Source organism: Tyto alba, unplaced genomic scaffold, assembly GCF_018691265.1.
Source record: "Tyto alba isolate M040663 unplaced genomic scaffold, T.alba_DEE_v4.0 Super-Scaffold_26, whole genome shotgun sequence".
NCBI classification, from domain to species: Eukaryota; Metazoa; Chordata; class Aves; order Strigiformes; family Tytonidae; genus Tyto; species Tyto alba.
The window spans coordinates 4,473,564-4,545,652 of record NW_024881300.1 but is presented as its reverse complement, the minus strand read 5'-3'; the positions used below and the strand labels follow the sequence as shown (position 1 = coordinate 4,545,652).

Here is a 72,089-nt window from a genome sequence, read left to right as displayed (position 1 = left end):
TTTTCTCCCCTTTTCTTCATAAATTCTTTCCCGTGTGGACACACACATTTTGAGAAATGGTGGAAAGGCACCTCCTTTCCCTTTATTTCCATTCATGATCAAGTAGACTTGTCAAACTCTAATGAAGCCTTCAGCATAGTTCAGGTCATTAAGGATAAAGCATGAGACTGATAAAGAAGAGGGCAGCTCAGCGCTGACATTCTCCCCATGTGTGAGAGCAGCTAGCAGAGATGTTTGCAATGCTAAGATGAAACAACAGGAGCTCCACTAGATCTGTCAAGGATTATGAGAGCTGGCAATATGGAGCCAACTCAACACAAAGGAGCATCTCTTGTGATGCTTTTGCCCAAACCCATGAGCACTGCCATGCTCCTTAACTGGCCTTTAAATGTCACTCCCTCTCTGCCCCCTGCTCATAGATGGGGTACTCCAGAGCCACACATCAATACAGACTCTCATGGAAAGTTCACAGTGCCATTGACAATATTTTTTTTTTTTGCTGGGGGGTGGGGGTGTCATGTATCTCACATGGAGGCGGTTTGAAGAATGAGACATTCACAATACAAATCTTGATTCAGGTAAGAAGTGAAATCTCACTGACATCTTTGGGACAAGCAAAAGTTTAAGTACTCTTACACCACATCACGATGCCTGACCGCCTTCATACTTGAGATCAAAAGTCTTTCTGAAACTCTGTTGGGTTCATAGTCAAGCTGTTTACAGTTACTGGTGAAGCCTGAAGATGAGAGTAGGAGAGTGGGAGCTGGCTATTCACAAAAGGGTTTCCCTGTCACCTTTGGGGCTGGGACTGTGCCCATGCCCATAGAGCAGGGACTGCTCCACCCCGCCAGCCTCACAGCAGTACTGCTGTCTCAGTGACTCCAAATCTTATGGCCATGTGCTAAGCATGGAAATGATCAAACACCACTTGAAATGCAACATCCAAACCAGGATTTAGGTCAAGAACCATGAACAGTTCTGTTGGCAGCAGCCAGCTGGCAATCTGCAAACCAGGAAAGCTGCTCTTACGCAGAGTTAATCCAGCCCCCAAAGCAGTACTGCGTCACGCTTACTGGGAGTTATGACTAATTAGGGCTAATAAAAGAACTTTCAAAACCAGCCTTTGTTTTTCATGCTCATTCTTTCAGAATGTTTGTGAAATATCACCCTGGAGTTGACTGCAGATATCTGACCTTAGAAAGGGCGCTTTAGAGCATTTACGATGTGTTAAATAACACTGTACAGACCTGCCAAGCTGTAGATTTTCTCTGCCATGCTAGTAGGGAACTTCCAGTCAAATGCCAAACCCTAGCACTATTTCTTCCTCTCATTCAGCACTTACCTGCCTGCATTTGGTTTCAAGAGGCTTATGGAACAGAAACCAGCCACCATGACAAGAGCAAAGGAGAAACTGCTGCGTTACAGCATTTCAAACATGGTTTACTTTGCTTTTATTTTTTCCTTTTAAACAAAAAGCAAATACACCCAAAGGCTTTTTGCCTTTTTTTTTAAATGAATACAAAGAAAGGCTCTTTGAAGGTCTCAGGAAAGTACCCAAACAGAAAACAACATTGGATCATAAATATTTAGTAAAACTACTCTGTGACTCTACAGTGTCTTTTGGCCTGGGATTTCAAAGTATGGTTTCCCGTGGTGAGCATCATACTCTGCAGTGTTTCTTCATGCTCAGCAGCATCTCTTTTTGAGCCGCCCAGTTTGTACCATAAAGTACCTTAAGTTTACAACACCCTTACATGTGCTTTAATAGTTTTTTTGAAACAGAAGCACAGAAGTTGCACTGACTGCTGTAAGTAACAACACAACACTCAGGTACAGATCTCTCCAAGTTTTGACTTTCATTACAATCACTATGCCAAATATTTTCCTCTGTGTTGTAGTAATATATTTAAAGATGGCCTGTCTATTAAAGTCAAGGATACATACAAAAGAATTGTGCAGGTAAACTAAATCCCTCTATCCGATACTAGTTTTACACCAGGAAAAAGTCCCATCTGACTTGAATTTTCTGATGGGCTGAAATAACAAAACCCAGAAGCCCAAGGACAGGCCTAAATCACAGAGTCTGGATTTGATGTTAAACAGAGCAAAAGTTTAGGGTGTCCATTACAGGACCCTGAACCATCAGGCACTGACCCAAATTTCAGAGAAGAGAGAGTTATAGTTGCACTGGCCAATTACTGAAAATATACAGTTATTAAAAGACATCTCAATTCCTCTATTCCCTTCACATGTGAACAGCCATGGAAAAGTGCCATTTAATTTCCTTCACACTTTTTCTTGTTGCTGTTAGTAATACAAACCTTTAACACTTTCCTGCTTTGCAGAGGTATGTTAAATTGTTTTGCAATTTTGGCAAACGTACAGCAATTTATTTAGCTAGATGTTTGTCACACATTGCCTGAAAGCTGCTTGCCACCAGGACATTCCTTCCGAATGAAATACTGTCTTATGCCTCCCACCCCAAAAAGCAAAGCGCAACTGCAGGGGAGAAATGCTGTCACCTCCTAACTGCAGCTGGTGTAAGGCCAGAAACTGCTTCACAGGCTGTGGCACAGTGATCCCTGCATTAACGAGAGCCTGGAGGACATCTTCATGTTATGAACTCAGAAGGGTTTAAATTTCTGGTGAACTATTAGGGTCAAATTAATTTATTGGCTTCCTTCCCTCTGATTAGGTATGTGGGCAGCTATAACCTAGAGTTTAGTTTCACTTGCAAAGAAATACCCAGACTTCCTTAATGGATATGGCCATTTGACAAATTAACCTTTCTTTTCCCCTACCCTCCCCTTTTTTGAACATACAATTTTCTTTTTTTAAAAAATAAATTTAAAAAAAAAAAATCTACAAGACCTGCCACAGGATGTCACAGCCACCTAAACTCCTCTAACATGTAGATCAGTAATAAAACTGCAGTATAATGCACAACAGCAGAGTAATCTAAAAGGATTCACATGGGAAAAGCAAAAAATGATACAGCACAGACAATAGAAATTGCACATACTATTAGGCAAAATCTGAAAAAAACAACTATTACTGGCCCAGCGACAGCAATAAAAGATGATGCAAAAAATCCCAAAGGTCATGTCAAGTGCTTTGATGGACTGGGCGCATTAACTTTCCCAAACTGTACTGACATTAATCCATATCCCCTAAAGGCCACAATTAACCTCCTAAAATAAATTTTTTAAAAATAAATCTAAATATAAAAGAGCAGTGCAGAAGAGTTGGGATTTTTTTTTTCTTGCTTTTTGTCTGAAGAATGATTTGCAGCATTACTTTTCATGTAATTTTAGTGGACTTGTGATTAATACTTTCAGAAAACTAATGTAGGGTTACAGTAGATTTATATTTCTGAGTTTGACCACTGCATTTTAGGAATTGCACAATAACCTATTTTTTGTAGGCAAAAGGACTGATATATGCTAGGGGACCTATGTTATTTGTTAATTGAATCAAATGTCCACACAATGAAGCTGTAAATTAAACACAGCAAGAAAAATAATCCCCAGCAATTGCCAAATTTCGGATTAAGATATCCGTAATCCCTCTGTGCTGCAGCACACCAGATTTGTTCAGATATAAGATACAGGTGACCCACATAAGATCTGTATAGTTCCAGGTACACTTCAGCCCTGAATGATCTTTTAACACAGGGTGGGAAAGGGAAGACAAATCAAAAAGCCCCCACACAACCAAACCGATTGACTCCACAACTACAAGATTAGATCTCCTATTGCCTCAGGAGACCAAAATATAAGAATTTTCTTCAGTCTCAGAAAACTGCAACTGTCAACTTTCAGACTTTTTGAAAACGCCAATTCTCAAATTCTCTCCCTCTCCACCAACCAACTTTCAAAAATTCTGGATTCCGGTGAAACCGTTTTAAATGGTAGTATAAATGAACAAGCAGTGAGTCACATTCTAGTCCTCTTAATGCACATTGCATCCAATATCAAACCACACAGAAAACATTCCTGAATTCATTCACAGTTAAACTAAGCTATGTTATATACCTGCATAGAAATCTCCACACCAAATTTAACAAAGATTAATGCTTTTACACTGTAAATTGCAAGTGTAATATTAACACAATAATTTTCAATACTGTTTCCAAGACAATGTCAGAAGTACTCTCAAGACTTTCTGGTTTTCAAACTGAATTGACACAAAATACTCATTTTGGGTCCACAACTGTGTTACTGACAGTTGTTTAGGTAAAGCTGGCTTCATGAATGAGCATGTCTTCCCTTACATGTATACAGTAAAACTGGAAATACAGTCAGGAATTCTCTCTGTTTTGCTCACCTAGAGATGCACATTTCAGTTTGATAATTTAGTCCCTTACAGTCATTAAGAAATACACATTAAATGTATGACTTCCTAAACCCTGTAGTAATTTATTAAAAGGTTCTCTCAACAGAGACCTGAGTCTGGAAAGCCAAACGGTCTCCTAAAGGCCCAACAGGCTGAAGACAAAAGAGTTTACATGAAGGCTTGAAGCAGTGAAAAATAATTAAAAAGCCCCTAGCCACAGTATCTTTTATGTTGTCCACATAAGCAGCCTAGCGTTGATACACTTCACAATTAGAAGTAAGACAAATAAACTGCTTAGAGGAAATGAGGAATAGTTGCTAATCAAAATAAATGGGTTCAGACTTTAGCCAAAGCAGCCAATGATGAACTTTATGTTGCGATTACATCAATCCTCTCTACAAGATACAATTTTTAAACAGGAACAAAACACTTGAGACATTATATTTCATTAGGAAACATTCCATCCCACACATTTGTTTTCTTTTCTTCTCAAATATTGAAAAGTCCAGATACAGTGTCTGCAGTACCTCCAGCGTCTCCTGACAGAAATGCAATATATAATAATCAGCCCAGGCTCAATCATAAGTGCATTAAAGAAATGCCACAGTTGTGATTTATCCTTAAATAGACTTGCACACCTCAGAAGTTTCAATTAATCTAATGAAAAAACCCTGCACATTTCCAAGGTGCTACGTCAGAAAATTGGCTTTAATTTCTGAGGTTTGTTTAAGGTTGCCAAATGTTCAGGTCAGTTTGTCACCAAGACATTCTAAAAAGCACGCAGGCCCAGCAACACACAGTTACTCACACCTCCTCCTGTATTTCAACTTTGTCTGCTGAATAAGAGAAAGATACAGGACGCCTACAAACCTGGCCCACAAAAAAAAAACACTTCTTTTTGAGAAAGAGAAAATTGGTAACAAGTTCTTTAAGTCTCAAAAATGGTTAATTATGCAGTAGCCTGAAACTAATAATTAACTGTCCACTAGTGTTATAATGTTGATCCATAAAGCTTATTACATCCTATTTAAAGAAAGCTGCCTAGTTACTTAATTTCTGTGCTTGTGACACACATGAAATTTTAACTAGCACAAACTACTACAGGACTACTGACTTCAGTAACAGTATGTCAGGTAGCTTCACATTCATAACATTTTTCACTACAGGATATTAAAACTTATGATTCCTAAATATAAACAAACCTTTTCTTTCAGCTAGCAACTGAACAGAACTAGCTACATATTTAAAGTAAAAAAATTGAGAATATTTCTGTTTGAAAATAGATTGTACAATAGAGATTTGTAAAAGTCTTTTGTTCTCTAATGAGGGAAAAGAATGAGAAGAGTAAAATCACTCTGAAAAATTCTACATAACTCATGTTGTCCTTGAAACACGCAGGAAAACTGATACTAAAAAAAAAAAAAAAATCCACTGTTGAATAAAACTTACTTTATAGCAGATAATGCCTTCAAAGACTCCAATGCACTCCAACTTTCATAAAAACTAACTCCTCCAAAATGAAAGCAACTTTCTGGGAGCAAGGGAAAAGAAACCTTAGCTCTATTTGAAACACAGATTATCACCTGCCTTTTCAGCTGCTACAAATCTAGGTAGCTCAGGTGATTTCAATTGCCTTTGACTTTAATGGAGCTCATTTTGAATTATACCAGCTGAGTGTAATTTAGGGAATGGTGGTCCTACCTGAGAGGATTGCACTGCTGCAAGTCAGAACATCAGTGACCATAGGGATGGCCAGCAAGTCTGCAGTGTGGTTTTTGGTCACGTTTGGTTTACAAATGTCTTGCTTGCTTAAAAGTCAATGATTTGTTGCCTTGTAAAAGAAATGTTTTATTTCTCCAGAGAACTAGGTAGCAAACAAAGGCATGGAAATTTTAAGCACATCTCTCTCCTCACCGATTGCTAAGGATGCACAGCAGACACCACAGCAGAGTGCTCTTGGAGATATTAAGCACCCATATGCCTTTGTGAGGTTCGCTGGTTTAATTTCATACATCTAGTCACAACTCAGTGCTAGGACTGCAGCTGCCCTAGGCTTCCTATGATAGAAGTGACTCCAAAAGTGTTTGGCCTGCTATCCTTCACCTGGAAAATAACTTTACTGTTTTCTTAAGTGACTCTAATGATGCTCAGAACACTTAGATGGTTTTAATGTTTATAAGAAATTCTACAAATAAAAGTAATAGAAAATATGTTTTGTTACATTTCAATAAACAAAAGACATCCCAAGGCTGAGTGATCAATTCTTCCTACCGTTATTCTGATGTAAATGAAGGAGTGGCGGTATTTGTATGACATGACTAAAAGCTAGCCTTGATCTGATCAGATGTAACTGAGAACAGAATTTGGCCTACAGCTGCAAAGTGTTGAAGTTTAAAAATCTAGTTTTATCCTCACAAGCAGTCTGCACTGCACAGACAAATGCAATAACATGTAGATTTGGCAAACAATGTACTACTGGAGAGGGAAACGTCCCAGAGCAGCCCGCAATAACAAATTGTCACTGTTCAGGCTAATAAGAACAAGCGCTTAGCAAAGTTGATGCAGAGAACTAGACTGATCTTTACATGGTAGCAGGTGACAGCAGCGACAGAGACGTTTATGGAATTTGGAACAGTACATGGAACAAGGGGACCGCCATCCTCCCACTGTGAGAGTGCCTTAGGCTGTACATGGAAGCATCAGGCTTTAATCTCCTCCATATTGCTCAGAACTGAGACCATAATCAGTATTAGATAAAGAGGCATTTTCTTATTTATTTATGTCCTGAATGGTAGAGAAATACATGCCATCATTTGAAGCCTTAGAAATCAGATGTGCTGGGAGTTTTGTGCGTGTGTCACCAAGCATTAAAGAAAAGGATCTCTCACTAATTTACTAAAAGCTATGCTAGGCAGTTATAAAACAACTTTATAATCATCTGTTTGTGCTGACTGCTCTTTATCCTCTTTGATGTTGCATCCCAGATAGTTCCCCACAGCAGAATACCTAGTGGGATCATCATTCTGCTGCATACCTAGAGTTCATCTGCTTGCTTCTCTCTCACAGTTACAAGCAGGAAGCCAAGCTCTTGTTTCATTCATTTCTTGCCCATGCTACATGGACCTGTCGACTAATTTCACTAAGTTTATATAGCTGAATAGAAGAGTTGGAAAAAACATTTCTTATCACAGAAGACCTGGAAAGACCATCGCTCCTCCATGTCTGAATGAGAAATTGAGAAAGGATAAGAATGAGTGAGGAGAGAGGAATATTTTGTTCATGGTTAGACAAGCACAAATAGAATGGCTAGAGGTTATAAATGTTTGCATTTTTTAATAGGGTGCTAAAAGGTATTTTGCAGATAAATGCAGACATAAAGACCATGCTCTGAGGAGCTCGAAATCCAAACATTACATTTTGGCCAACTGTTCAGAGTGATGTTGGACTGTCCTTCAGGGTTCCCTAGAACAAAAAGATACTTCTTAACAATCGTTGTTATGTCCAAAAACCGAGAGCTGATCTCTTCTATTGCCCCTCTGACCTGCACTAGTCAATGCAGGAGAGTTGGAGGCTGTATAACAATGCCCTACCACAATATGACCGAGGAAGCTCTATGGACTGGCAATCGCCAAGTGCCCTCTGTAAGGCTGACCCTGCCAGCCAGCCTGACAGGGCCCGGTTAATGTACAATGCTTCTCTGGAACCAACATGGCATAGAATACCTATCCTTTCAGGTCTGCTTCCAATTTACTGCTTGGTACAACAGAGAATGATCTTCATCTAAAAAGACAAGTGTGGTGTGTTTCTGCTAAGTTTGAGAAACTGGATCTCTCTCCAAAGTGGTGTCGCTCCCAATGAAATTCTCTGGGACACACACAAAAATGTTTCCAAATTCATGCCAAGAGGTATTTCCTGTTTCTCAACCCTTGTATTCATACCCCTTCTTGGACCTAAAGTAAAGTTTAGTCGGTGCGGTTAGCTTAAGAACACAAGAAAGGGCATGATAGTTCAAATAAAGAAATCCCATCTAGCTCTATTGTGGCTGTCCCTGGTGGTCAGGAATACTTGCCTAGTGAAGAACATAAGAGACAATAAATACATAGCATGATTTTTCCCTGCATAAACTTTGCAAGCTTCTAAGAGTCAGTGGTTCAGTGGCTGCCAGAGATAGAGGATGCCTTTGGACCACTCTGACAGAAACTGATTGGTCTGTGAACTCGGTAAGTTTAGTACTAGAGCTAGGATCAGATCTGGCATTATTCACTGCAACAGTATGTATATTAATTGACAGTAACGTTTCCTACCTCATCTGTGGGCTGTGAACACCAACTGCAGAGGCTGTATTTCACTGCTTATTGCAAGTGAATGATATATAGTTAGCCAGCTCACCTTGACACCCTTTACTTTGAGGTAGCTCATAATTTTCTTGCTCTTAAGAGCTCACAGACCTGTAGCATTAGTTTTCATCAGCACATGTGCTCTTAATGAGCAACTCAAGCACCTGAGAAAACACAGCCTACTTGGCAGTTCTAAACAGCCATCACTCTTGGATCTTCTTCTCATGGTTCAGTGATGTGGTATTTGGCACGGTCACTGTACGCAGTCAAAGAAGCACGGAGTTACTAATGTAATATCTGGGTCACAAGAGAGCTTGCAAAACTGAGGGACAGCACTAGCTGTCCTCCAAATGTGTTCCCTTCACTGCGTACAGCATATGTATGGGGCTCCCACAAGTATTTCTGCTGTCTGGAACAAGGAGAATAAATTGCAATTTCCCTCTTTCACCCTATTTCGTTGTGTCACAATCCCGTGCACACTTACCAAGTCTGACAACACTTTCTCCAGACACTTCAGCAAGGAAACTTTTCAGAAGACAACCCAACTCAGATACCTCCAGAGTGGAAGTGTTAATGCTTTTCAGTTACACGTGGTTCCAGGAGATGTGTCCTGCACAAGTGTCTGAAAGTCACTCACAGTTGGCTGTAACAAACTTTGATAGATCTTAGTATCACTTCAGACATTTGGGATGCCTTCATTAGCACTTGCTGCCTCCAGAGAGAAATCTATCTTGCATTGGTTGACACAGAGGACACAAAATAGACTACAATGCCAAATATTCAGAATGTCTCTCTTTCTGCCACTAGTATAGATGATCTTTGAGTAAATAGAAGCCTGGAAAATGTACAGTAACTTCAGCAAATTCTGTTGTAAGAGAAAGGAGAAATTACCTTTCACCTTTTTTACTTGCCAGCTAACTTCACCCATGTGTTGGAAGTATTTAGATGAATTTAACATTCTTGAATTATTTGGGCTCCATATTCTTATAAATATTTATATTCAGTGTGAATCCAAGACAGTGTCTCCATTTAAAAATAGAATTCTGATTTGTGGCTTTGCAAACATGAGATGAGAAGTCAGAGCATTACAAACTACATACAGCAAGTGTGCATAATTATACTCATTAAAATACTCTAAGTGGAAAAGTTTTCATTACCCTGGGATACAAGAGAAGCAGGGCAGACACCCCCTGGATCCTGGTTGCAAGCAACTTTTACCAAGACCATGCAATCCCACATTTCTAGCAATTTGCTCAGGCTCTTAGGGACTTGCTTCTAGCCCTGAAGCTAGAACCTGTCTGTGCAGAGCTGGGCCAGATGCACAGCCACTTCCTGAATAAATCCCTGTAAAATTACTCCATGGGTTTCTGGAAGGCTCATGGGGGAACTCTGGTCTGGACTTCCGAGTACCAGAGTTGGAATTTGAAAAATACCATGGAAAAGCTCTAAGCACGACATTCAGAGTCCTGGTCTTCCGAGATTTTATTGTTTAAAAAGCAATTTGCTTGACTGCAAGCTGAGTATTTAGTGTTTCCACTCAATGGTTGATGCCTACAAGTGGGATATTCTGGAAGCAGAAATATAAATGAAAACATCACCATCCCATAATTGCCATCTGTCTGATATTCTGCAGCTGCTTTCATTAAAATGGACATTTTACTTTCATTCTACTACTGTCTGGTTTAGTTTTAAAAGCATAAATCCTCAGCACACACTTACTCTCCCACGCATTTAGACTCTCCCCCCTCCAAACACCTTCACATCGTTTCCCAAAGATTCCAGTAGGAATCTCCCCTACAGAATGAGGGGGACCACGATCCTTTTCACTTCTCCTCTGAGTGAAAGCACAGCAGGGAGAGCTCCTGTAGTAATGTTTATTCAGCTGTGAAACAGTCTTCCAAAGGAAGTAGCAGAATTGCTAACACCTGAGTCATTTTATCACAGTGACCCAAAATACTACAGAATGCATGTCCTCCACTAGCAGAGTAGAGCTGATTCTGTATTGTCAAAAATTTCTAACCCCATGATCCCTTGTTTGAGGAATGAAAAATAAAATACAAATCAATAAAATAAAAGCTGTGCATCAATTCTTCTTACTAGGCAATAAATGCTTGTTAGGCTTCTGATTCTTGTTCTTTTCCAATCCATGTGGCACAGAAAAGTGCTCAGTTTGTCTTTCATCTTGATAAGTGACTCTGAGCATAGCTAGCAGGAAATGGACACTCTGGAGAACACATACTTACTGAATGTCTTAGAACAATTAAGTGACTGGAATTTAAGTTTTAATTTAACTCTCCAACACCCTTTCCCTCTAAGTACATAGTTACAAACCTCATCTTCTTCATAAATTCCTCTCATCCATTTGCCAGGATGTCAGATACATTTTTAATATTGTGTGGTTTGAGCTCAGAGGGCAACTAAGAACCATGCAGCTGCTCACTTCCCCCTTGTCCCCAGTGTTGGGAAGGAAAAATAAGTGAAGGCTTGGGATTTGAGATAGGACAGGGAGGGATAAATTACCCACTACAGTCATGGGTAAAGGCTGACTCGTTAGAGGAAGAAAAAAAAAAAGAACATAAACTTAATACAGACACTAACAACACCACCACTTAACAGACAGAGCAGGACAGTGAGAAACATTATCACATCTTAAAAAACCCTTCCTCCACCCCTCCTTTCTTCCCAGGCTCAGCTCTGCTGATATCTTTCCTCCCCACAGCAGGGGCAGGGAATGGGGGGTGCAGTGATGCTGCTTCTTCCATCTTAGCAGGGGAACTTCTTCCCCCTGCTCCAGCATGGTCCCCCTCCCACAGGAAACAGTCCTCCACAAATTTTCTCCAACTGAAGTCCCTCCCATGGGCTGCAGTGTTTCCTGAGCTGCTCCAGCGTGGGTCACTCCAGCACGTTGCAGTCTGCCCAGTGTAGAACTACGACAGTGGGGGATGCTTCTTCCCACAGGATCCTGGCCTCCTTCAGCCGCAGCCACCTGAGACAGGCTGCAGGTCGGCCTCTGCTCCACTGATGACCTCGATGGGTAGCAGGGGGCAGGGGCAGCACTGCCCGCTCACCATGGGCCGCAGGGGAGTCTCCGCTCCAACGCACCTCCCCTCTTTCCCTCTCTGTTCTTCCACCAACCTCAGTGTTCACAACTCCTCCTCCCAGGTCCCTTCTTAAATACGTTATCGCAGAGGTGCAGCTGAGTGGCTCGGCCTTGGTGCAGAGGTGGGGCTGCCTTGGAGCCAGGGGAGCTTCGAGAAGCTTCTCACAGGGGCCACCGCTGTAGCCCCCTCACCTGCTACCCAAAACCCCACCACTCACTCAAACCCAGGACATTTCATTGGCACAGACATGCACCCCCAGGAAACATGAAATTTACAGTGAAAGCAAGTACATGTTAACTACAGCACTTCTGCTGGAACAGAAGTATAATTTTTTGGCCTGAAGCAGAAGCAGAGATAAAAGATGGTAGATAAGGAATCAAATTCAGATGGCTCCATAATGCCCCTTGCCTAACATTTTCTCATGGTCTCACCCATTCTTTGCACATGTGTGACAGTAATCCAAAGGAGTGTGCACTTACTAACCAGTCAAACTGCAAAAGAAGGTCTTGTTTGTGTTACTGGATTGCTAGCACTGCAATGGAACACATTTTAATGACCTAAATATTAAATACTTTTAATTCATTTCACGTTGGTGTAAGTGCAGAAACTTTATATTACATCTAATCTTTTCAATGTGAATCTTCAGATTAAGAAACATCATCCCATTCTGCACTTGCTGAACTAATTTAGGCTCCAAATGGTTAACCTATTCCAAAAAAAAAAGGCATTCTTCCTTCTGGGCTTCCTCCCTATAGTTGAAACTGAAAACAGAAGTGCCAGAATACCACAATAAAGGCTGCTCTTACCGTATTTTTGAACTGACTAGAAGAGACAGGAAGATCAAGAAACCCTGTGAGAGATAATAAAAGACAAGCGCTTGAAAACTGAATTGTGATGTGGCCACCAGAAATACCACGCTCAGAAGCAAAAATACTTGCAAGTGCATCCCTAGAGAATGGACTGCCAGGCCCTGGCTCAGCAGCTCTGCTCTTTTTTAGAGCTAGATTAAGCAAGAATCCTCTGTGAGTGCATGGGAGGAGAAAAGCAGCAGTGGCTTTTGTCAAGCATCAAGCTGTCGTGAAAATCTAGGAATTACCATATTAGATTAGGCTATGCCCCCTATCAAGTTCCTCTTAGCAGTCATTAGCCCCAGATGCTCCAGAGGAAGCTGAGATAGTTCTAGTATATCATATTCCCCAGGAGACCTTCCCCCGCTGTTTCCCATAGTCAGCATTTGGATAAAGCACTGAAGCATCAGGGAAGGACTGCCTCCCTCTGTGCTCGAAAGAGCTCAGAGGAAACGCACATAACTTGGCCCTTAACTGGTAGGTCTCTGGATCCTTTCAGTGTAATTCTGTGTTAGCTCTAGTCCAAAGAAAATTTCATTTGTAAATGTTTTTAATAAAGCAATGGAAGCCACCCACATTCTGCTGGGACAGTACGGGTTTGTGTTTCTGAGCTCTTGAACCATTTCAGCACAAAACTGATGCACACCGGGATCCTTTTAAATGTCATATCAGGCAGAAAGTGAGATTTTGCATGGTGAGCTAATTAATGTTTTAATAAAAAGGAGTCATCCAACTAAATTTTTGCTATGAACACATACAACAGTGGCCCAGCTCAAATGTTTATGCAAGATGAATACACAGCCCATTTTTTTCCCTATTACCTTTTGAGAGGCAGCAAGGCAGCCTCAGGCAGGCCTCTGTCTCCTTGGGAACGTCACTGGGGAGCTGTACCACTTCAGACTTCTTTAAAATAGGAAAGCATTTCAAAATCAACCACACACTTTAATTACTGGCAATTAGAAATTCCTGGGTTTGTGTGTTTACAGCTGAAAAATGTTAATGTGTGCCAGTTGTGTCAGAAAGTTTGATTAAGCTCTTTAAACTGAACTTGAAAAACTTAAAACACTCCAAACACTCTATGATCAGAATATCGGGGGGGGGGGGGGCTTTCCAAAGTGACATATAGAAGTCAGAACTGCTTTAATAGTCTCCTCACTGTTCCCAGTGGACCACAGCTTGCCTTGCAAAGACACACACCCAATTCAGTTGGCAGAAGAGGTTTCTATCTGGCAGTTTTACAAAGACTAAGCAGCATCTTAATCACATCTAAGGTCACTATCTGAATGGTAAACTGAAGTTACAACAGAGGTTCAAATGAACATATCTGGTGTATAGTGGGGTATATGAGCAGCTATGAAAGGTGAGGCTGTACGGGTTAGTGTCTTTTTTAGCATACAGCAAAGCTGTGTTGGTAGTTTTCTTAGAAAATTAAAGACTGAAAGAAACAGCATCAATAAGAAAGTGATGTTAGACTAAGCTCATAAGCAAAATACAAAGAGAACAAAAGGTACTTTTTCTGGCCTAACAGAAATGATATTTCCATAGATGCGTAAGGCTGATGATGGATGCTTGCTACAGACTTCTCCATGTGTCATAAAATAGGAGCAATAAAATAAAGTCAAAGAATTGAAAAGACAAATGACAAGCCTCTGTGCATCATGAATGAATTATAAGGGTAGAAAGGCAAAAGATAACCCTCCATGCATATAATAATGATGTCTTTGATTGGTGGTGCTTCTCTATGCCTGCACGTTTAATAAGATGTGTTAGAATTAAAAATTTAAACATCAAGTTCATGTGCTCCATAAAATATGAAGAAAGAAGCAACTATACCTAAGTTAACAACTTAGCACTGTACATCCTATGAAAGAATGAGATGTGTTGATTTATGCAAATACTCACAAATGAAGCATGGCAGTATTCTAATACTGATAACAAAACAAGTCACAGAGTCAGTAATCCCATGCCTCATTAAAGGACGAATTTTCATACTTAGCAAAGAGTTGGTAGTCCACAGAAAACTGTCTGTTATTGGATCAACTGACATTTTGTCAACTGCTTTACACCTGAAGCTGCTACAGACAGCAAGCTAGCTAGTAGGATACTGTATTTATTCCTGAATATCATGCATTAGGGAGAAGACACTAAGAATTCACATTTTGCTCATAACACTGTCCATTGCAAAGCAACTGCACACACTATTTATTGAGCAAACCTACATAGTACAGCCCTTTCAGTATCACAGGTACTTCCTAGTGGAGAAATGAAAGCATTAAGAGTGACAGCTTTCTCTTTGCACACGTTTAGGAAGTGTTTTTATGTTGTGCTCTCTATTCCACTGAAATATAACATAATGCTATCCAATTCGACATGCCTTTGCTGGGAGTCAAAGCTGTGTTTCAAACTTTTTCCAGGATTAATGACATAACAGGAATTATAAGGTTTGGACTTGATGATCTTAAAGGTCTTTCCAACCAAAACGATTCTGTGATCCACTATGTTCCCACACGCATCCTCAGACAAACATACACAAAAGAACTTTACAGTTATAAATATTTTGGGGACTTCTGAAAAGTAAGCCTTAAAAGGGTGATGTCAAAGAACTGGAGGGGTGGCAGTGGGACCCCCAGCAGTGCTCTTAAGGCAAGGAGACATTAGCCACGAGAGATGTGCTGGTGCTCCTGGTAAGAGTCAGAAGGACACACAGCTTTGTGCTGTTGGTCATGGGTGACCCAGAAGACAGAGTCAGGTTGGTCTGAGATTGCAAGTCATGGCTTCATAAAAGAGATGAAGACCTGCCTATTTTCCTGCTTTTTGCCCACCACAGTGAGGATACAAGAGCATAAGTAAGTCACGGAATCCATAAAATTGTGATCTCAGGGGGACAACTGCACCTCTGCAGCATCCAGTTTGAGAGGGATTACCAACTTCCCAAGAGATTGCCAGTTCTCACTACTCCACACAGCAACAGGGGAGCTGGTAGCTCCCCAATTTATGAAAGGAGAGAAATCACCTCTTACAAGACAAACAAGCCACATGAATACAGTGGATATTTTATCATCCTGTTGACTAAGTGTTTAGTTCTTTCTCAAATACTGCCAGTTAAGACCAAACCAAAATGCACCTGGTGTTATCCTAATCACATCCCAGACATGCTGGATTGGTTTTGAAACATCCAGCATCATTGCTTGTGCTTTTTTTCCTTTGTTATTGTTATGGGTAGGTTAAAAAATGTGGGCTCTACTCTCTCTTGTTTATACCTATACAGACATAGCTGGGGTCACTTCCCAACCTGCCTTTGTTGCCTGCCACATTGCTGTCACCCACATGTCTTGTTCACTCAACTACTGAAACTGTAAGAAAGAACAGGCAGAGCAATCTCCAATAAAATATACAACATTTCCTGTATTCCAGATACTATAGGAACAAAGTAGGGCGCCAGTATTACACTCTGGGACAGATTTCACCAGGCTTGGCTTCTCTGCCACCATCATCTCAGCTGAACTTGCTGACTAAATGGCACTGAGAATTCTTCTGCATTGCCAGGCAGAAAAAAACTTAAAACCCAAACCTTCCAACTCTAACTCTGTATATTAAAGATGTGCTGAAGAGCAAATACACAGCAGGTACTTCCTGGCATGTCCAGAATCTGGGAATGGCTCAGCTCGCCTCAAAGTTCATTTGATTCCATGTTTTCAGACTTAGGACAGGTATTTTGCAAAGCATGCAGTAGTGTCTGCTTCCCCTGGGCTGGAGCCTCCAAGGAACCTGTACATTTGAGGAAGAAGAGAGGTAATTTTGGAAATGTTGCATCTGAATGAAACAGTGGGTTAATGTTGCTTAGAAGTCTGGCATGTGGCGAAATCATGGGATGAGAGGCCCCTGGCTCACCTGAACAACCATTTTAGTAAGAGTCTTTGACTTAAACCACCAACAACCCAGCGGTTAAACCACAACAGCTTGGATTTCATTGTTACAGCTGGTGCTAAACATTCTGACCAAATTTGCAGAAAAAACTAATAGTGTAGAAACAACTAAGTAATCTCTGAATTATTTTGTACTATGACCTCAACAACAATTAAAAAACTGAATTAAAAATAAGTGTTAGTCATAGAAGTCTCTTGTAGTAAAGTAACCAGAAATACAATGGTGATGGTACTCAGAAATGTCATTGCAGTGAGTTTTATATTGAATGCCAAGTACAAGCCGTGCCTCTGGAGAGTGTGCTGGAAGGATAGAAAGAAAAGTGGGGGGTGTGCAACCAGATGATGGGGTGAGGCTGAAGTCCTGGAGGAGGAACGCATCATAAAACAGGTAATGGAGTAAGAGTATGTCACACCTTTTAAAAAGAAAGACCCATAATCCATCTCCTGTATCTCTCATGCCTTGACGTATTTTTTCTACAAACACCATTAACAACTCTCTTCCCCCTCACCCCACTTCAACCTTTGTTTGAACTTAAAAATGATGAAAATGTGCTTTAATGAACCATTAGTGTCTCTCGACATCTTCCAGGTTAAGTCTACTCAATTTACAAAGCAAGCAATTTTCTTTTCTCCTTTTTATTTTTTTTTCATGCCACCAGCTCTGCACATGCAACCTGAAATCAGAAGTCTGATCCTAAGGGCTCAAGTATCATCACCAATAATAAAAATCTGGTAACTGAAATCTACCTGAGAGTGATGCTGTTAATGTGCCAGAGCAGAAAACCAGCTCACTTTCCCACAATTATACTGTCTCTTAATTGTTAGGAATAATAAAAGATCATTTCCGTTAAGTAAGCAGATACATCAGACATATGGAGAGCAGGTCTAAGGGGTGAGTGCCATTGTTTTATAGTCATTTCCCTCACTGTAATGGCATTTAAGAAGTTACTTGCCGCATGTAAACTAGAAGTAGTATATGCATGTGGGCGTTGTGTGAGAGACAGCTGGACTAAGAAAAGCATCTGGCTTCTATACAATAGAAATCTTAAGCCTTAAAGCAATTAAATATCTTTAAAGTAAGGGACCCTGACCTGTTCCCCAGTGAAGTGAATGACCAACCTTCCAAGGTCTGCAAAAGAAGGAGTCCAGTGTCAAAACTTTCAGGAGTGAAACACCAGCTATTTCTTTCGCTACACTTGAAAAATTCTTGGTCAAAACAGAAAAGGGTTTTGCTGTAAAGAACTCATAATGTTGAGGTTCTTAGTAAAGCAATTTTCCTTAGGATCTAGAAATTCCAGTTTACTACATAATGAGAACAAAATTATTTTTAGCAGTATATTCTACACAAAAAGGACTGTTAAAAAAATCCATTCTCATGACTCACAACAGGGAGAGGAGAGGCAGAACCTTTAGCCCGAAGGGGCTGGGAGAAAGAAGCATTGCTGGGTAGGTTGTACGATAAAAAGTTCTGCCCCTGTTTCAGGGGAGTATATTACACATCTTCTAAATATACACTGCAGCATAGCTCTCAGAATGAGAACCAAGTAACAGGTTTCACAAATAGCATTACATGCCAGTAAAAGGGGAATAATTTTTTCCACATAGCCTTGTCTATTCACACTTTTATTACAGCAGTGTACTAACACTGGACAAGTTGATTTGGCCAGCCCAAATCAACTACTACAACTACTGTTTGGTGGAAGTGAAAAGCAGAATGAATGCAGTAAAATTTAAAAACAAGACTTGGTGTCATGGGAGAAAAAAAGGCAAACTTCTTAAAAAAAAGGAACTTGGAGAATAGCAAGTAAGAGCGCTACTGAAATAATATTTTAAAATTATTTTTATCCAACTGAATGACAGAGCTTGTCACTTCTATGTAGTATAAATTTCTGAATAGCTGGGATGAGCAATAATACCATGGCAGATTGAGTCAAGCCAAGATTTGATTCTTAGCTCTGCTACCAATTCATGCAGATAAATCATTCAAAGTCGTTGTGCTTTGACTTTCCCATCTGAGAAAGCAGATACTCAGCTTAGTTCACAGAGGTGTTGAAATGTTGATCATTTTTATGCACACAGCAATGTGAATTCATTGGGTGAAAGGTGATTTGGAAGTATTAAATATTCTTGTTGCTATCATGCCTGATTTCCTCTTTGTACTGTTTATGAGTAGTGCTATTATTTTGACTGAACTTCAGCCCATTAGAACTTGACAGTATAGAATTTACATTCTTTGCAACGATAAATGCATTTAATTTGCTTCAAGCAAATACATTCCAATCCAGAATTTAAGCATAAGACTAATCTCTTTTGTTTCACATGACTATTGAGTAAAAACAAGTGCTCAAGTGCTATGTCAAATTGAGGCTGTAAGAGTTTTTGCAAGAATAAGCAGCAATTGGCAGTTGAACTTTGTGATTTGAAAAAAGTTCACTTCCAAACTGTAAAGAAGCTACCAAGATGGACATGGTGTAGTATCTGTACACACAAATTAAAAACAAACAAACAAAAATGAAACCAGCTAATTTCCCACCATAGTCTTGACTCTAAAACTACAATATGCCCTGTTACATCTTGCTTTGACTTTGGAGGGAAAAGCAGCACTAGAGGCAAGTCTAAGAAGTTTGAGGGAAGAAACAGATTCTTCCTTTCACCATCCTTACAGGAACTGGGTTTTCTTTTGCAGTTGATGGTCAGGTGTCGTTCATTTCCTAAAACTGTGAGCATCTAACACAGCAACAATGTCTCTGACCATTTCTGCTGCCTTCCTGTTTTACACATCAATAGTAGTTTTATTTCTTACACCATCAAAAAATTGCTGCAGAGTATGAGGAAGTTTGTGCAACATGAGTTATAAACTCATTAATTCCTCTAGAGTACGTGCAGTGAAATGAGCTATATCCATGCATGTTTCATTGATTCAGATCTGTATATTCACATTAATAAATGATCACTATGAATCAGATCCTGCTACCTGCAATAAACCAGAAAGTAATATAAACAGTGCTCCCTTAGACTGGTTTTCCTGGGATGTTGTTTTAGATTGGAGACTCACTGTTACAAGGGCTTCAGTTTGCAATCTGCAACATTACAGATTATTAGGATTTCACCTGACTTCAATATAAATAGGTTTTCTTGATCAGAATGATATCCAGAAGGACAAAGGATAATCTTCTCTCCCCCTACACCCCCGCCTTCAAAACTTTGAAATCTTGAGATATGACAGGCCCCAGCTCTGCACATGGTATTGGGGAACCCTAAACAGCTTCTTCCAATGATCTCGTCAGCTTTACTGAAAAGACAGACCTGATGAACTTAAGTGAAACAAATTAAAATGGAAGTTTCTGTGTATACAAACTAATGTACCTAAGAAATAGCCTTGCACAGAACAATCTACAGGTAAGTCATAGTAAAATTGAATTAATGAGCAACATACATGCAAATACTTCTTGAAATGGTGAATTCTGGGAGGGAATCTAGGGTTTTTCTGTCTGGAGTGGAAAACTGGAAGAGCTAACGTAAAAAACTCCAGTGGACATGCAATACAAAACCTGATAAAGCATTTGAGTAGCTGGGACACCTGAAGAGCCTTCCTTCCCTCAAACTCAGGTATTATTAAGGTAAGCAAAACCAAAATTCTGTCATCTGGAAGTGTTTTGCATCAGCTCTTGCAGAGTTATGATCAAGATTAACTTACACACAATTGGCAGCATCAAATGCTGACTGTCACTATGCTCAGAAAGGGGTAGTGGAGAGGGAGAACTGGGTCTTGGACCAAGAGTGTGAAAAGGCTTCTTAAATTATGAGATCTCAGTAGACAAAAATAAACAGTGAATCACTTATTTCATTCCCCAAAGAAGCCTAAATATCCTACCTCCCTCTTGGGAACACAAAGTTGTTTCTTTAAGGTTGCAGATTTCTGATCTGCAAACTACCTGAGACAGATTTGTAGACAGCATGTACAAGCACCAGAGGAGTGGACAACAGCTCAGTAAAGCAGCATCCAGAATGAAACCAGTGTTCTGGGTAAAATGTCATGTCCTGTCTCAGGTGACATGTGGCTGCCATTCCCAAAGCTACTCAGGAGATCAAGCAGAGAAAGATAATTAACTATGACTGTTGAGCTGGCAAAGACATTCAGTGTGAAGAGCTGAAAGCAAGAAGACTCGCTGCATTTTAAAGTATATCCCTTCCTGGAATAGGAAGATGACTCCATCACAGATAGTAATGCTAAAAAAAATAAAATAAAGGAAACTTAGTAATACTGTACAGGTGCTGCTGCACCATAGAAGATGGCATGTTTTCAGCAATGCCTTTTAATCCATCATTGTACACAGAAGTTCCCACTGTTTATTTTACTATGATCAGAAAACGTGTACTGATTTCCTTATGATCATAATTCCTGACTCAAACTTTTGTCTATTACATCACAGCAGAGGTAGAGCGTATCCATTTAGGTTTCAGAGTAAAACCTTAAGCACTTTACTCTTTAAAACAGAGAAAAAAATACATGATCCAGATTTTTGTGCTGCAGTAGTAATATTATTTAATACCATCTTAAAATCAGGAAGAAAAAACAGTATAAAACTTGTGCAAATGGCTCTAGAATCAGTCTTTGTGACAGGAAAATGTAGACATGCTGTATGGCCCATCAAGTTGCCTCTGGAAGTAGTTTAGCCATTTATTTGTCCTGCAGTAATAATGGTCAAGCATGAAAGAAATTAATGGCTCATAAAAAGCATAGGAAGAGTAATAAAAATGTTGAAAGACAAAAAGTTGGAATTTAATCCTTTTATAGAAATATTCTCACTGACCATTAAAATGCTGCCTTTATTCAGTCATTCCCATTAACAGCTACCACAGACCGCTGAAGGACAGGCAGGTGGTGCCGCTGGGGCAGGGTTTGCCTCTAATGGAGGTTTCCCTTTGAACTCAATACCTCCGGCCTAACCACTGAGGCCTGGTAGACTTTCCTCACTTCTCCCCCCTGGGATTCGCACGGTGCCCTTAGATTTTGCTCCTTTTTGGCAGCTTTGAGGCTGTGATTCTGTTCCTGAGATCTCCATGACGGACCAATGACCTAGTAATGTCTTGTTAAAAGAAAAGAAGCTGCCCTTGATACCTGATTATAGGAGAAAGGAAGTCACTAAATAAAAGCCGCGAGCCTGATTTACTTAGCAGCCCGCTCAAACAGCTCCTGCTACCCGCGCGGTGCTGGTAACGGAACAATCTTCATACAGACACCCAACACATTTCTGCACATCTGAGCTTGAAAATAATCCAAAGCTTTTCCAGTATGATGCCACAAAACACTGCTCAGCCAGAGGAGAGTCTGCAATTAGATGGCATTTACTCTGGTTTAACATTCTGAAAACGACACAAGCCCAGCCCCAGCTGCCCTAACAGTGGCTGGGTGTGCAGCAACAGCCCAGTGCTGTTAAAACTCATATACAAACACATCTGCCAGCCAAGCAGCCTTAAATAATCAAATATGACTAACAGTTTACTGTAGCAAACAGACAATAAAAACCATAGAAAGAAATCCAGATAAAACTACCCCATGACTGTGCCCAGGAATTCAATTTTAACAGTTTACAAATTGTAGCTTTACCAGTTGGTTGAAGTACTATGCGAAAAGTTCGTGATATAAAACCGACAAACTTTTTGCAACATTTCCAAGAGCAACCACTCAAGAAATCAAGTAATGTCTCCTTTCCAGGGAAGTTATTTTATAAGATACATTTATATTTATATGTTTATAACTAAGAAATTATTGCCATTGTAAAGGTAAAGATGGTAACTACAGATGGTTGAATGATGTTCAAGATTTATCAAACACATTTTTCAGCAACTGCTGAAAAACAGTGAATCGCATTTTCCTACTGTTAAATCATTTCTATAGCTAGTAAATAAGACATTTCTGAATTTCTGCCAGCTTGCAGTGACTAATTTATTCAAATGCATTTTTTTCCATTTTTCATCTCCCTCTCAAGGCAATTTTTCTGAAAGATCTTGATGTGACTTATTGACCAATTTCCCTTAGCTCTATTAAACTGAAATTTTGTTTAATTTATTAGCTTTTGTATATGCAGCAGGTAGTTATTCTTGTTAGTTGGTTTTGTTTGCTTGTTTGTTTCTGATGGTAAAATCACAGATCAGCCTCTGTACACAGGATGGGGAAACTTAGCAACCCCAAACAATCAACTAATCCCCAGAAAGGAAGAGTCATCCCTTAGTAGACCAGACCAGATGATAAACATTAAAATACAACCCACAATCATAAATCAAAGCCACAAATGTCCTCTGAATCTTTGTCCTGAGAAGGCAGAGTAACCAGCGAGACTATGAAGGCCACTCGAAGAACTTAATGGAAGTCACTGCAGTAACACAATAGCAGTATAAATCCCCTAGATAAAAAACATGTATGATAAGAAATTCAGGTGAATCAAGGTATACAGTAAGACCAAATAAACTGAAACAAATTCAACTGTCATAAGAAAACCATGTTCCCTAACACAACAGATTTAATCTACAGCAATTTATTCTGCTACATATTTGCTTAAATCCAGTTTTCACGACGTAGGCTGGAAAGATGTAACTGATCAGTGCATCAGGCTGAATCCTTCAAAAATACATTAATTTCCCCTATGTTGTCTGAGTGAAGCACTGCCTCAGTTTCCCTTTATGTGAAATACAAATTCTCCCACTGCCTTGACAAGAGTCCTGGAGCGAGTACCTGATCCATACACAGCATTTCAACACACCATCTCTACAAATAATAAATGAGTATGTAAGCATCATACAAATGTGTGTCTTTATTTTTTTTTCCCCACCAATACAGACATTTAAAATACATGAGTATTTTAAAAGAAGAAAAAGGGGGTAGGAGGGCGAATCAAATGACTGCAGGCCCTTTGGCCTTACCATTTTTCCAGAGTCTATAACAACAGGGACCTCTCTGTTTCAAAAAACGCCCATTCTGTTTTGTGAATCTGCTGTGATGAAACGGAATTTGCATTCAAGCATCCAGCACTAGTGGTCAGAGGGAATCACTGTCTCCGTCAAAGATTGTGCACTTTAAATCCTTTACTAGTTCAACTGCTATATATTTGATTTTAATTAAAGTTCTGTCATGAATTATAAAAGACTAGATCTTCAAAGTCATTAATTAAGGCCCCTCGGCCTTAATTACTAACACTGTAATGACAAGTGAGATGTACAGTGCTTATCAACAAGCAGCTGCACGGCAGCAGCAGCAAAACAAGCAGAACTATTACTCTGACATGTTCAGGATTGCACTTGCCGATTGTTACAGCAACGAGATCTCCCATGAATACAATCAGAACAGCAGTGGGGAACAGTCAAGCTTTGGCATGGCACTGTTTGGAAGTAATGTGCCTCTTCCCAGAATTCAAGAAATGGGTCACTCAGTGAGGTAATCCTTAGAGTCTGCCTCTGAAATTTGAAAAGCAGAAATTCCATAGCTCTGTACTGTGGGGCTTAAGAGCTGATCATGCAATCACGTCAACTTAACTCTTGCTCTTACTATGTGTGTAGTAGTGACTACCTTACCAGCTAAGGGCTAGATCTCATCATCCTTACTCACATCTTTCACTGCAGTCTTTCACATCTTTCACCTCATTAAGATCAGCAGGCTCACTGACAAAATACAGCACAAGCCAACACCAACATGGATGGCAGGATCTGCCCCCAGTACTAATGATCATGCTGAGTTTACCAAGCTCAAGCAAATACAGCAGCATCGAGACTTCATTCTTCTGCTGACCTTCTAGTGATGTGGAGTTTCTTTTAAAGGCAAATTAACTCTGCACATTTTATCCACAAGATCAAGTTCATTTTCAAATAGAGAAGCCATTGGCCAAATGTCCCTCCCTTTCCCTACAACGAGCTCCAGTTATTTTTTTTAGACACTTCACAAAATGAAATACAAGCAAACATAAAACAGCTAGGTGTTTTTCATACATTGCAACCAACTGGGCAAATTCCAATGGTAACTGATAAACTCATTTGTAAATCGCTGCAGAATTGGATGCTTGAAAATAAGGGGAAAAGCCATTATGTGAAAAGGGAGAACAAGGAGTATAGACTCAAATACTAATGACATTTTTGTCTGAAATAATACAAACTGATGCACTTGATTCTGTTTTATGCAGGGTGCTTGGGTTCACATCAGAAATAACACAAGTTTTCTCTGCCCTTTACAGATGTGCTGTCCTCAGAAAGTACTAATAAAACTAAAAAGCCTTACTCAAAATCCGCTTAATTCATTTTCCAAAATGAAGGTTTCCTCTTGCTCCTCTGCAGTTGAAAGCTTGACACTGAAACATTTTTCTCACCTCACTGCTGAGGAGCAGTTTGAACTTTGTTTTCTCTCTGCAAACCGCAGGCGGTGCAGGCAGCCAGCCCTGTTGGAGCTGACAAGAACAAGGCCCTTGAGGAGGCCAGAGCCATCTCCTCACTTGAGATCTTCCTTCCTCGAGCAGCTTGTCTTGACCAATAGACCAAATTGATTTCCTTTCAATTCAACAGACCTATAAGCTAGAAAGGAGTTCTTCAGACTCATTCTGAAAAATATTATCAATACACACTTTCACAATATTCCACACTAGTTGTCCTATTTTTGATCCCTATTATTAATTAATTGTTCTTGTATATAAACCATTTCTCTGTGTATTTTCACAGTTTCACCATAAGGAATTGCCTTATATCATGCTCCATTTATGGCAATTTAGGAATATTTCCCCATTCACATCCCTTGCATCACTGAACTACATAATTTTAGTGAAAGCACTATACTTTCCATTTTATTGGCATAATTTTCACTGAAGACACGTTTCAATTAGTGACTTTAACAGTTAATAGGTCAGGCATAAGCTACTTCTATTATGAGTCTCTAAATGGACATGACTAAAATACATATTTTTTTAATTATATCTATTCTCTGTCTGAAATTCAGGGGTGAAAAGCAGGCAATGACCAACTTCAAACACAAGTGTTTAAAATTAGTTTCTAACCAAATGCACAAAGGCTTTATGTTTTCTGAACTAACTAGCTAGAAAAATGCTCAACAGCAATAAATACTCAGACTGCTCCAAATTCAAGTTACAAGAACTCAGCAGATGTCACTTTATCCTAACAGATACTTAAATCAAAATAGTTTAAACAGGTAAGAATTACATTGGGAAAATGTGTAGAGGAAAGAGATAAATTTAGCAAAGGAGTACTGCATTTTAAATCCTCTCTAGACTATCTGGAAGTGTTATGAAGGAAAAAAGAAGTTTGTCCTGGTGACAAATGTAAACTTGGCCTGGGGTTTTGCCCAAAGTAGTTCAGTGTATTTCTACATATTTGCAATGGCAATTAACATCAGCTGAGGACACAAGCAGGAATTTCTGTTTCAGGCAGAAGGATAATGAGCAAATGCAATGCAAAATGCTTTGTCAAGAGTAACAGATTTACTTAAAATTCATTTCTAATTTAGTAGCAAGCTAAAAAATGAAATCCATGTGTCGACAGAACTTCACATCCTTAGGACCAAACTTCCCAAAACAGAAGGAAGGGATGAGAGAAACAAAAGCAAAAACATAATTGCTACCTTAAATGCTGAAAATCACATCTGGTACCAACTGTTGACCCTTTGTACATTGTCCCGCTCTCACCCCTCTGTGCACGCACACACACACTGTTTTCCAACAGTTTAAAGACTCCCTCATGTGGTGGTCAGATATGGTGAATTAGATCACTGGAGCCTGAGCCAGCTGCTGAGCAGTCAGAGAGCATCTCCAGATAATAAATGATATGGATGTTTAAGGCTTACATTCTGTTAGGATCAACCCTTCAACATACATGTCTGAGATGAGCTCACTTGCCTGTAATATAAATGAGTTCTCACTGAAGTTATTAATCCTTTTAGACTCAACTGAGGACTGCTGTGACTAATCATTGCTTCCTGGAGACAACTTTACTAGAACAGATAAACTGCTAATACTATGCTTTTCTCTGTTCCTACAGGGGCACACGTCTCCATCAGTCAACTGCAGGAGACACCCACTATTTCTGTTACAGGCACTGGATGCCAGGTACATGGAGCTTAGCATCTTGCCAAAACTCAGAAATAATGTAGTCCCTTAGTACAGGAATACTAGTACTTGTATAGATGGTCCCTCTTCAGCAAAGGTACCACTGAGAAAGAGCGGTGAGCAGATAAATGATACATACACTACACCTTGGGTTCGGTGGGGCTCCAGTCTGGCACCACACCGGTAGCCTTGCTACTTTCTACTGCAGTGCCCTATAGGTCAGACATGTGGCAAAAAGCATCAAAATCCCTCCTTTAGCTTAGTCCAGCCCCACACTTTCTTCCATAAGCTCTTTCGTTTCCTGGCACAAATTTCTCTTCCTCAGACAAAAAGAAAGAAGGCACTGGAATGATGATCCAGGAGAAACTGCAGAACAGGATCTGTGCAAAAGAGAATGAGTCACAAGACAACCCTGGCAAAGTGAGAAGGAGCCAAAGGCCTGACTAAACTGGACACAGGATAGTTGCATGGGCAGCCTTCCTGAAGCCCAGGCAAACTTTTCCATCACCTGAGCTTCAGGTTTTCCAGTCCCTTAGAAGTTCTGAATGAAACTCTCTGAGAACACCACATTAGCTCTGACAGTTTAAATTGGCTATTTCTTTTTCATGAATCCTGCTAAAATTAATGCAAGCCCATGTACATTAATCAAACTTTGGTTTGCTTCATAAACTTGAAGCTATAAACTGACAGCACAGAACCCAGAAGCAACAAATACAAGAGGTTAAATATACATACCACAATAGTGTACTTGGAGACGCACATCCCACTGCACCCACTTACAGCCAGCTGACTCTGTAATCAGAGGATCAGCTGCTTTCTTGAGATCTTAATTGTCCCAATGATTATTTATTTCTTCAGCCCAGAGACAGGTTTCGATTTAAAACATGAACACCCCACACACACACACTAAGAGTAATCCATCATTCTCCCATGGCCTGTGCTCATTGACACTCTGCCTAACGGATTCCTCTGGAACCACCAGGAAATCATCACCTTTTGATAAAATTTTGGAATTAGTGACAGTAGGAATCGCTACAGTGCATTTCTGGAGGGATGACTACTCTGTCAGCAAACTACCCAGGACATCATCTGAAACTGCTGAATGCTCCTGAATAATTTCAAAAATAATTTACTGAAACAGAAAAATCCTTTGATAAAAGCAGCATGTTAATACACATTCATATGTCTCATCACAGGCAGATCTACTGAGATATGTAGCTTAGGGTTCACAAAACATCATGATTCCCTTTTTACTGTTATTATTGAAGTATGTCCTCAAAAGAGGCATTTGCCATCTCAGATTCTGTGGTTTCTGCCATACAGTTCCTATTAATGAATGAAAGTAGGCATTTAAAAAGCAAATCTGGCATCTTACTCATAAAGTAGATGGTTTAAAATTTTCAATATGGAGTGATTCTAACATGAAACAAACACAGTAACTAGAGAGGAGCTTTTTATGACTCAGGAGAGATAAATTTATATATATATCAAAAAAAAATCTCACCTAATATAGAAGTTATATGCAACATTGAAATGAATTTTTTCCACACATACATAAAGGCCGTAGTTGTAGTTATAATTGTGTTCATTTTCTGTAGCTAATCCAGAGGTAGCATCTATGTACACAGATAACATATATTATAGAGAAATAAGGTAAGAGAAAGATCTAGGTTACTCTTTCAGCTCTTCCATAAAGTTGGTAGATGGCCCTATATTCTCTGCTCAGGGGGACTTTTTCCTCTTTGTCTTTCTCTTTGTCTGTTGCTTCTTTCCTCAATTTTTAACTTCCAGGAATCTATTCAGAAGTCACTAATTAACGTTAGAGTTAATCTCTTTAGAGTATGGAGTGCTGAGGAATGTTTACACACTAAACATTCATAGCAGTTAAACCGTCAGTCTGTCAATGTCAAAATACATCAGTTCAAATGTTTCAGTTTGTCTCCTAGATTTTAAGCTCACCTAGTCTGAGAACAGAAAACACATCATATCACGTCTTTTCAAATTCAGCAACAATGGTAGGATCATGGAGTAATTTGGGCTGTAGGATACCTCAGGAAGCCATCTAGCCCAGCCTCTGGCTTAAAGCAGAAGCTGCCAGCAGCAGAATTTCCCTACTTTCAGGATTTAGCACCACTGCCTTCCTAGCCCAAGAAAGCAGCACCTCTGTCACACACTGAGAACAGGATGGCCCCACAGAGCTTAAAGAGAAATACAAGGAGATAAGAAACATCTTATCCCAAATTTAGTTGTAATACAATAGGACTTATACTTCACAAAGAAGTGTCACCAGTGTTTATTTTGCTTTGCTTATCTGAAAGAGGGCATCTCAGCAGGGATCTCATAAACTGCTACTGATCTCATGGGCTAATGGAAGAGAATGCCTTTCACTGAATGGTCAGAAACTCAATATACTGGTTCACCCAGTACCCATAAATCCAGTATTCTATTATGTAGTATGTTTCCTAATTGAACATAACTTTCTTAACTGCTCACTAGCTGAAATCGTACTAGCAAAGCAATTTTACCAGCTGAACTGCAATCAAAGGTGAGAAACAACGCTTCACTGCAGATCTGTATGGTTTCTGTTGCTCTGCTGATTTTTTTGAGGAAATGTTTTAAGAAGGTGATCTCAACCAACTCTCACTGCCAGCAAAGATACGAAACAAAATACAGTGATATTTTCAAACTGCACAGACCTCACAGTCCATTCAAAATTTCCTCATCCATTTCTGATTCGACATTCATTAGGACACAGTGAGAACTGAGTATTCATTAGATTTCAATGAGGCTTATGAGTGCAACAGGACTGTGCCAGGACACATTTGGCTTTAAATGGCTTCACTGCAGCACCCTTCTAAATGAAAGCTACTAAGCCATCATAAACTACATTAAAATTCTTATGAAAATGACGTGGTTCTTATGCTTTGATTTACAGCAGCCCTTGACCTAATGCAGAGCACAGAGATAACGGCAGAATCTTGTGACAGAATACATAATATTTTTACTTGCTTAATTAAGGAGAAGCTAAGAGTAACTTGGCACATCTAGCGAAGGCTTTCTTAGCCTTTGTTCTCTTACAGTTTCACGTGGCCAGACACAAATACAAGCTGTCATCACAAACAAAGCAGGAGAGTCATTCTCCACAAACAAGTGCAGGGCTGTGGAAAAACTGATTGTATCTTCAGAACTGCCATTTATTAAGGCAACTCTTAAAAGTGACTAGTTTTTTGCTGATGGGGAAAAGCTAAAAAAGATGTAGTTTCAAAGCATTAGAACCATTAGGGGAAAGGTGTTCACTGTAACTCAACTGCCGCAGGGATCACACATGAAAAGATGAGAGGGCATAAATACAAAGCTACTGGCTTACAGAGAAAGCTCCATCCATGTATGAAGTTCTGGTAACTCCTCTCTCTCGAGCGTTAAGCGCTGCTTCCCGTGGCTGGCTCGCCCATAGCCGTGCATCCAGCTGCTGTGTTGGGTTATCAGTGGAACTGTGTAAGCAGCAAAAGCTCTCACTAATGCTTCCTCTCTGAACCCCTCAGCCCACCCTCCGAAATCCTTGCTTTTATATAAGGCGATTCAGTTGATAGGACACAGTTAGCAAAATAGCTTGATATTACCATAAATCAAAGAACTGTCAATATTAACCATTTACAATCAAATAGCAAAATATTGTGAACAAACACCAGCAAAGTATTTCCTCTTCATTAACAGCCCTATTTGGTAACAGAGTCATATCCAGAAAACTTTCATTTTTCATTCAGTGAAAAGCTGTGGCAACCTTTGTACTGACATACAGCTCAGAGGAACCATGATGGCTGGACTCATGTTTAATAGAAACTGTAGACACTTGGCTGGCCAGAACACAGTTTGCATTCATGCAGAATTGCCAGCTTCCCCTCTTAAAAAGTCATGAGGCAAGACCCTAGATTAGGGATATTTAGCTAAAAAAATATTCTGCTCGTAATAACATCTCAAAGCTGGCAATATTATGAGTGACACAATAAGACGATTGTCCGTGACAATGGCCATATTTACACCAAAATTTCAGACTAAGGCAGTCGCACCAGGAGACCAAACCCCTAGCATAAGCAAACCCTGAATGTTGTACAATCCCCCTGATGTCAATTATTGAGGATAATTTCTATTGCTAAATCTGCCTGATGATCTCTTATCCCATAGATTAAGGTGATACACGGTGTTTGTTGGTGGCAAAGCCTCAGCTAGTTCTAAACCCAAACAAGCCACGAGAATCTTACTCAGAGCTCTGCATGTTCCACACAGACCAGGGAGGGAGCGACGCTCACGCCAAATGCAGGTGAGCCCTGTGTCCACAGACCTACAGTCTGGGTAGCCTGAGGGACACCCTCGCCCCACTGCACTGCCCCGTCCGGGGTCTGCCTCAAAATCCATAATCAAAATGTTTACTGTAAGGCACTGTGTAGGAGTGGAACCATATATGACTAAAGAAGATTACTATGTCTGTGGCAAATTAATAAGCTAAAAAATAATAAAAGTACTTAGGCTGGAAAATAATGTTTAGATATTTTTTTTTAATGTATGTGGAATACTTCATCCTCAAGATTAAGTCAGATTTTGCTTTTTTCTGCTCTCTGGCACAAATGACCACTTTCATACATGCAAATGAGGAGAAAATGTGGCCTCTTTCAGCAGTAATAAGTATCTGCCTGTTGCTACCTTAAAATCACAGCAATCACATCTGGTAACTGCCCTTTTCTCATGTTTCCACTAGTTTTCAGACTTCCTCTTGTGGTAGCTTGAGACTGCGCATCTGGATGTTTTAAACATACAAAGGAATTGCTAGAGCAAGCAAAAGAGAAAACGGTGCAGAGAGTTAAAATGTGCAGATAAGTAACTGGTGCACTGTGCAGCTAAAGTAACGGACTGGCAGTTGAGGAAAAGCTTCTTCCAAAGAGGAGAGCACAAGTTTAGGCAGAATGAAGACTCACACTGTTTGTGGCTTCGTTTTTGAAGTACTATTAATCCAAGTATATCTTTTTAACAAAACTTTAGCTGCACCGTCACCAATCATTAAGTTTCCTGGAGACAGCACTCCTAAAACAGACAAAGAACTAGCAGTGGTAAGTGTTGGTTTCATCTTTGCTTCAGATTTATATTGTTGTTTCATAAGCAGATGTTTCTTTCTTGTTTCAGCTGAGGCTAAGGAATGACTGTAGCATTCTCTCCCTAGAGTCTCTGGAAGTGCTAGCTAGCTAGCAAAGGTATCAGTTTTCAAAAGTTAAAACTAGAGCCAAGTAATATTTCCTCTCTTAAAATTTTTAAAGCCGGAAAAGAAAGTTTTGTTTTGTTTTGTTTTCCTTAAGTCTGAGCATCCAAAATAATTTCATTTAATCATCGTGACTATAATCAAAAGATTGCAATGGTAAGAGGGGAGAAAGGCAAATAGCAGACATCTAATTTTTTTATTTAAATCAAGTGGAAGTGAAGGCTGTTGAGACTCACTTAATGCATGGATCACAGCTTTCAGAAGTTTGTTTTCCAGATTGTTTACTGTCTGTTGCATAAACCCAGCTTTAAGGGACAATTACAATTGAAAGCTCGAGTTTCAGAAGCCATTGTGACTAGTTTTGACTTTGAAAAAAAATTTCATCAGAGGTTTAAAGAAATATTTTTTTTCCAAATTCACTCTGGAACAAAAAAAAAGGAGTTTGGATTTCTGTGACATTAGCAAATTATAGCTATAACTCCATAGCATTTTATTCTAACCTTATTTTAGCCCTGTGGACCTTCATAAAAATGACATTATGGGGAAGTCCACTTAAGAGGAGATTGAGATGGATTACCCTTATTTTAGCATGTAAATTATAGACATTTCTTCAGCAATAAGTCCATTTTAAGGAAGATTGAGATAAATTATTCTTATCTTAGGACAGAGGTTTGAAAGTTGGTCACTTTTCTTTAGGAGTTGGTGTGCATCTTGGGAAAGCTTGCCAGGTTAAAGAAGGTCTGGGGGAGGGTAGAGAGAGAATTTCCAGATGGAGCTGAGGTGGAAAGTTTAGGAAAAACAGACAAACTGACCCAAAAAGGGCACTCCTCAGCCTTTAACAAAACAAATTAACCCAAGGTTTTGCCTTAGCTGCAGAGTAGGCAGGGCATGAGAGGGCAGTGCATGTGGGAGAAGAGAGGGGGGTCCAGCATGTCTAATAGTAATTTAACCACTTTTAAACAATCTGTTTTCTTAGACACAGTCAGGCTGTTATTCAATAACAGCAGTCCACATCTCCCCATCCCTGTTTCTTTCAAACAACCTATTTATTGTGTGTACTCAGAGGAAAATTACAAGCTGGTTTAACACTGCAGTTCTTCTTTGTCCTTCCTGTAGTATTCTTGGGTAATGCTAACTGGCTGCTTTTCCTCACACCCTCCATCAGAACAGCCCCAACACTCAGCATCAGAACACAAATTGCTATGTTGCAGCTGGACCCTGTTTCATTAATGGGTTGGATCAAAATTCCAGATCACCACAGCTCCCTGCTGACTCTGGGGAAACTGAATTTCACAGCCTAGGCCAAGATGTGGTTTACATAGACACTACATTTTCTTCAAGATTCTCTTCTCATAGAACAGCTGGTTATGTTCATTTCTCATCTTCAGTAAAATCTCCATTTTAGGAAAAACTGAGAGGGGTTAGCTTTTTATTTAGAATCCTAGCAAGTAAAATTCTTTACCATGCCTCATTTGATATTTTTGGTTGTGTATCTTCCTCCCAAGGCTAAAATGACAAGAGCAGCATCCTGCTTCTTCAGCAAACTTCACTTCTGATCTGTAGTCTATATTATATCATGGTACCTCATTGAGAGATGCAAACAGAGGCATAAGAAAATACATCAAACTACGTTAAAATGAAAATTGGGAGAAGAACAGATCTTCCAAATTGGCCTGTTTGATTATGTTCTTATTGCATTTCACATCATTTCCACCAGGCCCCATTAACTATGAGTACACAGAAGTTTAGCGGTAGCAAAGGTGAAACCATTCTTTGTCCATTATTTGCCAGTGCCACAGTCTCCACTGGAGAAATACCACATCAGAAGTTACAGAAATCACAAAAGCTAGGCATCGTCTGTGCTTACTCAGTAGGTGGATGGAGGACCTCCTGAAGGGAATGGTGTAACATCTTGATTAAATCCTTTTTCTGAGTAACCTCTGAACCATTTCCTATGCAGGGTAGATGAGATATGCCTGGACTTAATGAGGATATGGTGAAATCCAGGCTTGACCAACTGCAGTCATCAGCTACCCTTTGCTGTATTTTGCTGACGTAGTGGTCTTATCCCCAGTCTCCTGGGTGAGCTTCAGTGAATTAATTAGATACGTAAAGTAAGGTCTCCCTCAGGAATACTTCCTGGCACAAGAACTTAAATGTGCAGTCATTTTTTCAGGCTTGTAATCCTGTTAGAAATAATTCTCTCTGATATTTCTGATACATTTTTGGCAAATATCCCTTCACTTTATTTTGGGTGCTTTCCTACCTTGGATTTGTGGTTAATATTTCGGATACAATACCTGAAGGATGCTTCTTCCTCTGCTACAGACAGTTTTACTGGACAGATCAGTAACTTGCAAACTATCTGTCTAACAACATCACTGGCAAGGGCATCTCTCAGCTCTGTGCCATGCTAAGCACCAGTCTGGGTGGCCTACCCATCAGTCTGGGAACACCTGCCATTTGACATGGCTGTAGCTTTTCTTTTAGAGCTAGGCATAAAACATTGCACACCCAGACTTGAGTGTGGAGTTCCTGAAATCTCTGTGCAAGAGGACCATAAGATTCACTTTACTAAATAAAGCCTGCAACTCCAGATAATTTAGTCAAACTGTTTAGAACCTGTGAATGAAAATAATTAGATGATAGGTTATTACTGGGAAGCACCCAAACTAACAACATCATCATCATCCATTTATCTACTCCTCAGTGAGGATATAAATTCAACAATTTAAAGCTGTATGTAATCTAAACAGCGTGACTGAGGCTATCTGTGCAACAGTCCAAGCTAAGGCAACAGCTCGAGCTACAGGTTTTCTCAAACTCAGTCTGGATGCAAACACTGAATCCAAAACCTCTAGCTAGCCTGCAGTCCATTGTGTGGCCATTTGTCACCCTTCAGTTAGGAACAGAGTTGATAATGGATTTTAGACAGTTGGTGAAGATATACATCCTTGTCAATCTTTTTCATTTGAATGACTATGTTTTTATGGCAGGTTTCCCCGTGTGCTAGAGACCACCAGGCTTTCTCTCAGGGTAGGTCCCTACCCCAAGAAGCTCACAGTTATTCTGCCAGTCAACACTGGACTTAAGGGAAAAAATACTAAATACAAAATTGTTTGTGTGATCTCACTTGTGTATTGCAAAGAAGGTGGGGACCATGTATGGATAATCAGGACCACAGCTGTTCATCTATGGTTTAGTTTAACATAAATATGAAATTTAACAAGACACATCTGAAATACATGGCTGCTTAACTGGAACAATTGCCAGGGAACAGACTAACCCATTGCTCCTCCAGGATTCAAGGCACCAACAAACAACATACAGACCTTTTTTTTTTTTTTTTTTTTTTTTTTTAACTGCGCTACACCTACTAGTTAGGTCATACTGATCAAAATGGAAAGTGGAAAAGATTTGGGTGGGTATTATTTTAGGTAAGAGATTAAATTAATGGGATTTGTGCTGCTGTTTTGATCCTTTATGACCACTGTTTTCTAAGGAGAGATAAATTTGTGGTCTGCCACCAAGGTTGTATCAGAAAGATCAGTCTGACCATACTCTGCTGGAGCGTTCAATGGAGTTTTAAGTACGCAGGTATTGACTGGCTGCAGTGTCCAGGCAACTGAGATGTTACCAAGGTCCTTCTGCCTCAGGTCTTTGCAATGCTTGACTCCAAAGCAAATACGACATTCAAATAGCTCTATGCAGTTTGAATAAACGATTTTTTTTTTCTTTTCAATTAACATGGTCTCATTCATGTGGCTGCTCTGATACCTTGATAAGTTTCTCAATAATCCATAGAGTCTTCCAATAAAAAAAATACACAAAATCTAAAACTGTAAGCAGATTTATACATCATAAAGAAACCAAAGAAGATAAACCCATTTTTACTTTGTAGTTCTACATTAAAGCTCTATGCTCTACCTACTAATAAAGCAATTCATTAAGAAAAGGTGATAGCTAATAGTGGAAATGATTGCTTAATTAGCAATGTTGTGTGATCAAGGATGGTTTGTGTCAATTAAGGAGATTCTGCTACTCTCTCAGTTACTAATAATAGTAATTTTGAAAAGAAAACTTGCAAATTACAGATGGAAAGCTAACATGGAATTACAGTATTTATTTGTAATGATTAACTATTTCTTTTATGAATTTTAAAGTCTTTGTTCTGTGCTTTTTTTTTTTTTTTTCCCCCAAGCAATACCTGAATAAATACTATGGGTGCCCAAAAGACAATTGCAATTTATTTGTCCTGAAAGATACTTTGAAGAAAATGCAGAAATTTTTTGGGCTGCCTGAAACAGGAGATTTGGATCAAAATACTATTGAGACAATGAAGAAACCCCGCTGTGGTAACCCAGATGTAGCCAATTACAACTTCTTTCCAAGAAAGCCAAAATGGGAAAAGAATCATATAACATACAGGTACTGACTGGTGATGCTGGGTTTTGCTCACAGATAACCATAGCACTTTTAAGAACCAATCTGGCAAGACACTTAGAAGTGGAGTGGCTGCTTAGAAGGCTAGACAGGATTTAGACAGGATTTCTTGAATTAGAATCTCTTTGTGTTTGGATAACTAGCAGATACTTTAGCAAACACCTCTGAAATTTCAAATTGTAAAATTTCAGGAAGAATCATCTGAAGATCAACTTTACGGTTGTAGTTGAGACTAAAGAGATTTTGGTTTTATTCTTTTCTCTGCTGCAAGCATCCTAAGGGAACTGGAGCAGGAGCATCTCGCCTGCCCATCTGCTCAGTGACAACCACAGTACTTACTGACTGCAGGGGCCACGTAGGAGGACAAACTCTTCTGTTCAGCAGTCATAAAAATGGACATAATCAAAAATATTTTTAAATAAAACAGTCATATTTCAGACATATACAGACATGATTTAAAGCAAACCTACTGCAGTAGGTTTGTCATGTTTTAATTTCTTACTCTTACTCTGAAGGGTTAGGGACCAACATAGCTCTCACTGAAGTCAGTAATAAAAAAAATCTCATTACCTTAGGTGGTCCAAGACCAAACTTTTAGCACTGATGAGAACAGCAGATTGCTCGTAGTAGCTTGACTTGGTCTGCTGCTTCTTCACAAATTACGACTCAAAGCATCCCTCGTGCCGCGACTAACCTAATAAACACTGAAAAAAACAACGGCAGGTCTTGCAGCCCCCACTTGCTGATGTGCTTCCTTTGATTCTCCTCATTCTCCTTAGGCACAAAGTAGTCTCCCTCACTATGCACAGCTCCAGCACCAAACTGGAAACTTGTCTTTACATGGAAGGTTAGCTGGCTATAATTTAAGGCACTAAGAAGTCCAATTAAAATACATGAAGAAGAAAGCAATGCACTGAAGAGCTTGTCCCTTTCCCATGTCAGGCCTACGGCTCTATCTTACGTGCTTTTACCTCCTGTTTCCCCATGCATCCCACTGCCAGTGCAACCAACACACTGGCAAAGGATGAACATTCAACTGGGGTGAAACAATATACAGCTAACTACACAGGTGAGGGAGAAGGGCTGTTTTTCTGTTACTATCAAATAATCAAAGCAATCCACAATTGAAACTTTTGGAATGTTACATTGAGCTCTTTTTTTCTGGCAAATAAATTTTATATATCAAGATGTGCTTGTATGTTCATGTCTAAAGTGACAGTATGACTTGCCAGCACCTCAGCACTGATACAAAACCCCGAATATTTTGTGCAAGGGCCGCTGCCATGCAGGCTTTACAGGCTCTGGCTATATAATTTTCGTCATGTTGCTGCATCAATTCCAAAGGAAAATAAATAGAAAGTGCCACATCTAAACACATCTCTGAATCAAAGGAAAGTGTTTAGATCTCACATGCAGCAGGGTTAACTCCTAACCGATTTCACTACTGAGTCTACTCAGCATTTTGATCAGTAAACAACAAATACTGGAAAGGGGTTTCTGTGTTATTTAACTCTTCCTTTTATCTCTAAGGATTATAGGCTATACCCCAGATTTGGATCCTGAGACAGTAGATGATGCCTTTGCTCGAGCCTTTCAAGTCTGGAGTGATGTCACACCGCTGAGATTTAACCGAATAAACGATGGAGAAGCAGACATAATGATTAATTTTGGCCGATGGGGTATATTTTTCTATTTTTACATATGTTTTGTGTTTTGTTCCTTTCATTAATCCTTAGTATCGGAATGATCTAGACTCAACAAGTAGTAACCACGAGCCTTTCTGGCAAACCTCATCCTAGTTTGCACTTGGCTTATACAGGCTAAGATCTAATTTCACAAAGGTATTTTTTTCTTCCTTATACATGAGAGAGAGAGAAGTATTTATACAATATCTTTATACTATATTTATCTTTCCGAAAGAGAATTGCTAGGGGCAACATTTTATTTTTAAATTTACAAATCAGAAATAGAACTGGGAAATATTGGTACAGTTCTTCAGAGAATGTGAGCTGGCTTCCCGCCACGGAAGAGAATGGAATGCCATCGTACTGTTTATTTATAGCTCCATACTCAGTTTTCCAGTGATAGTGGTGGAGGTCCTAACATAATGGAGCATAAAAATGGATTTGTGGCTTTCAGATTTGACTCCATAGCTGGTCTCTGTTCTTTAGCATAGCAGAATGCAGGCTTTCAATGCATCCTTTGGTCTCGAGGAATTTAAAAATATGGATCATAAGCTGAATTATGGACTGAGTCCAGTTGATGATAGGTGACTTGATTAATTTTCATTGTACATGCCTTCACAATTAATTTTGGTTTCTCCTGAAAGAATGTTTATAGCTTTTTAGTGCAAACCGGAGGCATTCTAATTTCTTGTGGACAGTCACAGAATTTTTAATATTAAATGAAGATACTTATGCAGCCAATCACTTGGGAGGCAGACTTTGGAAGTGAAGTGAACAGTTCAAAGAATAACTGAGCTCTTTGTAAAAGCCTCCATTTCAAGTTGGTTTTCTTTGCTTTAGCTACTGATGAGTTGACCTCAAAAGCTGCAGAGATTCTGTACAGAACTCAAAACTTCAGATCCTCATCCAGGCTGGCTGGGCTCACAAAAAAAGTAGTCTTACAAAAGCAGAAGTGTTTCTGCTGGTTTTAGTACTTTCTGGTTATAGTCAGCTCAGAAACAGTGGGAGAAGAGCTTCTTCCACATTCATTCATTCATTCTTACCACTTTTCTTCATGTCAGATTCACAGGAGCTGGCACATCCACGAGGTTTTTCATTTTTATGCTTTCTCTTAAGCAAATGATCTACTTTGAAATAAATGGGAGAAAAGCATCTAATATATGTCACAATCTTCTCCTTGACAACTGACACACTAGTCTACTGAAATGAATGAACTGAACTAGTATTAAGAGAGTGACACCAGCATGAAATCAGTGTAACAGAGTAGAGAATCAGGCCTGTGTATTTAGGGCTTCTGTTAAATGGCAAGACATCAGAGCAAAAGGCCTGAAATGATGCAACTGGAGATGCTGGCAGCCAGCTTTGATGCACAGGTCAGTGTGGTGGGAAAGCTATGAATACCAGGGTTATGCCCTTGCCAGCCTGCCTTACCCACAAGCTGTGTACTTCCAAGAAAAGCCTACAGTGTAATAACAGGAGAGCTACTTAACCTGGTTCTGCCCTGTGAGCTGCCTGAGTCTCGGAGTGGTTGACGTGGAGGAGGAATAGGCTCATTTACAGGACTCAGAGCACTGAATAAGAGCTAGCTTTCCAGAGGCTTGCTAGTGAGACACTCAGCTGATTTGCTTTCCTGCTTAAAGTAGTTAGTATCCTGCACAAAGAAAACAGCACAGCAGTCTGAGGTGCAGCAGAAAAGAGTAGCCTGCAAAAAGAAATCTGCCTTTACTTTCCAATCTCTATGCTGGAGACTGATATGAATTATTGGAAAACACCCCTCATCTAGTGTTTATTTTACAGCTCCCTACCAGTCTCTACTGAGAAATAGCAGTGTGTATGCAGTCATACATCTAATGTACAATATTTCACTGTTCTTCACTGTCTTTGATTCCTTTCCACAATGCTTATGAGATATCAAACAGCAAGCTGTGATGCAGTACTGACACTTAATGTTCTTTGTAAGAACTGGCTGCTTCTCTTCTGGTTCAGTCTTTGCCAGCACAACCCATACCAATAAACTCACTCACTAGAGTATTCTGCTGCTGTCTTGGATGGAAAAGTACACATGATAATCATCATTCCTGTATAGACTCTGACAGAGTTGAGGTCACTAGAAACTGCTCTTTTTTGTCTGCTTCCTCCTGCAGAACATGGTGATGGCTATCCATTTGATGGCAAAGACGGTCTCCTGGCTCATGCCTTTGCACCGGGGCCAGGAATTGGAGGAGACTCCCATTTTGATGATGATGAACTGTGGACTCTTGGAGAGGGGCAAGGTACCAGACTTTTTAATGTTTCAGAACATATGGCCTGCTGGCTGCTATGCGGTTTCAGGCACTGCTCTAAATGGTGTCATTGACATGTCAATAAATGTTAGGGGATGAAAATTAATTCATACAATTTAAATTGTTCTCTACAAAATGTCTATGTAATTCTTAAATAAATAGTACCTAGGATTTCCCTTTATGTTCCTGTACTGTTGCCCCTTGAAAAACTGAATAAATAGTGGGCCTGATGCTGCACAGCCTTCATGAATTGTGGGAAAAGTACACAGCCACGACAACTCTGAATGCTTCAATTCTCAGGGACTCGAACTACAGCATCTTTAAGTTCATTTGTAAGAGGCAGACTGGTCAGTGCTTTTCTGCTGACATATCCTTTTTAAGATGACTTAAGCTGTGGCTCCAGTTGTTAAAAATGGAACCATCCACCTAAATAAGTTTTTATATACTCATGGTATCTGTCAAAAACAAATGTAATATAAAGCCCTTCTGCTGATGACTGAAACAAAATTGACATCAAACAGTGGATTAAGAACATCTCCAAGAATCTTTAACAGTCAATTTGCCATACACTTTAGAAGAAAACAGCTAAAGTCCATATTATATCACCTGAACTAGACAAATAAGACCAAATATTAGTAGTATGGCACCTCTTTTTTCTGCTTGAAATTTGCCACAATCATAGAGTACTAATTATTAACTCTTCTATTCTAAAATAATTTTTAAAACTTAGAATAAGAATGCCAACTCATGTTTGCCTTTTGTTTCAAATCCTAGTTTTCTCAGCTGTCCTCCCATCAAAAAAATAACTGAACTTTAGTATCAAAATAATCAACTTACTTCTGTTTGGTTTCTTGTAACTTTAGCAGAAGCACTGTCCGGTAGCTGTACTAACTGGACCAGATCCCTGCCTCAGACCAACAACGAACAGAAGGAAACTTTTTTTCATATTAGTAGAAATACTTCACAAGCATCCAGTTAGTTACTTCCATTAAAAGAAATGCTATGGATAAGTGAATTATCTACACATTAACATATATTACAGCAGCAGTACTATAGTCTTAAGGCTACATGTGACAAACTGAAATAAAACCCAGGATCTGGGTGTGCCTGCATTACCACCCTATCCCCCCAGTGCCACAGCAGATCTCATTCAAGTCAAATTGGAAATACAAAAGTGGTTGATGAGGCACAAGGCATGTTCAGCTCACGCTCAACTGCTGCCTGGAACCTTTCAAATTATGCTGAACATTTTAGACCATATTACCAAAGAAACTAAACTACTAAATGTATTAACAGCATGTTTATAAGTTTGCCTTGCCATAGTAACAATATATATATTTTTCTGGGCTGATTTTAGGGACTGTTCATTCTAACACTTCACCATGAGTAATAACCATGTAATTCTTTCAAAATTACCAGTTATTATTTCAGCTATGATCATCTTGCCAATAGAGAGACCAGCAGCATATTGAATTTTAAAGTGGAAATTCAGACTGCATTTCTATACCAATATCCTCCAGGAAAAGAAAATGTCCAGAAACTGCATTTTTTTTTTTTTTTTATATTAGTTTGTAGCTAATTTCACTGCTGCATTTGTTCTCTTTATAGTGGTTAGAGTGAAGTATGGAAATGCAGATGGTGAATACTGCAAATTTCCCTTCTGGTTCAATGGCAAGGAATATAACAGCTGCACAGATGCAGGACGCAGTGATGGATTCCTCTGGTGTTCCACAACCAAAGACTTTGATGCAGAAGGCAAATATGGCTTTTGTCCCCATGAGTGTAAGTAGATCATTGTTTCTACTTTTGTTTTCCTGGTAGACTGTCCCCTACTTATTTGCCCATGTACTTTCTCCCTGTACTTTTTACACTTCCTTTCTGGCAGATTTAGATTTACTTCTCTTCAATATCTGCTCAGGATCTAAGCAGACAAAACTCCCTAAAAGCTCCCTTGGTATAAGAGAGTTTGTTACTGACGATGACCCAGGCTGAGGCCTTTCTCTAAAAACAAGGACATATTGACAATATGTCTGAAGCAGTGTCAGCCCCATATATACATCAAAGACACTGCAAGTTGACTTTCACAATCCAGGACAGACAACCACCTTTTTGAGTAAGGATAGGGCCAAATTTGGAGGCAGAGCACACTAAATGACAGAAATCTCCCCCTAAATTATAGTCCATTCCACAAACAACTGAAATTGCATCTCCTTCAAGAGCGGTAACTGATGAAAACTAGCAGTTAAGGATGAAACCCATTAAGCCAAACCTCTATAACTTTGCATACCAATTCTACCAACTGGTGGCCTGGGTCCTCTGGGTCTAGGAGCCCTTTTAGTGCAACATGACACTATTGTCACCAATCACCCTTTAAATGACCTTATACTGCTTTTCAAAATAAAAATGATTGAATTTTAACTGAGTATCTATGCTGGCACAAAGTTATTTATATGTTGGTACACTGCAAATTGCTAGCCAGGAAAGCACTCACATTTTTAGAATTTAGGTTTTTATTTTTAACACAGGTCTTAGGACTCTTACTCACTGTAGATACAGGAATGGCACTGTATTTCAGAAATCATAACTGTATCAGTATATGTACAGAACTGTTAGAGGGTCTAGAAAAGCAAAGATCGTACTTAATTTCCAACTTTTTGGAATGTGAACAGAATCCTCTGTTTCACAAGCAATTTATTTCAGATTTGAAACCACTAATTTACAGATTAGATTGTATAATGCTTTCATGTAGCCATAACTTTTTAAAAATATGCACAATATGCTTATTATATTTCAAATGAAATTATGACTATGTTTCCTGTTAAACATCAGGAGCGTGTATTTGTATGCTTGAAAATCTTGATGAGCCTACTGGATATACTATTTCAGACATTTCATTATTATATGAGTGTTAATTTGATCTCCTGTAGAGCACACAGCAGGAAACCTTTAGAAAAGCAATTAAGCATAATTGGTTGTAGCCTACTGTGCTAATTTATAAGCAATGAGAAGCGTAAAGAAGGTAAGGGGCTTTCAGCCACTTGTTCCATCTCCCGTTTGCCAGCCCCAGTGCTGGCACCTATACTCACAGACATTCCCAGTACTGCAGTTTCCCACACTCACTTTTCTCCCTCTGTACACAACTGATTGCTATAAGCTTTTGGCAGCAGGGAATCTTTGTAAGGTAACTCTTGTTACCTTACATCCTGAGCAACGGATCCACAAGGTCACTAAAACTCCAGCCTGCTACTGGTGTCTCATAACAAATAATAAGAGAGTTATGAAAAAGAATGAAACAGAAAACAATGGAGCTTTTGTTGGACCCATGCTAATCCTCCTTGGAACAACAGTACTAAACTTATAATATTATGGCTACATGCAGTCAGTACAAGGAAAGAGAATGCAGATTGCTGAAAGAAAAATAGTGATGCTTAAGATGCAAAGCTAGCAAAACAAGACATGTTCAGGGTTTTGTCAGACCAAGAATGCACAAGCACAGCATGACATGTCCCAGGCAAGCCTCAGTGAGTACTGTAAAAACAGACGTATGTGTGTTAATATGTATGTGTCAGTTACGTATGCGTAATTTTATGAAAGATCACAGATACGCATATGTAGAAAAAGTTCAGATACCCTGTGTTCAAAACTTCTCTAGGTATCCTACTGTAGCCAAACACTAAATGGGTTCCTGCTTGACAAATTTTGGGGATTTCTCACGCTCATTTGTAAGACCATACAGCTTGCTATGTAAGATTGCAGATTTTCTGTATCAGGATACTAGTGGTTTGCAAAGATAATCTGTTGTAGAACGTAGTCTTGTAGCCCTAATCTGATAAAAATAATATTCTTTAGTTTTCAAAACCCTAAATGCCTATTACAGATCACATCTAGAGCTGAGATCTACCATGGTGACAGCTGTTTATACATACAACTGTAGGGGGTGAACAAGCAGGAGTGTGAACTTTTAACAGACTTCAGATAATAAAAAAAAAGTTATTGTTAGCTACATGACTTTCATAACTAGCTTCTTTAGCCTAACATTTACTTCAGAAGATTATACGTGTGCACAGCCGCACAATCATTTTTTCCTAAGACTCTGCCATCTCCTTCATTCCCCACTTTTCCCCAACTCTCCTCTCCCTCAGGTTAATCCATCTAGAAAAGAGCAAAATTTAGCTTATTTCTTTAAAACACTCCAAATGCTCAGAAATACTCAGAATGAAGTCCAGATTCTAGGTTGGACAAACTGAGATCCACATACCTGGACCGATACCTTTGTAAAATCCCAAAGTACATACAAGACCAAAAATGTAAGGAGTGAAGCACTCTCAGGGAGAGCTGGTTCTGAAAGTCGGTGTTCCTGGAAATGCCTGGGTCAAGGTTTCTGAAACAGAACAGAAGGGTTTCAGCCTTTTGTTTCTGATGGAATTGTTTCGCAAGATCCTTGAACAGTTATGCACAGATGTTTCTTATTAAATCCATAGCGGCATTGTTCACTCATTATTCCAAGACACCATTTGCTAAAAACCAGCTAATAAATTCAGATAGGGAAGGATTTACATCATAGGGTCTGTGTTGGGGGCAACGTCCCTAGTTGTCAGTGTTTGTTTCTCTCCCCTTTAGTTCACTGAAGTTAGTTTCAATTCTTCTTTTTATAGAGCCACACTGCCTATTTGGAAACATTTTTAAAGCTATGGTACTGCACCAGGCTTTAATAAAGTTAATCCCAGATCTGTGTCTTAGTTTTGTAGACTGATTCAACTATCATTTGTCAAAGCAGAAGAAAGAAATGCAGAAAGTACCTACTACACAAATCTTACACAGGTGTGCTGAACCTCTCCTTTGCTATATGGGATCAAGGCATCTTGCATCTCTCTCTTCAGCAAACTCCACTGACATTGCAGGGAGGTTAGGCTCCTAACGTTACTGGGATCTGTACTCTGCCTCTACCTCCCTCACACTGGTCACAGTCCATGTAGGCTGCTGCTCGACTGCTCTCCCAGGTGGAACGCTCATGAGGCTGCAGCTACCTCCACCCTGGATCTGTGCCACAGGGTTTTTAGCAGCCTTCCAGCCTGAGGTTTCCTTACATCACAACTGGCTGATTTTTCTGGGAATAGCTAACAGTGCGGTGCAGGTCACAGATTTGTAACGTACAGTCTGAATCTGCTCTCACATCAGCATGTCTTCACTGATTTTTAAATTGCTGAGCTTACCACGATGAAGAAGAAGAGTCAGACCCTTTAGGGTCCCCTTACAAGCAAATAAATCTCGTTTTGTTTTGGGGAAGGCTGGCCTAATCTCTGTCTTTAACTTTTGTTTACATTAAAGCAAAGAATTTTCTAGTTAAGGCGGGGGTAAGAATTTGAAAACTTAATAAACCGTTGTTGTTACCATCACATGATGTTACCTCAAGCAAAATGACTGTGACTCAGAAAGACAGTAAGAGAGATTGACTTTCCATAAGGTTTTTGCAATTTAGCCACATTTAAACCAATAAAAAAAAGGCTATTAAAATACAGAGTTTGCCAGATCTAGAGCTGGAAGCAACTCCTGTGGTAAATGAGTCATCTAAACAACTCAGTTTAATTTTGCCTTCCAATTCTATAATTTCTTTATAAAAAAAATAAAGTCTTTCTCCAATCATGATAGCCACAGTTCTAGTTAATGCAAGTTTCCAAACTTATTACAGGATCTGAGACAAGTACAAACATTTGCAGCTTGCTCTTCTGGGGAGGCACGGTGTGTGTTGCAGTTATCTTTTGCCTAGAGACAGGACCTCTGTGGGGCTGTTTCTATGTCCAGAATGCAGAAAGATACAGATGAGAGCTCAGCCAGATCAGAAGTTCAGCAAACTCACGCATGTGATCCAGGCCTGTAAAGCTCCAAGTCCTCTCCTTAGTGGGACTGGAACTTAGTTCATGCCCCGATACTGTGGCCAATTACTGATTTAAGTGGAAATTAAGTGGATTAATCATCTGTGTCACAATATCCCATCATTACAACTCTTTCTAGTCACCCTTCAGCCAGAAGAGGTCTTGCATTTTTATTTATTACTACTCTAAAAAGTGAAGCACACTTATAAACAATGTCTCTTCCCATCAGTGTATCAGACTAAGCAAAGGCAAACCCCCTCAAATCATACACAAAGACACTGAGGCTACAGCAGCTTTTTTTTCATCAAAAATTACAACAGAAAAGTTAGAAATAACCTGCTAAGACGTACACGTTTGGGGGAAGGAGAGGGAGAAAGGTGTCCCCTTGGGCACCCTAGAAAAGGCCAAATCATGAATACTTTACATCCTGGGAATTCAAACAGACATGTTTCATTCCAAGGTGCTGTTCTTAAATCTCAAGGGGAATTAGCACATGGCTGCATGAAGGATTTTTTGTCTCCGTTCAGTGCAAGGCCTGGCCCAGCTTGTTGCCCTCAGTTTCTGCTCACCAGCACACGGCACTCACAGACACTCTCATACCATTGAGGATTCTCATGGATAGAGCAGCCAAGAGAAGACACAAGCAGATTCACAAGATGCTCCAAGCCACCTGCCTTTTCATGAAATTCAATTTAGATATACATTTTTTAAATATCAGCATGAGAGATTTTATCTGTCTTCCTCTAGATATTCCAGAAAGTTTACTAAAATCCTAAAACAGATCCCAGAACTCTTGACTCAGTTTAATCTGTACTCCTTCATCCATGAGAGAGATGTCTGCTTTGCAGGGCTGAACAATGGGGCCTTGTTTGTGTATGTGGACAGACAATAAACAACCCCTAGAAGACCAATACACTACCTTTTGGAACATGAATGAAGCAACAGACAGGAGAAGCCTCCAGTGTTCATCAATGTCTCTTGCTTATCTATTGAGTGCCTGAGCCCAGCTGCGGGGATTCTCAGAAATGAGTAGCAAAGCGTAGAGGAAAAGTCTACAGGTTATTATCTGACTAACTCTACTGTATGTCAGCATCCTAAAGAAACTGAAAATGTACACGGATGGCTGTTAGGAAAAACCCATCTGGCTTGTCTGTGGCTCTCCACAAAGTTTGCCATTCTAGCTACCATTTTGGATGCAAGGTAAATGAATCAGCAGAGCACTAAGGAACATGAGTGACTTTCTCAGAATCCTCTTTCTAAATGTTGTTTCAAGAAGGGATATTAATTTTATGCTATGAAGCAGGCTATAAAGGATATACACAATTCAAATCACATTCAAACAGCTCGATAGAATTTTCTTCATTCCCAGTTCATTTATAAAGATCAATCAGTCGTTCCTTTCTATACACTTGTGAGATTGTAACATCCCTTGTCTATCTTGCCAAAACCTTTAATTGTTGGTGTAAAATAAAGGTTCTACGTGTGAACTGCACCACACACGACAGCTGTCTAATCTCTGTCAAGCCCTTCACAGATTACCATTGGCACATTGTGATTCCTTATTTATACTGAGCATTGCATATTGACATTTTTCTCTCTCCTTCTCCCTACAGCACTTTTTACAATGGGCGGCAATGGTGATGGGCAGCCATGCAAATTTCCCTTTAAATTTCAAGGCCAGTCCTATGACCAGTGCACAACAGAAGGCAGGACAGATGGATACCGATGGTGTGGAACCACTGAAGACTACGACAGAGATAAGAAATATGGATTCTGTCCGGAGACCGGTACGACAAGCGTTGCTTGCATAACACAGTCTATACTTTGTCATTGTTTTAAGTAACAGAACTCTCCTTTTTTACACCTTCAGCAGAGCACACAAACCTTGAGTTGGGCACAATTTCAGCACAGGTGGTCAAGGAGGTAACTAGAACAGGAGCAATCTATGGAAATGATATGGTATGCCATCACACACCAGGTTTATCAGGGATACACAAATGTCACTGAACCCATAGGACTAAATGCCTATCACTGGAGAATAATTACATATAGATTACAATTTGTTAATGACCCTGAAAAAGAAGTCTCATGTGACAGAAGAAAGTATGGGTAGTATTTTAGCTTAATACTTACCATTTACACTTGAAAAAATAAATCCTGTTTAGTATGTTACGCTTAGTTAATAGATCTCTTCAGCAATTCAAAAGAACTAAATGAAATGGTTTAGCCAGGAAAATAGATTTCTGCTTTCTTTACAATTTTTTATACTTTTAAACTTGAGTTCTATTACATAAAGGAACAAAAATTAATTTATAGCCTTGTATAGCTTGGCAGATGTTCAGTTTTAGGATACAGACTAGAGCCAGAAGTATTTAAACTGTGTAAGTTAGCTATGGCAGTTCTAAAATCTCAGGCTTTAAACAGAGCCAAGGGGAAGCTCCATGCACCCTGTAGCATCCTGAAGCTACATGTATCCTGGGTTTTGAGTCTTTTGAAAATGACCTGTTTGCAATAGGGATAGGATGTACTGGTACTTAACTTCCTGTTACTTTTGATAACCAGGTATAATCCTTCAATTTTACCTTACAGATGTTCAAAAATAAATAAATAAATAAATAAATAAATAGACCAAATTCATGGTAACTTGCTACACAATTAGGAACCATAAAATCAAAGAACCAATATATCTAGAATCGATGTATCCAAAGTCCTAGGTATTACAGTCTCTATGACTGGAACCAAAAAATACACTTAGTTTAAGCTTTTTTTCAGCATAAAAGGTTATTGCTGGAGGTAGCTGTGATTTCTTTTTATTATTATTTGTGGCTTATTAATTAGTACTAATGAACAAGAAATAAATACTAATTAATAATTAGGGACACAACCACCTTTGCTTCTGTGTTGCTCTCCTGTACCTTCCCAGAAGATAGACCATAATTTGAAAGGAACTGTAATTGCCAGGTAGCAGTGTAAATGAATTTAAATGAGTTTTATATTATTTTTATATTCTGTTTACGATCCCTACTTTAAACTGTAATTTTAAATTTAGTTGCACCATCTTCTCTATAGAAGATAGTTGTACATGAATATACAAATGCTATTTCTTATATATTACTGCAACATACTACGTGGATGAGAACAAACTTAGGGGAAAAATTTACAAGTTTTTTAAAAAATACTGGGTTAAAAAAAAAAAAAAAAAGTCACCCACATTTGATATCCTTTTCTTCAGAGAATGTTTAAAACCATATGCTTTTAAACTGTACCCTGCTGTCAGCATAAAACAATTCTTCCATTTCTTTGATATGACTCCTCTTCTGGAACTTTTGGGGATTTTTTACTTCAGAGTTTATACTTCAGTGGGACACCTACTAACCAGGTGGATACTCAATATCCCTTTAACCTTTCTGATACTAAACCTACCTTTGACCTATTTGAGGCACAGTTTAAAATGTCACCAGGAAAGACCATCAAAAGATACTTGCTGTGCAATCACCTTCCACAAAACACTGTTAACTGCTGCTTTCTCAGAGCTGTGAACATGTGTCCAGGGCTCATTCTTACTCACACCAAAATTATTGGCAAGTTCATTGCAACAACAATGCCTAGACTTTTCCCTTTTGTCTGTGCCAGACAACTTTCTTTTCCAATATTATTTTAAATCTTACTCATCATGCTCCTAAGAGCACTGCAGATTTTCTGCTTGCTTTCTGGTTTTAGTGTGTAATTTAGGAGAAGATGCATCAGCTCAGTCTGACCAAAGGGATTCCCATCTCACTGTGTTTTCCTGCCATTTTCCACAGCCATGTCAACAGTTGGTGGAAATTCAGAGGGAGCCCCTTGTGTATTCCCCTTCATCTTCCTTGGGAATAAATACGATTCCTGTACGAGTACAGGCCGCAATGATGGCAAGCTGTGGTGCGCTTCGACCAGTAGCTACGATGACGACCGCAAGTGGGGCTTTTGTCCAGATCAAGGTAACACAGTTTGTCACAGCAAGACAACGGTAACAGCATATCGACCGCACTGACGACATCACACTTACCATGATTTCATTCTCATACTTACCACTCCTGTGTGGTCACAGTACTTCTCCCCAGACCAAAATCTGAGCAAACCCCCTACATTTAAATGTGACACTATTATTTCTCATCCCCAGCTTTTCCTTCCAAGGCTAAAAGCTACAATTGCAATAATATTGCACTAGTATGTAATAATTATACTCTGCTATTAGCCAAATTAGGAATAAATGCTAACTGTAACAAATTTGTGACTGATACTGCCAAAGATTAAAAACATGTTTAGAAAAATGAGAGACAGTACAAAGTTTGTATGGTGAATATCAGTATTTAAAATTATTTTGGTTAATCTTTGTCCTTATTTGTAACATGGGTAAAACTAAATATAGCAAAAGGCTTTTTACACATTTACAAACAAATGTTAGAGTCAGGTTTTTCTTTTAGGAGGGAAAAAACTGCCAAACTTTAGAGACTGCTTGGACATCACTGATAAAATGTCATCCTATAATAAAAAAAAAAAAAAATTAACCTAACAATATTTGGTACAACAGATTCAGGCTCTGTTCACAGACACACAGATGTACAGACCTGTTTATCATCTGCAAGCCACTGCATGATGAAAAGTAAGAGAAGAGGTCTAGATTGCAAGTTTAATTCTTCTGTGCTTAAAAAAAATGTCTGCTTTTATTTGCTACACATCCTTTTTTCATAGAAGTATTAAGACTGTGCTCAAAGTCACTTGCATGTGAGACAGCAGCAAACATCAGCTACAGAAGAGGTTTTAGAATCTCTCTTAAGAAATAACATTTCTGACAATATGTATGACATTTACCACTGGAGGCTGTAAATACTATGTATGCTACTTACTGTTGGGAGATTCTGGATGGGTAACTAGGAAAATAAAATTACAAGACTATGAATAACCTGTGTGGTACACTTCCATTTACATGCAAACAGCTAAAACTATCTTGCTGTGTTATTTAGGATACAGTCTCTTCTTGGTTGCTGCTCATGAATTTGGCCATGCTATGGGATTAGAGCACTCTGAGGATCCAGGAGCTCTTATGGCCCCTATCTACACCTATACGAAGAACTTTCGACTTTCTCAGGATGACATCAAAGGGATCCAGGAGCTATATGGTAAAGTCCTCCCTCATCAGAAAAGCATGCAGGACAGGTTGAAATATGTGACTCAGAACTTGCAGTAAATTACATACGGCACAATACCACCAATGCCAGAAACATCCTCTGTTCCTTTCTCCCTGCTTTCATGTTGTTACTCCCTGCTTTCTTCATGTTACTACTTCAGTCAAATATCACAATTTAAGGACGAGGGGTCACTAAATTTACTCAACTAAAAGGACAGCCAAAACTCCCCATAACCAAATCTTTAGATGAAAATCTCTAATGCCTTTATTTGGGACAATGAAATGCTGTGCTTTTCTCCAGCCTGAAATACCTGATGTGGGTGCTTTTGGGTATTCTTGTCTACAACACCCTGAGCTTCCCACACTGCAACAGCCCGTAAAGAGGGGAAGGACTTTGTTTCCTGTCCCAGCTTGGAACCTGTTTGCATCATCTTCCCACAACAATTCGAGCTGTTCTGTCACAATAACATTTGCAGAGAGCGTGTGGGAGCTGATACCTCAATGTAAATGTATTTGGCAAGCTTCTGGAGAAAAAGTGGATTTAAGTATTTTTATGTTGGTACATCTTTAAAATTTATTATTTTCTCCACAGATACTCTTAGTAAAATGCATGAGTATTATTAGAATTAAAGTGCCTTCCATGTATATATTTTCTACCTTATAGAGGCACAAGTTTACTACAGTCAATTAAGCAGTCAAAGAAAATCTATACCATTTCTCATTCTATGCTTTTCACTTTTCTACTGAGATATCTTCCTAATTGTAAGTGACTATATTCTACAGTATTCAACACCTTAGAAATTATAATAAGAATATACCAAAATAATTACCATGAGACACCTTTTTATCAGAAGTCTGATTTGAATCTTTATTTTTTCATTGTTCTTAGCTGCTTTAATTAAGACTGGGAATTGAGACATGGGCAAGGTTAAGTGAATTTTCTAAGCTCACACAGCGTACCTTCAAGAGAGTTCAGAATTTAACCCAGTTCTCCCAAGGCACACTTCAAACATTGAGACAAAACTATCTTTCTTGGCTCTTTATAACTGATATAAGCCTTTGCAAACTGCTTTCTATAAGTATTCAGAAAAACCTTTATTTTCTTCCATCATTATTATCTCAAATCAGCTACACTCCACTTTGTTTCATACAGTAAATCAACCCGATGTCTAAGAAAAAAGGCAAATGCCTCATAAGGCAATACAGCAGCAGCCAAATATTAAAACAAAATAAAATAAACCAGATGGCAAAGTGCATGTTCTGAAGAGCACATTTTTATTATTTATGAGGGCATAAAGATCTTACAAATGGCTCAGAATGCATCTTTGTAACTTGCAAACTATTGGCACTTCCAGAAAGAAGAGAAATCCACTCTGACATCTTTCTCAGTGGAGTTGCAGATAATTCTGACTAGAAGGACTTTGAAAGGCATTTCTCTTCTTTTTAGAAGCCGGTAAAATAAAAATTATAATGTTAACATTTGAACCCAGTACAGTCACTGCTGAATATCTTTCAAGTAGGCAGCTCAGCATGGAAAGACACTCACACAGGCACACTGTCTCGAATGAGGCCACACAGCAGATGAAGGCAGGACTGGAAGCTACAGCTTTCCCAGCTGTACTCGACCACCCTTCTTCTGAAAACATTTCAATATAAGTTTTTTCTCCTTCGGGTACTGCCTCTAAATTATTCCCCTTCTAGAAATTATGGTAGTTCATGTTCTCTGTGTGGCCTATGCAGCACTGTATTTCAGTGTAACGGAATATCTCTGTTCACCATAACAGAAGTATCGACTGATGTGGAACCTGGACCAGGCCCAGGCCCAGGGCCAGGACCACGTCCAACCCTTGGACCTGTCACTCCAGAGCTCTGCAAGCACGACATTGTATTTGATGGAGTCGCACAAATTAGAGGAGAAACATTTTTCTTCAAAGATAGGTAAGTGAGATAAATTGCTTACCAATGGGGCCTCAAGTGGATGAATCCAGCAGACCTATTCATCAAAACCTAGAAATTTAGTATCAGGCACAATCTCTGTCCTTCTGTGTGTTCAGAGACAGCAAAGTGTCCTAATCAACTCCTAAGGGAAAGAGATGGGAAATTCTGGTTTTATGGTTAAATAATATGGCCTCCTTTGCCACAAGGGTACACGGCTGGCTCATGGCCAACTTGGTTCCCACCAGGATCCCTAGGTCCTTTTTCACAAAGCTGCTTTCCAGCCTGTTGGCCTCCAGTATGTACTGGTGTTTGGGGTTGTTCCTCCCTAGGTGCAGGACCTTGAACTGGCCTTTGTTGAACAGCATAAGGTTCCTGTCATCCTATTTCTCCAGGGGTCAAGGTTCCTCTGGATGGCAGCACAACCCTCTGGTGTATCAGCCGCTCCTCCCAGTTCTGGGTCATCTGCAGACGTGCTGAGGGTGCACTCTGCCCCATCATCCAGATCATTACTGAAGATGTTAAACAGTCATCTACCCAGTGCTGACCCCTGGGGTACACCGCCAGTTACTGGCCTCCAGCTAGACTTCATACCACTGACCACAGTCTCTAGGCCCACCCAGTCGGCCAATTTTCAGTCCACCTCACTGTCTGCTTACCTCACCCATACTTCAACAGCGTCTCTATGAGAATCTTATCGGAAACAGGGTCAAAAACCTTTCTGACCTGCTCTCCCTGTCTCCTCTACCCAGCCACTCATTTCATCATAGAAGGTTATCAGCTTGGTCAAACATGACTTTCCATTTGAGAATCCATGCTGACTACTCCCAACCACCTTCATGTCCAAAAGATTTTCTGTAATTAGAGATAGGTGAGATGATTATGCCATAAATTCACCTTTTCTTAGAGCTACTCTCAAACTTCTTTGAGAGTCTGGAATTTTCAACTTCAGTCATTATTTTAGGCAGTTTTGTGGTGGCTTTTAATTTCTGGTTTCTGTCCTACACGGGGATTGCATAAACCAAGATGCTATGACAATGACTGGGCTGGTGGTAGTTCTAGCTAAAATCAGGACAAGGAAATGCCACAAACCTTACCAAAAAAGCCTGTTCTCACTATATTTTCTGCCTAGTTTTACAGATTGGAGAGCAAAAATTAACCCTGATGTCAGCCCTCTTGGCTTCTGTGGAGTCACACAAGTGTTGCTCAAAAGGGTGAAGTAGGTTGGAGACACATCCAAACTTGTAAATGCTTATACAAACCAGATATGACCCCCAAAATCTTTAGAGATTTACCCATCTGTAATGTTAATCACAAAATTAGCAATGGAAGAGATGCACTAGCCAGTCTATTGCCTGCCAAAGGATTAATTCCCTATACAAAATTTCCGGATGTCTTTTGTAGCAAAACCTACAAGGTCTGTAATTCAGCAATGGAAATCCCATCACTTTCAGTGGATTAGAGCTCTGGAGGCACTATCCTTCCTGATTTCATTTCGTATAGTCTGCACTCTGGGGGAAAGCTTCAAATCTGGCTGCAGGAAAATTTCCAATCTCAACTTACAAAAACACGCCTCCAAAAATGTAGTTCATCCAAAGTTAGTGGCAATAATCTCAAATGCCTCTTCCACCATGGAGACACTGTTTTAGCAAATCTTCAGTTTTAGCATAACTCATTATGATAGACTGATCCAAAGAGGATCTGCTCCTTTCCCACGTTCACAGAGATCATGGAAATCTGTGAGCAAAGTCTTGTCCCTGAGTGGTTTGAGTCCAAAATCATTAAATAACAGTATTATGTGACTCACAGCTGCTGTAGTAACATGTCAAGGACACTGGTGACTGGGATAGGCTACATGGGTGCAAGGCCTCCAATGCAAAAGACACAAAAGGCATTTTTGATGCAAGAGCAGAGATGTTCCTGATAAAATGAGGTGGCTGCACAGCTGCAGCTCCCACCGCCTTTTCCAGGGCTATTATCCAGCTGCTCAGCAACAAGGAGCATCTCCTAAGGAGTATGGGACTTGGCAGCACCATGGTGAGAGACACTAAAGCTCCTTTTTCCCTGCATAAATCAATGCCCAATTTGAAATAATTTATCCTCAGTTACCCTGAACATTTTCACAAAGCCATTGAGGATCTGGGCCCACACACATCCACTGTGCATGCCTAAATCAGTCTCCTATCATATGGAAACATATACAAGCATCTGGAGCTAAGAGCAGTATTACAACTCACCTGTTCACTGCTCCTTCCCAGATGTCAGCTGAACTTTAAAAGGAAGCAGAAACCAACAAACACTGTCTCCCTCACAACACAGCAATTTAATAGTTATCTCCTGGTGGTGTAAAGTCCAGCCATCTCCTCCAGATTTAAATTTTCAGCTAGAATATATGAAGGATTTATTACCATGATGCACAATTTAACTCTACTCACCAGCTTTTTGTATCAAAAAATCATGGTCGGTTAGGTAATTTTACAGGCTATGGCATACAGTAATTCCTTAAGTGCATTTCCGTCTAGTTCCCAACTATGTGATGCCCAGAATAATGGTGCTTTGGGTTTGAAGTTTGACTTCAACTTTATCGCGGGCTTTGTGTTTTAGCAATGCAGAAATGAGATTTAAAACTTCTGGTTGTAAGAACATAATGTTCCCCATTCCTATTACAGCTGCTAGGGACAAAAAAGGTTCATTGAACATGCCTGTGGGGACACTTGTGATACCTTTTGTGCTGTTCCTCTTGTCCCTGTCAGTGGCAGCCTAAGATTCCTTAAAATCAAGTGAACCCTAATGGCAAGAACCAGCCCCTCCTTCGCCACGAAATGGCCTCACGGTGCCAACAGATCAGCCTCACAGAGAGCCAGCACTGGACCCTTCCACCAACAAGCTGAACAGAGCTGCCCCCACCACCCTGGCCTAACAAGTGGGCCAAAACCAGTGCCCACTTTTACAAGTGTAGTATCAGAGAGCTAAGGTATTCACCTCAGCTCAGTGCCTTCAAACGGAAAAACATTCTCACAGCAATAAAAATCCCTTTCAAGTTCCACAGTATTCACAGCATACTGATCCTCTTTTGCTCACTTGTGGGCCTTGGTTTTCAGCCAGACCTCCACCCGGCTTCTCCTTTTGCAAACTGGCAATCATGCAAGGCTTGATCCAATGAGGAACAATTTAAAATCTCTTCCTAAATCAACAAAGCGACTCAGTATGCTATATAATCCCAACAAAACAGAAGTATTTTGCATTCAGATACAGTTGGTCAAAGAACTATGCAAGTACCAAAACAATCTGTTCAAACTGACTCATGCTTTATCTAACATGCAGCAAAAGCAGACAATTGTTGAATTGTTTTCTCTGGAATGGCTTTGCCTGTCCGTCTTGCAGCTTTCCAAGTATCAGGCAAGCAGCATTATGACTCACTTTTGGAATTCAAAAAACAAATGTCTATCACATGTCGTGTGACTTCTATGATTCATGAAAATGACCATGTCATATTACACAGGCATAAGGAGTAAATAGCGAAAAGGAGGTCAGAACAGATCAATTATTTGAAAACAGTATTTTTCCCTCCTCCTTCAAACCAAGGAAATAAAACGGAATTACTAGAGGTGCTGTTGGCCATAGAGAACAGTTGAGATTTTCACTGGGCACAGAATCCTCCAAGCAACCAGAATGCCTGAGTACAGCATTTATACAGATGTTTTTGTACTGAAAGTGAACAAAAATTCAAACTTCTGAAGTTTACCAAGACATTTAAAAAGACTCACTGATTTGGTTCCTTTACATAACTTCATGTAGTAATAATAATAATAATAATAATAATAATAATAATAATAATAATAATAATAATAATAATAATAATAATAATAAAAATAAAAATAAAATTATTATAATGTTTTCTTTGTCCTAGCTAGCTCTGTTCACAGTCAAACTTCTGTTGATAAAAATACAGCAATTTATTAAATGAATTTAGGTCTGCTCCTCCAAGTTTTAGGCAAAACCAAAATTCAGTTTCAGATCCTGGGTTTCTCAAAGGTATTATTCTAGGCAGGAATGGGTAATGACTATTTATACTTTGCAAAAAGTTAGATGCCAGTAGCACCTTGAGCTTCAGCAACATAATAATGGTGAAAGCTGTTTGACATGAGAATTTAACAGTGATAGCTTTGTGCAAGAGTGATTCCACCAACCTGCTGATTTTTCATTTTATGACCATGGCAAAACTACTTTTGTTCTGTTGGGGAAGAAAGTTGTTTGTTCTATGGAGGAAGAAATAGCAGTGCCATTTTTAATACCAAAAGCCCTCGGCACAAAGCTCTGCCATTTAAAGATAATTACAGCTTTTTAAAGCTTAAATCAAATGATGATCCTACTTATACATAAAATAGCCAATAAATTACCATTTGCATTTGTCTAATGAACATTTTTAGTGCTAGCAGTTCCTTTTACAGCCCAGCTCACTTTCAAGCCGTTTGATATACTGTTATTAAATTTGAACTTTTAATCACTACAATAGTAATTGCAAGAGCAATTCACGGAATATAAATCTCTGCTTTTGTCAAACACTCATCCATCTGCTCTATCCACAACAGCAGGAGAGCTCTAGTAGCTTAAATGCCTTGTAAATGAGTTTATTTGTATACATGAAGCACAGAATACATTTTGCCCTGATGCGAAAAGCAACAGGAATTCCAAAGCAATCAGCGTGATCAGTGCAAGAAACTTCACCTGCAGTCCAGCATGCAGTTTACTGTGCAATTGTTTCAGCAACACGCTTCCAAATGAATGATTTGACTTTTCAGTCACTGTAGGAAAAGTTACAAGTGTGTGTTGCTGCTAACGTGTGTGTGTGTGCGCATGTATGTATATGCACTCTTATGTGGCCTTTGCAAGAAATTATGAGAAACAGATGTGCTGGTGAATTAGTTCATTGTAAATCTTGTACATTTTTCTGTTCTGCTCAGATTCATGTGGAGGACTGTAAACCCCCGAGGAAAACCCACAGGTCCTCTTCTGGTTGCTACATTCTGGCCTGACCTGCCAGAGAAAATTGATGCTGTCTATGAAGCCCCTCAGGATGAGAAGGCTGTATTTTTTTCAGGTATTGGTTTTAAGTTTTAAAATATAAGTAGCCATTTGCATAAATGTTGCAGTCAAGCTCTGTTTCCTCTGAGTTGTACCTGGGCCAGGGAATGGCCTGCCTAAGAGTCAGTACAGCCAGCAGGTATGGGTGACAGATCTCAAACATCCTGTGCTGATGATTTTAGGACAAAGGCTGGATCTGAAAAACTCTGAACAGCATTCAGCCTCCATTACAACAAAGGGCAGCTATAAGCACCTAGAAAGATACATTTAAGAATAAGCAACACTAAACAAGAGTCAATACTTAAAACAAAAAGCAACAACAGTGGGAGCTGTTTCATCCGTCACTGCTCTGTTTTCCTTCTGTTTCCTCACAATTTAAGCCAGGAATTTATTTCTCTGTACTGTTGCTTGAGAAGATTAGGTATTTTTTTTCCCTCATGCCTTTCCCTGTCTCCTCTTTTGCCAAAGACTGACTTCCACTCTGGCTTCCAAGTATCTGCCATGGTGGCTCACCAGGCAGAGGACACAGGCGGCCGTCGGCTGTCTCCATGGGAGAGGAGGGTGACAGGAAACTACCCTGGTCTGCCGTAAGTCACACACATGGTTCAGCTGTACTGGCCACATGAGTGGAGCTGGGAGGCTGTTTTCAACATGAAAAACTGAGCCAGCAAAAACTGGGCTCTAGTATCTGCTAAAAACATGACTAAACATCTCCAATCATGTAAAAACCATATGGCCGATGCTGCTGTACATTTTTTGTACAGGAGAGACAAAAGTAATGATAATCTATTCCACATGTCTGAAAGGCCATTTGCTTTAGTTTACATGGAGAGAAAAAAAGAAAAAAAAAAAGCTTAAATTTTTATTTCAGGCAAGCCAAAACACTTGAAATAATGCATATACCATATATAATCCTATTACATCTAAAGTTTTTCCCTCTCTTTAGAATCTCTAGGAGAATGTAACTAATCTGCTTTTAAATAAATTAATAAATAAATAAGAACTATCAAACAAAGAGTGGTTTGAAAGTTATGTATAACCCAACTATCTTAAAATACTTACTACTGAGACCCACTCTTTGCTCCTGAATGGCTAAGTAGTAACTTCCCAGGAATTCAAATGCCCTCATATTAATACTTTAGTTTCTCTCCCATTAGCACAGAATCAAAGAATGTCCTTTTGTGAATGAATCTTTCCCTGGCTTTCAGTGTATCCAGTGAAGGTATTTACTAAGTACATTATAATTCCATGTAAAGAACACAGAATACTAGTACATCTACTAGTACGCATTTGGAGAGACATTAGAAAACATTGCATGACAAAACCCAACAAAAACAGTAACTCCAGACAAAAACTTCCTGTTAACCACTGAATAAAAATACTCAACAAAACAAATGGAGGGTGAACATAGGCTTCTGCATTTGACATTCTGGTGCCCATGCCTGGTTTCAGATCATGTTCATCATATAAAAAATTACCGATATTAGTTTTAACATAAGCCCAACGGTATAAAGGCAGTGTCTGCCTCAAAGATGAGACAGTTAGGAAGGCAGGAAGCAAGAGCACAAGGAGGTGATGTCTTTTGCTAAGAGGCAAAAGCAGAAATTGTAATCACAGTACACCTGCACTCTAATCTAGTGCTTCGCAGATGGTAAAATACTAGAAAGACTGGTAGTACAGTTAGTGCAATAAAAAGTCACATAACAAAGCATAAAGAAGAAATACTCCTCTATATCTAATTAATAAATAGTGTTTGTTTGCTTTGTTTTCTCCCCTACTTAGGAAATGAGTACTGGGTTTATTCAGCCAGTAACTTGGACAGGGGCTATCCAAAGAAGCTCACCAACCTGGGTCTGCCCCCTGATGTGCAACGTGTTGATGCAGCTTTTAACTGGGACAGAAACAAGAGGACATACATTTTTGCTGGAGACAGATACTGGAAGTAAGATGCATTGAAGTGGTGTGGTATGCTGTTAGCCAAGCTGTGTCTCTAGGGCTGAATGACCCTGGGGTGCACGAGGCAAGAATCAAACACTGGGGGTTCGGCCTCTGAGAATACAAAATGAGGGCTGCCAGGACAGTGCTGACAGCAGTGGTGAGTGAGGATGCTGAACCAGGGAGTATGGCTAGGGAAGTGCTTCAGTACAGCAGTAGGAAACTAGCATGTATCTGAGAAAACAGCTTGCAGTGGATGAGGCTATCTGTGAGTCTGTGTCAGGTTGCTCACCACTAACAACCCAACCCTCGACCCCTGTGTACCAGCAACTGCCCCACGTCAGCCTCAGGCTCTTAAGAGGGGCAAGCTGTCCCTACTGTCAGCTCACAACTGCTGGGAGAAAACTCAGAAAGGAATTACTTAAAACGGGCTGATCTCCAATCACTCGAAGCCAAAGACTGACCAGATTGCCTTTGAAATTCTTTCACTAAGCCATCAGGTTTGGGGGCGCTGGATGTAAAAGAAACAGCCACATGACTAGCAAAGCATGCTAGGGATGACTCTAAATCCTTTCAACAGCTGATGTTCCAGTCACTGGCACATTTGCTCTACTAATAGAGTTGGCACTGAGGAGATCTGAACAAACCACAAGAAGTGTATCTGTTAATACTTTGGGAAAAATCTTAACTTCAATTCATTTTGACAGTCTCTACAATCCTCTTCATGTTTTCAATACATGTTCAGAGAAGTTTTTGTTGCAGAGAACACCACAAATGTGGTATTCCACAAATGAGTGTAACAGTATTTGCACTAAGGTTCCTGTTCAAAAGACTGTATGGGAAGCAAAATATAATGGTTGCAATGAAAGCAACCAAACTCAGGTGACCTGCTACCATACTCTATCCAGGAAAAATCTTGGATTATCAGATTAGAAAGGAATGTCCTTAAAATGTTTAAATGCTAAAACTGTGGTAGAAAGAAATATCCTACATTACACCTGATGAAGAGTCTATTAATTGTATTTAATAGAAATTCATTATCATAACTGGCAGGAAGATATGGCACAAAAGATCATCTTAAAAAGCAGAGGCACCTTGGGTGCTTTGAAGAACTTTGTGAGTTACCTCTGTGCTGCCTGTCAGAATGGCATGAGAACAAAACAGCTACACTAACTCCCGCTTTCACCATCAGACGTCTCTGTCAGGAACAGGATTTTACTTCAGGAATGCAGACATTACACAACAGGCTGAAAGTTGAACCCTTCATTAACTGATAATTTAGAGGAAAGTTAAACATCAGGAACACCGACCAGAAATCTAAAAGATTCTCCAAGCTATAAGGGTTTCTTCTGAGAGATGCTCTATATAAAATATCAAAGGAGGTCTCAGTATAATTGAGTCCATTTTATGTGAACATAAATTTCATGTTATGATCAAACTGAATGAGTTTCTTTATTATATCCTAATGGCTGTGGATTCCTGTAAGTAAATAAAATACCCTTTCACAATTGCCACTTGATCATAACTTTCAATTACTTTGAGGATAGTACTCTTCTCCATTATCTAAAGGAAAAAAAAAAAAGAAAAAAAAGAAATTAAAAGCTGAAGAATGTGTTTCATTTTTTAATGTTGTGTTGTAGAGACCATCTTCTTAAACATTTGCAAGTAGTTCTAATACAGCCATTTGCAATACTTTGGATTCCTACCAAGACCTACAGACTATAAGTTAGCAAAGCTGCTGGTCTCTGTACCAACTATTGTTTTTCTTAACTGTACTCCAGGGCCTCTGAGTAATTCATCACTCTAATCACAGACAGTATTTCTACGGAAGTACTTTATCAATTGCAGTCACTGCAGAATGCGTTATTTATTGTTAAGGAATCAAAATAAGCTTAAGTGATTTCTATCCATGTAAAGAAGAAAGCAAGCAGTTGACAAATATTTCAGTAAAAAATGCATCTCTGTTTAACACAGACACTATAACCCTGAAGTATGTGGCTGTTTTATTTTCTGCATGGACTCTGCCACATGGAATCAAAATAGTTACATACCATAGTTCTTCCTGTGCCATTATCACACTTACTTGAAATGGATTTTTTGGAAGTGTTCTCCTTGCCCTCCTTCCAGCCCCAAGCTGTTTTAGTGTTATTGTAACAAGATTGTTAAGCAAAGTGAAGAGGAGGTGGTTCAGATTCCCCAGCTGACATTCCAAAGCTACCCAGCAAGGTACTAGAGTTTCTTTAAATATCCAAGGAGAAACTAGTAAGTAATTTAAATTAATCATTTAAATTTATTTTGACCAATCTACTGCACTGGTGTAACTTTGGATATAACCCAGGTAGTTCCATACAGCAATGAGAGAAAGGTAACCTGAGATACATACAGATATGGATAGAAATGAAGAACATAAATGCTTCCCTCCCCTCCCTCCAGTACTAGTCAAGGACGACCTCCCTGAAGTCTACTGCTCCCGAAGAGTCGCTGCTAGGGTGACTGAGGCCTCACATGCAGTGGAAGCCTGGTTCAAACTATATCCCATGTCACTGCTCCTCATGAGATCTCCACTCCTCCTGCTCAGCACTGACTCCCACCTTTGAATCAGAAAAATGGGGAAACCAGGCCACAATCCTGCTCCTTCCATCTTCACTCTCAAGGACCTTGCATCCTTGGGACATTTATTCCCTATCTATGGAAAGGGACGTCCTGGATTACTTGTTTGTGAGAGTGTAAAACTGGCTTCACACAAATTTATGTTTGCGTTCTACGGTGGAAAGCACACACAGTAAATGAAACAACTGATCATCTGCAGATGTGGATACAGACAGATCCACTCCCTTCTGACAGACACTGCAAACTAGATCCGACTGCCATGGAGTTAGGTGCATTTACACCAGCTGAGTTTTTCCTCTTTAAAGCACATTGTCCTCTTTAAAGCCATTGTGGTTTGAGGGTTTTTCCCCCCCCCAAAGAAAAGCATATATTTTTAACTTGGCATTTATCTGTTGATCATCGCTGAGAGACGGTGAAAATAATAAGGGTTTTTAATGAAATTTTGGGAAAAGTAATTAGTAATTTAATAGTAATCCATCAATGATATAGACTACATGTGTATTTCAAGTAAGATTTTTAAAAGATAGCCATTTCAGATTAAAATCTGCTACCTTCAGATATTGGCTGCTGCCTGGAAAAAAGATACTCTTCCTAGAATTACGTCTGGAATTTTAAAGCTACATTTCTGAAAAGGGTTTTGTTTAGAAAGTGTATTCTCAATTCAGCAAGAATTACATTTGCAAAAGGAAAGATGTAAAATTTCACAGGGTTTTAAAGGAGTCAGGAATAACTATAATGAAATAGAAAGAGTGTTACAATCTCGGTTAATATATTTTTGTTTGATTGTTTTATACAGTCACATTTGCTGAGGACTTCCTAGAAAATTATGTTAAATTTTAACATTAAATACAGATTTGTAATGCAGGATATAATTTTCTTCAGGTACAATGAAGAAAAGAAGAAAATGGAGCTTGCATCCCCTAAATTCATTGCTGACTCTTGGAATGGTGTTCCAGATAACCTTGATGCCGTCCTGGGTCTTGGTGACAGCGGTAAGCCGTAATTCTGATTTAAATCACTAACAAGCTCTCTTATTTGTCTGCTGTAAAATTTACTGGAGACTTTAATTTCTGTGGTTCCTGAGTAGGAGCCAAACTGAGCCAAATTCCCATCCAGCTTTCCAAACTAGTGGTTCAAACAAACTCCTTTTGTCTCTTTATTTTCTTATTAAGTATCAGTTGATAAATACCCTACTAATCACAGTTTAAACTTTTTAAAATGAATTATTTAGGGAATATGACCTCTCCTGAATATTTTTATCCAAGAAAATAATAATAACAATAGTTATGCTAAATTCCATTTTCATGAAGGTCATTTAATTTCAATCTGCTACTACTCTTTATCATTTACTTCCTCGATGCTGAACACTTTGCAAAGCTTAACACGGCAAGAAACAGGTTTCATTAGTATCCTCCTCCCTTTTCTTCCTTGCTTTTTTTGTTTGTTTGTTTTTTTAAAAAATACTATATACTGTCTTATTTATGTGTCTTGAAGCATCTTACTGCTTTCCATTGCTATGTTGTACAGGTCTAGAAACCTGCTATAGAAATGTCAGACAGGACACGGAGGAAAGTAATCCGTGATGCAGACACTTTTATGTCAAGAACTCCCTCAGGCTCAGATCTGGGTTCATGCTGGTTTTCCAGCTTGGGCATAGGGAAAATCAGCTCTGTGGGGAATTTTCCATCTAGTGGAGTTTGAGACAGCAATTAGAGCAACTCCTGGCACCCAATGCCTGATGCACAGGATGTCCTAACACCAGAAGGCATGACCAGGCCAGTCCCTGGCTTGGAAGTTTCCCAATCTCTTGGCAGCCCCAGAGGTTCCTCAGTACCAGCAAGCAATCACAGCACCATTTCAGCATCATCCTGCTCTAGTACAGCCAGAACTTGAGGATGATTATCTATCTACTTGATCACAGGCACAAACAGGCTGTGTTTGGCTCTTTTTTTTTTAACCTCCTATCAACCTATCAACTGCAGCTGAGAGCCTGGCCCTTGGTTTAAGTTGCTTCATATTTTGTACAGACAGACATAAAGGTCTGGAAGCACTGCTGATATCACGAGTCTCAACTCAATTACATTTTCAACATCTATTTTGCCAGCAAACATTTCTTCCCAGAAAATGCTGGCTCACAAAAGGGTAACCTGACTGCAGGCTCCATTTAGGAAGACCTCTCCAGGTTGGGAATTTTTATGTATTTTTAAAATAAATCTTTTTTATTGTGTATAAATAATTTGGGAAATAAGTCTTACAGTTCATTAAGCTTCGTAAAATCAGACAGACAAAAAAGCTTTGATCAAGTTAGGTGCACCATAACCTGAGTATGTTTTTTTATTTACCTTCACAGGATACACCTACTTTTTCAAGGATCAGTACTACCTACAAATGGAAGACAAGAGTTTGAAGATTGTTAAAATTGGCAAGATAAATTCTGACTGGTTGGGTTGCTGAACTGTATGAGATATTAATAACCAAATATTTACTTTTTTGTTATATGCCTTATCTGTAATTAGAAATAGATCTGAATGCTAATTACTGGACCAGTCTGGTACTGGCACCAAAACATTAAGTACCAGTACTGTACACATCAGATAATTTAAGAGTGTTTTCCTCCTCAGTATACAAAAGATGTTTACGTATATATTCTGGTACAATTTTTCAGTTTTCATGCTAGTCATAGTAATGCTAGTAACAGAACATCCATCATTCTTTATTCCCTTGGTGCTTAAACAAAGCATTGAAACCATTGGAGACTGGATCACGTCCCTGTGGTATACACATCCCAAATAGGCTCAAATGAGACGTACCAGCAGTGCACTTTGATTTTTATTTTTTTTTTTAATTACAACTCTGTTATAAATAGATGGTTTGTCTCGATGTTTTTCACCCTCTTACAAGTTTGATCATTACTTCCATTTATTTACATAATAATACAGAAAGACTGTCAAAGGCACAGGTTGCCTCAGGATTAGATTTGTGTTGATGCATGATGGAATCATGGCAAGAAACTGTGTTAAAGTATTGTTTTAAAGTACTTTTTATTTTAATACCTTAGTTAAATTTAGCAATTTGCTTCATGCACTTTGTTACTACTATATAACTTGTTTATATGGATGGAATGACTCAGATTTTTGAAGTCAGTGCGCTATACATAAAAGTCAAGTATTATTGTTTAACTTGTTTTATTTTTTCTGTTCTTTATAATATTGGGGTTTTGTTCGGTTAGTTTTTTTTGCTTATGCATTGGGCAACAGAAAATGTTTTTTTCACAATCTGTGGAATGTTTTTCATTAAAAAAATAAAACAGAAAAGAATGTCCCACACATGAAGTGCCAACAATACAAATAAAATCAAATTACACTGTCAACACTTCTCATGGCCAGGCTTCCTTGTATCATTTGAAATTAGAAATTCAGTAGCGTGCTACAGTGAAATACTTGTCAAAGGAAAGACAGTATTACCCCACTATATAACTGCGTACTGGATTTATTTAGAAACCTAGGTTATTTTCTCTGTTTGTTCTAAGATGTAACTGCAGCAATTTACATTAAAAAGATGATATGGTCCCAGGCCTCCGCAAAGCCTGCTGCCTTCACAGAACAGTTTACATGCCTGTCTATTATCCACGCTTTCTCCTTGTCAGCAGGCTACCTCACCACAACCCAGACTGGAAGAGTCAGCATAGACACAGCACTATATGTATCCTATACGGAATGTAGGCTTGAGAAACAGAGATGCAAAACCTTACTCCTGCCCATGAGATCAGACACCATTTGGCCAAGAATCTTATCCAGCTCCATGCACATGAAATGCTTTGCGACACTCTGTGGACTGCATGATGCAAGTGGTCAACATCTCTCACATTGAGTCCATGATGCACAGAACTGGCCAGTAACCAACTAATACCTGAGCCAACGATCAATTGGTTTCTTCTCATGTCCTCTACGACTTCATGTTATCACTCAGTGCTTTCCTGTTCTAAGCAGAGTTTTTTTACTATTCTGCAAAGATACCACTTCTAAAGTGGCTGCATTTACCAAATTGTCTTTTCATTGTACACTATCCAGGTATAACTCCCACTTTGGGAAGCTGTTGATTACTACGGATAATTCTCACCTGGATGAACCAGTACTATTTTCAACTACGCCAAAAGGAAAGATATCTTATCTCCTGAGCATACTCATTCTCTTCCAGAAATCATTAATCACCTTCCCAATCAGTCCTGCACCAGAGTCAACAAAATAAGGTACAAAACAAAGTAGTTGTAATTGCAAAATGTTAGTGTTGCAGTTTTTACAGACATCTGGCAACCTTCTCAGGATTGCAGGATCTGTTGAGCCACTTGAGGGATGCATGGTCTGTCCTGATCATAAACATCTTCCTATACTACTGTTGAAAATATTTTGTAGCTTTAATGACTGCCAGGAGTTCCTTTTAAGTGTTGCAAAAATTTCTCCCTAGAGAATTTAAGCTCTAACTGTTTTAAGCATCCTCAATAACCATCTCCTCAAGGCTTTTATGCTCTGTGTCAGTACTGCCCCAAACTTCATGGTCTAGCATCTGTATTTAATATGAAGGGGTTTAAAACTTAGATATACTAGAGGAACATTTGAAATGGGCCTTTTCAGCTCTGAACTTGCTAAATCACATCTCTACTCATGACTGAAATAGTTTCCTTTTCATCTGCAACTTACATGTATGTTTTGCAATATTGGCAAACTACCAGCTTACCTTCTGTAATAATAAAACCATAATCCTACAAAACTCCGCACATCTGGTGGGTTTAAGGAGTTCGGCTCAGCTTCTTGTTTTGTTCTTGCCTGTGTAAATCCATTCTCCAATGACTACATCACTGGCAGAAAACAAGAAATAAATTTTCTACCCTTAAACCAACTCATGCTTCTCTGGATTCAGTTTCAAACTGGCAACCTTATGCACATCATTTGTAAACACATCTGTTTCTGTTCATGAACTGTAACATTTGCCAGGTTATCACCTACATATATCAGACAAGTTCAAGGAGTATACTGACCCTTCTCATTAACCTTTTACATTTGACCTGTGAAATACTGAAAGTCACAAGATGTGTCCTGAATAGGTCTTTGGGTCTAATTCCACTTGCTGGTAGCCACTTTTAAAACCTCACTGTAGGAACCCAAAACCAACCTGCTCCACCTCCAGGATATCACCTTGCCCTGATAAATGAGAAGAAACTTTAAAGTTACCCTAATGCATTTTCTGCAGTTAGGGATGCTTTTCTTTTTCCTATGGCCAAAACTCAAGAAATTGTACACTTCCTCAGTGATTTTGTACCTCTCCTTTCCTGTTTGTAATAAGTTAACGATGAGATGGAAAGTCCTTGCCTGAGCAGCACCGCAGCTCTGCCTGTACCTGGCCATGTCTCATGCTGATCCATCCCACTGACTTTCCTCCCTGTCTGACTCTGGATCTGCCCCCACACTATGGGCTTTTCTGGTGACGCCTGGACTCCTGGCTGAACTGGGTTACTCTCCCAAGGCCTGCTCTTTTCAAGTCTCTCTGGCACTGCTGGACTGTGCCCTGTCAGTGAGACCACTGCCTTTGCCTTTCCTGTCCTCAACAGGTTTCCCCCTAAGACATTTTCAGAACTAAATCAAGATTTTCACCTACCTTCTTTACAGAGAAAGAAACAAAGGCCAAAAGCATGTTTACCTCAAAGCCTTACAAAACCCATTGCAAAACTCTATCAAACCTTTATCTAACTTGTTCTGCTTCTATAGTTTTATTAAATTGAAGTCAGCTTCATTTAGAACTTTTTGGTGTCAGGGTAGATTTACACTCATGATGCACAGAGGCTTGTTGCAACATGGGTAGAGCTCAGACACTCTTGCTCCTTGAGCTGAAGGTAATTTTCTACCTGTTATGAGCAGGACAGGCTGTACACACCCAGCAGAGCAGCTCCCATCCAGTGGAGTAAGGGGCACTGGTTTAGTAACTGCTCTGTCACAATACAGAAAAGGCAGCCAAAGGCTAGAATTAACTGCCATTGTTTAAATACATAATAGACACAGCAGCCTGAACTGTGAACCATGCTTAACAGTTTGCGTCTCACTAACACTCTGTATTGGTTAAAAATACATTTGCTTCCTGCTATTCTGTCATGATTTGACAAAGTGGCAGATACCCATAAATTTAAGCAACTGACTAACTGTGCTATTCTTTAAATCAGGAGGAAGTAGGTCCTTTGGGCCCATTTTGGACAAATTATTTCTATTTATGAACCCAGACATGCATGTTTTTAGCAGAAAAGACTAGGCAAATGAACATTTTTCTGCTTTTGGAAGAGATGATGCCAACAAATGAGCAGGCATGAGGTTCCGTGGGATCACTGCAAATGCAGAGATTTATACCTGCAAGGGCAAACAGACTTGTTCCAGACTGGTTATGTAAAATGCTCCTAAGTACTAAGGTATTTCAATAGAGAGAACTGTAGTAACGACAAAAACATAAAACTGGATCAAACCCCCCAAAACAACAACAAAACCAACAACTCTGAGGCTCTGTCAGAGAAATAGCACAGTCAGGCAGAACTGGTGGTGTCTCAAAAGCTGCCAGCAAGGCTGCTGCATACCGAGCCTGTCAGAGTCACATGCTATTACTTGAAATACATCTTCTTCTGGCACTGCCTTTTAAAACAGAAGTGAGAGCCAAATGGCATCTTAGGGTAAATTGTCCAGTTCTGAGATTTACACTTGGACACAAACACCCATGATTTCATGCACAAGTAGCCAGGAGGCTGGCTACATGGCTTCCCCACACCCCGACTGCAACAGCAAGTCTTCACCTGCAGCAATAAATGGGCTCAAATTTTCCAGCTATATGATATTCAGTATAAACAAGACAGTTGAACAACATTCATTCATTTTCATCCTTACAGAAAAAAAAAAAAAAAAAAAAGAACGCCATTTAGTCTTTTCTTAATTGAGATAACTATTAAGAAACCCTATTATTATCTCAGAACTCTTTAATCTAATGGAGAAAGACATGGCATGAACCATTGCCTAGAAAATAACATAATCTGAAAAAATGCACTCTTTATTAGTGACAAAAACAATAAACCTGTGTACCAGGCTACCAAAAGAAGTGAGAGGCCATTTTTTTCTCATTTCCTTTGTTTGTTTTGGGGTTTTTTATGTCTTCAGATGAAGACTCCCTGCCTTTTGGAAGAATATCCTTCACTCAGACATATTACTTCTGGTGTTAATACAGCATATTTGGAGGAAAAAATCCTGGCCTGGACCAAGTGGGGATTGGATTAAGTGAGCCAATGGCTTCTTCTCACTTTGAACTGCCTTAGGCTATGAAATTAATGCACATAATTTAAGAAGTATATACAATAGCTTTTTTGAATTATGTATTAAATATATGCCTCCATGTGTACACTCATATACACACAGAAAGAAATAGCTCATGGCTATATTACAGTATCTTATTTAATATTAAGGATTTCATATGAATGTTAGAATCAAATATTTCACTTCAAAGGGATCTACAATGATCATCTAGTCCAACTGCCTGAATGCTAATCAACTTTAACCTGCTTGCCACATCGTACCAGTTTTTCCCTTTTTCATTAAATACGCCACATTCTGAGCAAAGGACAATACTGTGAGAAAAAAGTACAAGTACTCAGTTTGCACAGGTGTTCTTCCTGGGTAGCACTAATGGAGATAACAGTCAAGAATTTAAAAATAATCAATACTTTATTGGTTTTATTGCTCAATAAGTAATTTCTCCATAGCTGCAGTAGCTGAATGAGTGACCGTTCCACAGGTCATAGCAGCTCCTACCAACACTACCAGGTTGCTCAGCCAAGCCAATGCTGGGAGGCTGTTTCCACACTGCCTGCTGATATAATCTCTGGACCACTCTTTCTCCTCTTTTTGCAAATCCCCAAACTCCTCACATACTTTTAAAGTTCAGCTTCGGCCAGCTTTACCACACACAATGCTCAGACTCCACCAGACAACCAACAAGCTGCTCTGAAAAAGGGAGATAAGAATAAAAGGCCTCACTTCACACCAAGTCTGCATTTCCCTTGCTAACGCTGCTGCAGACTCTCTGCACACTGAACCACAGGGTGACAAAAAACTGTTGAGCTTTCAGCTGTCTGTTACTGCCCAGTGCTTTCCTCTGGGACTTCTCAGAACTTCTCCTGAGTGACTAGCCTGCTTTCCTGTTAAGAATTTGCTAGCATTGCCAAAATAAACTTAAAATTGTAAGAGTATAATTGTTTTAATTTACATTAGCCTGAAGCTTGGCAGCCCGTCCCTGGAGTTATTTGGAGGTGGTCTCCCCCTTCCTAAAAGACAGAAATTCCCAATATTAAGCTATCCAAGTGAGCTTGTTTTTTGTGCCTCTAACCACTGCTCTAATCTTGGACTGCTTCATAGCTTTATTCTGTCTTCCCTATGCCTATTACAGCAGCCATAATACCGCTGCCAAAAGGGCTGAACCTAGAAAGCAGCTTCACATTCTGCAGTTGGGTGCCAGGCGATGATGAAGACCCAGCAGCACCACTGCACAAAGTTTCTAATCACCACTAGCCAAAGAATTAGGAAATTCAACCACAGGTCTCCCACGCAGTGTCACATCACAGTTAGGTAAGCCATGGAGAGACAATTCTGGCCACTGCCTCTCCCCATTGCTCTCCTTTTCAAGTGCCTTAATTTGACACGTGGAATCCCGCTGCAGTATAGTTCACTGCTACTGGACGGCAGCTGACAATCGTATTAGGCAAACCAAGTTGAAGCAATTTACTGAGAGGCAAGTCCTGCATGCAAAAATAAGACAATCAGTCGGCTTTCTCTCTGTCGTCAATGCACTAACTGTTGAACTTAGTCCTCTAAAGAGAGAGACTGATTCCTCACTCTTTGAAGACTTCACAAGGCTCATTAAATTCTTGCATTTTCCTGTTTTTCTTTTCCATGAAGAAATGCGTACTTTTCAAGACCCCTGACAATTCTCTTGTTCAACAGCTCGAAAGTATGAAGTAGGACCTACCCTGAAAATCCTTCTTCTGTTTCCCATGTGGTCAAAGAGGTCTCTATTTATGCCCTTTTAAAATCCTCATTTGCAGGACTTTGTAGAACTCTTTTCTTCAGGAATAATGCCTTTCATCTGTTCTTACATTTAGA

At 39.4% G+C, this 72,089-nt stretch overlaps 1 protein-coding gene across 1 annotated transcript; it reads left to right on the top strand.

Moving 5' to 3' along the window:
• Positions 1 to 31,414: 31,414 nt before the first annotated feature.
• Positions 31,415 to 66,280, top strand: MMP2 (matrix metallopeptidase 2). Its single transcript, XM_032998675.2, has 13 exons — positions 31,415 to 31,749; positions 36,097 to 36,323; positions 37,869 to 38,017; positions 40,168 to 40,296; positions 41,914 to 42,087; positions 47,792 to 47,965; positions 49,982 to 50,155; positions 51,182 to 51,337; positions 53,130 to 53,283; positions 58,245 to 58,381; positions 60,148 to 60,307; positions 63,793 to 63,902; positions 65,261 to 66,280. Exons 1-13 carry the CDS (start codon positions 31,606 to 31,608, stop codon positions 65,362 to 65,364), a joined length of 1,992 nt encoding a protein of 663 aa, XP_032854566.1. The 5' UTR covers positions 31,415 to 31,605; the 3' UTR covers positions 65,365 to 66,280.
• Positions 66,281 to 72,089: the final 5,809 nt, after the last annotated feature.

What these genes read in the sequence shown, in the direction of transcription:
- MMP2 (XM_032998675.2), top strand. Translation starts at nt 31,606, where the DNA reads ATGAAGACTCACACTGTTTGTGGCTTCGTTTTTGAAGTACTATTAATC. An exon ending in AAGAATCATATAACATACAG is followed by an intron (nt 36,324 to 37,868) that starts GTACTGACTGGT and finishes TTTATCTCTAAG; the next exon opens with GATTATAGGCTATACCCCAG. An exon ending in GCTGGAGACAGATACTGGAA is followed by an intron (nt 60,308 to 63,792) that starts GTAAGATGCATT and finishes AATTTTCTTCAG; the next exon opens with GTACAATGAAGAAAAGAAGA.